Genomic DNA, 72,089 nt, shown 5'->3' on the forward strand with positions numbered 1-72,089 from the left:
AATGCACAATGGACATGAATGGGTGCAGGTGATAAGACAGGATTCTTACGTACGTGTCACCTGTCATAGTCGTGTCTAGACGTAACTAACGCACACGCCCCAAACCATTATAGAGCCTCCACCAGTTTCAACACTCCCCACTGAGATGCAGGGTCATGGATTCATGAGGTTGTCTCCATACACTTACGCGTCCATCCGCTCGATACAATTTCATACGAGACTCGTCTGACCGTGCAACATGTTCCCAGTCATCAAAAGAACAATGTCGATGTTGACGGGCCTAGTGCAACTTCACGAATTCCACATGCCATACTCAGCGACCTCTAATGGACAGCTTTAAATGTTTCCATATACACGAATATCACGTAGTTCATTCTGTGTCTTCCTTTACAGTTTTTACCCTCTGCAACTCCCTCTCGTACTATGGGAGCAATTCCATGGTATCTTTACGGATATTCTATCATCCAGTCCCATACTATTTGCCATAAATTTCATTTCTCGCCGATTCCGCGGGGAGACTCCTCATTCCTTACCCCATCAGTCCACACAGTTTTCAACTTTATTCTTTAGCACCACGTCTCAAAAGCTTCAGTTCTGGTTTCCCCACAGTCCATGTTTCACTATCATACAATACTGTGCTCTTAACGAACACTGTCAGGAATTTCTCCCTCAAATTAAGGCTTATGTTTGATAGCAGAAGACTTCTCTTAGCCAGGAACGTCCTTTTTTCCAGTGCTCGCGATTCAGGTTTTCCGTGATTTCCCTAGATCATTTCAGGCAAATGCCGGGATGGTTCCTTTCAAAGGGCACGGCCGATTTTCTTCCCCATCCTTCCCTAATCCGAGCTTGTGCTCCGTCTCTAATGACCTCGTTGACGACGGGACGTTAAACACTAATCTCCTCCTCCTCCTCCAGTGCTCGTCCACTTCTTATGTCCTCCATGCTTCGTCCATCTTGGGCTATATCGCTGCCTAAGTTGCAGAATTTAACTTTGTCTACTAAGTGATCCCCAATTCGGATGTTAGCTCCCTCGCTAATCCCTTTTGTGGTAGCTCACATTACTTTCGTCATTCCTCATTTTACTCCCAGTCCATATACTATACTCATTGGTCTGTTCGTTACACTGAAAACATCCAGTAACTCATCTTCACTTTTATTAAGGGTAGCAATTTCGTCAGTAAATATTATCATTGATATTCTTTCACCTCGAATTTTAATCCCACTCTTGAACCCTTTGCGGCGGCGCGGTTCCAGTCTTCCTTTACCTGCACCTACCTGTGAACTCGTTGCAGCAGATCACCGGTAATAAAGCCGAGCAGAAACCTACCTTATTGCAACTCGCACCAGGCTGCATACAACGTAACTATTCCAAGAATCGGGAAAAGGTCTTAATCTTGAATGAAAGGTGGAAGTATTGGCAAAACTCCCGAATATTTTGAACTTTGATAGTTTACACGTTCATTGCCAAGCCCGTGTTAATCTTAACACAGTTATGTACAAACCCTTTCATTCACGTTAGCAAGCTTATCATAACATATTTGCAGAAATCTGAAAAGCTACAAAGCACGGATTGTTCTTAAATGAAAATGCTCGCCATACTAGTAAGTTTATCGGTGTCTAACGCACTCAAGTTTTTAGTCACCAGTCTGCTCAATATGTCACGTGCAGTCACTGTCCTTTCTCAAGCATAAAATTACTTAAAAATCCGTAGTTTCTAAAAAATACACTGGAATAAATATGCCTTCACCTTAAAATACTTTTGGAACATGTAGCACAACTAAAACCGGGAAATTATAACTTTCTTCGGAGCTCATACTACACCGACTATTTTAGACAGCTTTAAGAATTCTATGTCTCCAAGAGAAAAGACACACGAAGAATACTCCGTCCTGGTTGGTCAGTTTTCTTTAAGGCCAATAGAAAAACATTATTCTCCCGCGTTAGTTAGCGCTTTTCATGACTAACCAATGAACAAATAACACGGCTTAGAACTGTGCTTTTTCCTGAAATAAACATTTACCATTCTGATATTTTGCTTATGCTGTACGCTATTAACTATTTTCATTTGCACTCGAATTAGCTTTCTTTTTACCACAAACTTACTGAACATATCACGATGCAAAATTCCCCGTCGTCTGCATTCACACTGGCTTAAAATTTTCTCACGCTAGTTCGTACAGGGTTTACATTCACGCATCATTCATACTACTGAAACCGTATCCAAAATTGTACAAAAATAAATAAACAATAAAACCTTCAAGAAATAAACAGAACAATTCACTAAACATCCTGTTCACCTATTTTTTTAATGTCTCTATACATTACTGGACTCTGGTGAATGAAAATTAGAACTACATACTCGACTCATGTCACCTCAGACCATCTCTCACAGTGCACGCATAAGTCATTCTTCTGATACACAGGCTCTAGACAGGAGCGATATAAGGAGCAATGGCTTACATCCTCCTATGATAATGAAGTTGTTTTCTAAAAAACTTTAGAATTCTACAAATTATCGATTCTGGTTTCAAATTTTAAAGCTTTCAAAAAATTCTAATTTTTGTAAACTAAAATTACAAATTTCTTACCCCAGACTTGGCAGTCTACTACTAACCTAGCCTAATCTTTAATTTTCCTTATGAAAAATCATTTCGCATTTGACTAAACTGATGCACATTTTCAAAACAAATTTTCAAAATTTTAATAACTTTTTCAATTTTTTTAAATGCATGTTTCACTAAAGTCATTTGAAGTTTACTTGTTCACTTTTTTATTTAAAGGCACAGCTATTTCTGTCCTTCCATTTAATAATAATACTTTATTCTACCTTATCACCAGCACATCACTGTTGTCTTTTGGTCACACACATTTACCTGGCTTTTGATTATGGCACCTTTACATTGTAGCGTCTGTAGCATTCTTCCACTTTCCACATATCTGTCCTTTCAGGGTTTACATGTAACGTTGTCCGTGAAACCATACTTCCGTCTAAGACTACTTTCTTTACATACATCCTAATACACAATCACTTATTATTACAAGAAATTATTTACAAATTTAACATTTCGTTTAACTTGACTTCAAATGAAAGTAAATTAACAGAGTGTTGCTTCTTTATTTTACTTTAATCAGCAAGATCAAAACTAATAGAAAATTTTTATTCAATAATTAATTTCTTGTAGAAGACTTCATGGGTTTTTTAATAAAACTAGTTGCTATTGAAAGCAAAACTTATTCTTTACTTTAACTCAACTTCAGAACGTTTAATTGTGAAATAACAAATTTCACACAAATCAATTATTTACAAACATTTTATAATACATAGTTATCCTTTTTATGCAGTGTCTCTTAGCATCACTTCTTCTCCATATTTTTTACCACTATTCAGCAGAAATCAAAGAAATGGCTCTGAGCACTATGGGACTTAACATCTATGGTCATCAGTCCCCTAGAACTTAGAACTTCTTAAACCTAACTAACCTAAGAACAGCACACAACAGCCAGCCATCACGAAGCAGAGAAAATCCCTGACCCCGCCGGGAATCGAACCCGGGAACCCGGGCGTGGGAAGCGAGAACACTACCGCACGACCACGAGATGCGGGCGAGAAATCAAAGAATTTTTATTTACAATAGATAAATAATCTCCATTTTCATTCATATTCCTTTCACAATAAATGTTCTTCAGCTTTATCCAGGTCTAGTTTTCATCATATTTTTAAACTTCCTTTACCAATGTGGCCACGGTGTATCCCTTTCCATCGTTAGGTTTACAACACACCTTTGCCTGACCGTTACAATTTAATGCTCATCACAAACATCTTCTTTATTAACCACACATGTCACATCCATTACTGGCATTATTACAAGTTCATTTCTACTTGGCATCGATTTTAACCAGTTTTTACTCACAGCGCATAAATCACTGCCACTATCTGCTAAACACTGTACTTCTTCGTTACACACTTGCAGACTAATAACTGGCTGACTCAACACCTTCCTTTCATATCTAGTGTCAGAACCATCCTTGAATAAATCGTTCACAACGTCCCTTCTGTCGAAACCTTCCCTGTTTCCAGAAATTACAAAGATTTTTGCTGAATCACCCTCATCACTTCTCTCGCCCATACTAACTATTCCGTCCACTAATAACAGCTCAAGTTTTTTTCCGGCGTTTCACCATTCTCCCTTTCCTCCCTCTCTTCCTTTTCTCCACAATTAATTGACTAACCCCCATTTTGGTTAACATTTTCCTACCTCTCCCTTATAGCCTAACAAATTGCATCATTTATAGACGCTAGTATTTCTTCGAAATTGACATCACTAATATCCCGTAATTCTGCAGCTTCTATGCTTTCTCCTTTCCCTGAAGATGACTCGACGTCAGCTTGGTTGCTGAAGACTTTGTGGCAATCAGGTTCTGTCGCATTTTACGAAAATGCATCACCCATTTTGTCTGCAATACAGTGCTTATTTTGTTTACGTGTGTCCAGAAAATCCCCCTTCGTTAAATGCACAGATTTTTATGTAGCTCGTTTCGTCCGTTGTTACTACCTTCGTCTGCTCCTCACTTTTAATCCCTGTGTGTTTAGTGCTAACACGTACAAATGGTTTTACTAGAGGGTTCTGATGACTGCTTCCCGTCTTGTAAACGCTAGCTCTTTCGCAGACGGCATTTAGCTTAAGGTACTCTGGGATTCAGTAGCATTTCTTACGTTTACCCCCATTTGCTGTCGCCTTGGCTCAACATCATCCTCTCGCACCGGAGAATACGACCGATAATTGTGCACCTCCTCCCCATTATTTCGCCAATCATTTGCTGAATAGCGCCACCTCCCGGCACGTCTGCTCCTGCTGTTTCCTTAGTACGTGACAATTCTGTTAGCGTTTACATTCTGCCGCTGTTCTGCATTATTTGGTGGTCTGACATTACGATTTACATGCTCCTCCTCATGCAACAGCTTCTCAACACTCTCCAAATAATTAATGAATTTATGAACGTCATCCCTCGGAGTTGAAATAATTTTGTTTCGCCAGTTCATGGACAGTTTACCTTTCAGCCCCATAACAATTAGTTCTGGCTCGACTTTATTGTTTTAATATGACAAATTTTTCATCCACTTTAACGCAAACATTCTTACGGTTTCCTTTCTGGGATTAAACTTTTTCCCAACCAAGAAGCTATTTATCAGCTCCATTTGTTTTTGCTTACCCCAATATTCCTTAACAAACGCCTCTTTAAATTTATCTAGAGTATCGTACTGTTCAATAGCGTTAACCCCCCAAGCTCTAGCCTCTCCTAAGTATTTAGACGTAAAAAACCCTATTTTTGGTCTATCTGACCACAAACTTGGTAGAACACCTTCAAAGCCATTCTAAAATTCTTTTTGGATGTACATTTCCTGTTGGATCAAAACGTAAAATCTGCCCGTTAGTGACATATGATATTTCAGACGATTTTACTACTAAACTACACCCACTACTGTTAGTTCCATGTATGACGTTAGTTTCAACTTGGCATAATCTACTGCTGTGCTCGTTCAGCTTATTTTCAGCCTTTTCTACCTGGTTAGTTAGCTGAAGAACATTTTCTTCAGACACACCCACTCGGTCAGACACACTTTCTACTTCATTCAAACATTTGGCATATTCAGAACTGATTTTACTGTCTAACAATTTGTTATCATTTACACATGTAGCCTCTACCGCCTCTATTTTGACCTCTACTTTCTGCACACTTTCTTGTATCAAATGTACCCTTTGTTTGGTTCCAATAGCAACTTTTTTCAAGCCATCTGTTCATACACTTTTTACAATATCAGTGGGTTGTTGGCAGTTATTCCCAAGTTTAGAAATTTGGCCATACACTTTACTTTCTAGTGACATCAAATAAATTTTCCAGATTTCTTTTAAAACGGCAGTCTGCTTTTCAAATTTTTCATTAAAATCAGTAGTTTGCTTTTCAATTTTCTGACCAACTGTGTCATCGAAATTGGTATGGCAATCTTTTATAGAACTCATTAATGCTGCAATCATTTCTTGCATACTTCCAGGTTCTATTTTCTGCATTACTGTTTCCTTTCTACTTTGCTCCACGGGTACTATATCAAATTTGGTATCCACATTTGACAAATTTGTTTCAGTAACAATAGCCACACTGTCATCAAGGAAACAGTTGTTACCGATTTCATACTTAATGTCACTTTCAGGAGTTACATTAACCCCACTAGTCACATTAACTGATATAATTGAAGCACATTCTACTCCACTGCTCGTAAGTAACACAGAAACATCGTCAAAAGCCTCCTTTTGTACTTTAACGTCTACTCCTTCTCTCTGTTCGGGCGTGATAGTTTGTGAAGCACTTACTCAGAATGAAAGTCCTTCCTCTTTTTTCGTATTTACAAAATCTGTATCACTTTCCATGTTAATCAGTCTTGCAGCACATACGCAAAAAATGTAACGAACTTACCATTCGTAGAATGCTGCGGCCTCGGCGTGCAGAAACTGTGAGTCCGACCTCCTTCGTCTGCCGTACTAATTTCAGGGTCCCCGCTCGTCGCGTAAAGGCCGGTTCCGACTAGAGCACGGCAGCACGGCGTGCGGCAACGGCAGCGGCAAGCGTTTTCCGCTTTGACGCGGCGGCTCGCGGAATTGGCGTTCCTATCTGGAAGCGACAGATGCTAGCGGTAGCCAATGACGGACAGCCACTGAGGTAAGGGGCGTGAGCCACTGAAGCGCCGGGTGCGTTTGATTAACAATATCGTGCACTTCCAAGAAGAAAAGACAAAGCTGAGTGCAGAAATACCAATTTTTCATTTTCTGTACAATGTACTCTTTCACATATTTAATTTTCATTTTTTCTCATGGTTGATCACTATCTCATAACAAATTGAAACAGTGTACGCTAAAAGAGATTATTCAGATAGTTAAGCGAGACAAAACTCTAAAATGTGATACGGTAGCACGTACAGGAAGAGAAAACAGTAAGAACACAAAGGTTTGGGGGAAGGGATGAAAGGGGTAGCCACCTGATACAATTTCGCACAGAGCATAATGTAATCATCGCCAACACCTTGCTTAAGAATCATGAGAGAACGATGTATATTTGGAACAGATTTTAAATTGTAAGACAATTCTCGGTAGACGCAAACCGACAATAATTTATTGGTTACATGCTGCAGTTTACAACTAAAGAGACAGTAACCGGTAGCAAATTAAGGAGATGGAACTTGAATAAATCAAGACCCACAGTTTTTCGATAATCTTAAATGTACCGTAAGGCAACGAGTGACTGAAACAGAGGATGGAATCCACTACAATACGAGTGGATATCTTTGAGAGAAGAAGTGTTGAATACAGCAGAGGATGTGAATGAGAAAAAGGTACAGTGGAAATCGTTGGATAAAACGTGATATATTAAATTTAATTCACAATAATGAAAAATATAAAAATGCAGGAAATAAAGTAGGCCATGGGAAATAGAAACGTCTAAAAATGACGTTGACAGAGCGTCCAAAATCGCGCCGGAAAACATAGGATAATGAAAATGCGGAAGAAGAAAGAATACTTTCCTCAAAGGAGAAGCAACTGTCAAGAACTCATTTGGCAAGCCAGAAGTATGCAAATGAGAGAAGGCTATAAAGTGGAAGGAATGTGTAGAGAAGAGAGGAGGATGGGTTATACAAACTAACATGAGCACAATGTTATATCCCTCTGAAATGTATGTATGGACACTCAAGGCTAGCCGGCCGGAGTGGCCGTGCGGTTCTAGGCGCTACAGTCTGGAACCGAGCGACCGCTACGGTTGCAGGTTCGAATCTTGCCTCGGGCATGGATGTGTGTGATGTCCTTAGGTTAGTTAGGTTTATTTAGTTCTATGTTCTAGGCGACTGATGACCACAGAAGTTAAGTCGCATAGTGCTCAGAGCCATTTTGAACTCAAGGCAATACTGGTCGTACCACTTAGCTAAGTATAAAAACTGAGGAACGGCAAAACTGTGTAGATAGCATTTGCATGTTTAGAGAAAGGTTTTGACAATCTTAATTGAAAAACATTCTTTGAAGCTCTGGAGGTATCATCGATAAGAAAATGGTTCAAATGGCTCTGAGCACTATGGGACTCAACTTCGGAGGTCATTAGTCCACTAGAACTTAGAACTAGTTAAACCTAACTAAGCTAAGGACATCACACACATCCATGCCCGAGGCAGGTTTCGAATCTGTGACCATAGCGGTGCTGCGGTTCCTGACTGTAGCGCCTAGAACTGCTCGGCCACCACGGCCGGCTCAGCAAATGAGAAAGTTTAGTTACTGTTATGGCCACTCTGCCATTTGTAGCATTTTCCATAATACATGTATTCCTTCATGAAACAACAACCAATGACTGATTACGTATTATCCATGACTTTCGAATGCACTGGCAGTTCTCAAACTGTGTAGAAGTCATCAGTGACACACTTTTACATATGCTGCCATAAGTTTTTTTTTAAATACTGTATTTTGGCAACCAAATATGGAATCGGCAATTGGATTATAACTGTGAAAGCAATTATTATAACTGGTTCTTCATAACTAATTGCAAGACGGTGATCAGTGAGACTTTATGGATATTGAAAACGATTCACATAATATTATATTTAGTGCACGTTTCGATTTCTTGAACCGTTTACGAAATTTGCGGCTGATACAACCATATGGTTTACGACGAGCACAACGCAGTATTGGTCGTATCGCGCGCGACCAGCGCGTGGCCACCGTACAGCCCGTCCGCCGACATATCATTCCATATCTCGAGAACTGTGATAGCTATCATTCCGCTCTCAGCTATAAAAACAATTTCGAAATGTTGACTAAATTTCATACGCAATAATGCATTACCTAAAACGAGCTATACGCAAAGTTCACACAATGCGTTTTTACCTCTGCACACTCATTCAAATTTCGTGTAATGGTTTACGTAAATGTGATACAGCAAGTAACCACGACGAATAACGAAAATAAATTCGGTCCTTTGTCGAGAGAAGATATCAGGCTGTAACATGCTGCAAACTCAAATTTTTCTACTGAATAGTTTCCCTGAAATCGGTTGGTAAATATATCATAGCTGCCACCGCGTCTACGCCAGCGGTCCGGCGAAATTTCGTGTGGCCCAGGATTCGATACCCGACGTCACGCTCAGCGTGTTCTGTGATTGGTGGCGCGGACCTGCATCGCGGCACGTGGCAGCAGCAGCGGTTCGCCATGCCCAAACTGCGACGCTGAGGCCGCTATGCCGCGCCACTGATGGCGATTCTATGGCAACCACGCCGCTGCCACGCGGTTTTGACGCAGCCCTTGTGGGAACCGGACTGAAGTTGCCAGCACTCCCCCCTCGTACTGCTGCCCGTTGAAAGCGCTATGACGCCGATGGCTGTTTCAATGCGCCCTCGTTGTTATTGTCACTGTTTAAGATCTTCTTCTTTCTTGTAAGTCTCTTCGGCGCCTCGAAACGGATTCCCTTCAAAATTCCATTTGTAATGATTTACTTAACTTGTCATTATCGTTCACTACACGGACTTTCACAAAATTTCTCTCAACCAAGGATTCAATGTACTAAGGTTTTAACTGTTTTCCTGGCACAGCTGCACTATTTCCAATGGTGCGGTTCTGCTCTTCCTTTACCTGCACCTACCTGTGAACTAGTTGCAGCAGATCCACAGTAGGAAAACCGAGCAGAAACCTACCGTACTGCAACTCGCATCAGGCTACATGCAAAGTAACTATTCCAAGTACCGGGGAAAGGTCTCAATCTTTAATGAGAGGTGGAAATACTGGCAAAACTTCTGTATATCTTGAGCTTTGATAGTTACACGTTCATTGCCAAGCCCGTGCTAATCTTAACACAGTTATGCACAAACCCTTTCTGTCACGTTAGCAAGTTTATGGTAACATATTTCCCAAAATCTGAACAGCTACTAAGCACGGATTGTTCTTAAACGAAAATGCTCTCCATACTGTTAGGTTTCTCGGTGTCTAACGCACTCAAGTTTTTAATCACCAGTCTGCTCAATATACCACGTGGAATTACTGCCTTTTCTCACACACAAAATCACTTACAAATCCATAATTTCTGTAAAACACACCGGAATAAATATACCTCTACTTTAAAACACTTTTGGAACATGTAGCACAACTACAACCGACTAATTATAACTTCCTTCGGAGCTCATAATGCGACCGACTCTTTTAGACTACTGTAAGCATTCTATATCTGCAAGAGAAAAGACGCACGAAGAATACTCCGTTCTGATTGGTAAGTTTACTTTAAGGCCAATAGGAAAACCTTATTCTCCCACTTTAGTCAGCACTTTTCATGACTAACCAATGAACAAATAACACGCTTTAGAACTGTAGTTTTTCCAGAAACCAACATGTAACATGATATTTTATTTATGCTGTACGTTATTAACTATTTTTATTTGCACTGGAATTAGCTTTCCTTTTACCATAAACTTACTTAAAATATTACGATACAAAATTCCCCGTCGTCTGCATTCACACTGTGAAATAATTTTCTTACGCTGGGTCGTACAGCATTTATCAGTAGAACAATGATCTACATATTTACTTTAACTACATTCACTCATCATTCACACTACTAAAAGCATATACAAAACTGTACAAAAATAAATAAACAATAAAGCCTTCATGAAATAAACACAACAATTCACAAACACATTCTCTTGACCTGTTTCTTGAATGTCTTTCGTGCATTACTGGACTCCGGTGGATGAAAATTAGAACTACGTTCTCGACTCATGCCACATCACACCATCTCTCTCTGTGCACGCATGAGTCATTCTCCCGATACACAGGCTCTAGATACGAGTGATATAAGGTGCAACGCCTCACCTTATTTTATTTCCGTCATTTCTTCTTCGACATGTAAACTGAACAGTAGGGGCGGAAGACTATGTCTCTGTCTGACATCTTTTTTAATCCGAACTCTTTGTTCTTGATCTTCCAGTGAAACTGTTCCCTCTTAGTTCATTTACATAAAGTGTATTACCTGTCTATCCCTACAACTAACCCTTATTTTTCTCAGAATTTCGAACTTCTTCGACATTTTAATTGTAGAGCACTTTTTCCAGGTCGACAAATCCTATGAACGTCTTTAGTTTTTTCTTCAGTGATGTTTCCATTATCAACTTACTGCCATCGTATAGAGTATAAATTTTCTTTTCCACTCATCTGTATATTATTCTTGTCAGCAGCTTGGAAGCATGCGTTGTTAAGCTGACTGTGCAACAATTCTCGCACCTGTCGGCTTTTCCTGTATTCAGAATTGTGTGGACGACGCTTTTCGGAAAGTTTTTTGGTATATCGCCAGTCTCGTACATTCTACAAACCAACGTGAATAGTCGTATTGAGGCCACTTTCTCGAATGATTTTCACAATAGCATTGGAATCTATATTTATAGCTTCGGCCTTATTTCAACCTAAGTCATCTCAAGCTCTTTTAAATTTGGATTCTAACACTGGACCCTGTATCTCTTTCCTGTTGATTCCTGTTTCTCCTTTCTGTCTCATCATGAGACGAGCCCTCGCCCTCATAGTGGCCTTCATTGTACTCTATCCACCTATTCATTCTCTCCTCTACGTTTAACAGTGCCATTTATACTGCACTCTTAGTGGTACCGCCTTTTCATTTTTAATGTCACCAAATGATGTTTTGACTTTTCAATACGCCTAGCCAGTACTTCCGATAACCATTTTTTTCGATTTATTCACATTTTTCTTATAGCCGCTTCGTCTTGGCTTCCCCGCATTTACAATTTATTTCAGTCCTAAGTCATTTGTATTTCTATATTCCTCAGTTTCCCGGAACGTTTTTGTGCTTCATTCTTTTGTCTATCAATTGAAATATTTTTTTCTATTACTCATTGTTTCTTTGCAGTTATCTTCCTTGTACCTGTGTTTTTCTTTCCAACTTCTGTGACTGACCTTTTTAGAGCTGTTCATTCCTCTTCAACTAAACTACCACCTGAGCTATCCATTATCACAGGATCTATAGCCCCAGACAACTGTACGTTTGGCTCTTCACTCCTTATTACTTCCGTGTCCCGCTTCTTTGCGTATTGATTGATTCAGAATTGTCTCTTAAGCTTCAAACTGCTCTTCATCATCACTGAATTGTGATCTGAACTTATATTTTCTCCTGGGCACACCTCACTATCGAGTGTCTGATTTCGGAATCTCTGCTTGAACGTGATGTAACCGAACTCGAATGTTCCCGTATCTCCCAGCGTTTTTCGAGAATATCTCCCCCTCTTTTGATTCTTGAAAAGAGTATTCGCTATTACTAGCTGAAATTTACTGCAGAACGTATTTAGTCTTTCTCCTTTCCCATTCTTACTACCAAGCTCATAGTCTTCCTTAACCCTTTCTAGTACTCCTGCCCCTACAACAGCATTCCTATCCCCCATAACTACTAGATATTTGTCTCCCTTTACGTACTGAATTACTTGTTCAATATCCTCTTATACTTTCCGTATCTCTTCATGCTCTGCGTGCGACGTCGGCATGTATGCCTGAAATATTATTGTCAGTGTTGGTTTGCTATCGAATCTAATGAGAACAAGCCTATAATAGAACTGCCACAGTAACTCACCCTCACAGAGAGAGGTGGCGCAGTGGTTAGCTCAATGGACTCTCATTCGGGAGTATGACGGTTCAAACACGCGTCCAGCCATCCTGATTCACGTTTTCCGTGTTTTCCCTAAATCGCTTCAGACAAATGTCGCCATGGTTTCTCTCACACGGAACGGCCGACTTCCTTCCCCATCCATCACTTATACGATGGGACCGATAACCTCGCTGTCTAGTTCTGTCCCTTCAAATCAACCAACCAACCAATCAACTCACCCTGTTCCCTACATGTCAGTTCATAACGAATCCTATGCTGTTATATTCTATCTTCTGCTGCTGTTGATATTACCCTACACTCGCCTGACCAGAAATCATTGTTTCAGCTGTTGAGTTGGAGTGAGAATTCGGGCTGTAGGGCAGTTAGAATAGCATGAAATTAGCGACATTGGAAGCTGTAGTCTCATGACTAATTTTAAAAAGCTGAATGAAGCTGTATGTGTGTGTGTTATGTACGTTCATCATCCAATAATAGTCTTTTAAATTTTTTTCGTGTGCCGTGAGCAGGTAGGTTTTACCGATGCCATGCTGATAATAAATCCACCGGCACCATCTCTATCTCCTCCAACACCGCTGCTACCGTACCTGGTTGACTTTCTGCCTCATGGTATGGAATCAGTTTTATGAATGCAAAAAACATGACCACCCACAGTGGAATATGGCGATGGGAGTGATAGCACTGATTCAGTTTTGATGCAATCAGTTGAGGACCAGCCGGAGATGCAATGGGTCCTCCCATCATCTACAATTTTCAGCTGCACTCGCCTCACCATAGACCATGATAGTGATGACGATGGCACTACTGAAATATCATCATCAGATGATAAAACAGTTTTACTATTATAATTGAATAGATGGTTAGCAAATAATGTCTCAGAATGTTTACTGTATTTCGCCAACCCTATATCATATTTTCGGGTTTTGTGTCATGACACGTGAATGATCTGATGAACTGGTGATAACATATTGCGGTGCACCTGTGTGGTAAGTAACTTTTCTTTGCACACTATAAGGCTTCTGATGCTGAACCAGTGCTGTTCAGTATCGGATGATGTACCTGCGCACTCTACTATGGTGACATGTAAAATGTCAGTATTTAGATGCTAATTCAACAATTACGAGGGTTGGAACTTAAATAGAGGCAACCTATAGAGGTACTCAAGGTACCCTACACCACACACAGTCAGGTGGCTTGCGGAGTATGGATATAGATGTAGATGTAAATGTATTTATTCACAACCAATACAAAAGAGTGTAACAGCAACACAAAATGTAGCGGGAAGAGGTAGAAGGCACCATGTTAAGACTCGTCCGAGCTTTCCAAGTGATTTATTGTTTGCAACTACAGTGCCGCGCTCCCCTCGGTCTGTGTCACCAGGTCCCACAATGCTGCGGACGCAACCTCAGCAACCCGTCAAGCGCTCTGCTAATGTGTCGGCCTTGTACGGCCGCGTTGATATGATGACACCAGGGCTGCACTGGCAGCCGACTCAGCAGCTTTCGTCCTGCGCTGCCTCAGCGCTGCTCGATGATAACTCCAAGGTGGCCTGCACCGTGCGACCTCACTAGTGTGGACTGGGTTCCGGCGACAACAAGCACCGGTGATCTGGCAACTGAATCTGCGGCCCTCGTTCTGGATATTTCCATTGTGTGCTGGGAGCCAATACAACTGCCCGCAGCAGCGACCAATGGAGTGGCCCGCTGCTGGCTGGCTACGGACCCGACGTCAGCCTCAGGGGGTCGAATCAGTGACCTGCTGTGAACTGGAATGCTGGTGTTCTATTTGCTTCCGTGTGTAGCCGGTGGTGTGACATGCTCCACCATCTAGGAGAGCTGCCACACTTGAATGTTTCTTTAGTGAACCAGTACCTATTTATATGCAGCTGTGCCCCTCATTTTTGCTGTACACACTGCTCCGCATCACGAACTCATAACACTTAGGTTGGGCAGTGGGCTAATTCTGCCTGTGACTTCCGCCTTGCTACTGCGTGTACTTTTTCCGATGGTTCTACGGCCCTGTGGCCTCAGTTTTACTTCGGAACTACTGGTGAGTGTAACTCACTGTAAAGAGGCCTGCGCCTGGCTGTAACTTGCGTGCTGAGAAATATTGCACCAAAACTGACTTTTCCTATCCCAAACAGTAGTGCCGCTATAAGAGTTATATGTTAGCACCTATTACTGTCCATCAAAGTAGTCACCAACGTTGTGTAGAACCTGTTGCCAGCAATGTGGGAGGCGTTGTATACTGTTAGCAGACCCAGTTCTATTGGTGGTGCTAATGGAGCTGTCTACTGCCTGTCGAATCTCTGGAACAGTTCTGAAGCGAATGCCGTGAAGCCAAAACCGAAACGCCAGTCCAACTAATGGCGTCATTATGGGTCGCCGTGAAAGTCGAAAGTGCGTCAGAGCCCCAGTGCTGTGAAAGTTATGATGATTCTCGTGTATGACTGTGATGGTGTTATCCTAATGCATTACGTTCCTCCATGGCAGACCATATATGCACAGTATCACTGTTCATGTTAGGAGCATCACCTTCAACCAGCTTTGCAAAAGAAGCGGCGATACTTTCTGCACAGCCCACCCATCATGTTGCATGACAATGCGTGGGTGCATACAGCGCAAGCTGTGGCTGCTCTGTTTGGTCGATGGGACTGGGAAGTACTGTACCATCGACCATACTTCCCGGACGTAAGTCCTTGTGACTTTGATTTGATTCCGAAGATGAAGGAATCGCTTCATGGCATTCACTTCAGAACTGTTCCAGAGATTCGACAGGCAGTAGACTGCTCCATTCGCACCATCAACAGAACAGGATCTGCTAACGGTACACTACACCTTCCACATCGCTGGCAACGGGTTCTACACAATGCTGGGGGCTACTTTGAAGGACAGTAACATATGCAAACATGTAACTCTTTTGTATCGGTTTTGAATAAATAGTTGTCACTGTTTAAGTTCCTATCCCCGTATATCGAGCCACCGCTGCATATTTAGTCCTTCGCTCAGATTTACGTTTTAAGACGGCCGCTTTCGGTGGCCCCTCCCTCATAGCCCTCTCCCGGCTCCTGCTGAGCCCCTGCTAGCCTCATGTGAAGCTTCTATCAAGTTCATGGCACGCCCTCGCCTAACCCATGCTAGCCTTTATCTGCAGCCCCATATCTTCGAGTTTCCCAGTTCTGGCAGCTTATGCCCACACTAGGGATTGCATCAGCACCTCACCATGAAATTTCTCCAACGAGACTTTCCCTTAGTAGTGACACTTGTAACCAACGCTATGAATGACTCTAGGTCATGTAGTCAGGATCAGGACGATCTTTTAGTTGTGTTATTAATCCGCATTCTGTTTGAACTGTGCTTAGTTGTGTGGTGCAGAAATACAGTGTACTTGATAATCACATGGTTCTAAGCCCTGTTGACCAACAGAATTACTGGGAACAGTAAGAGTTTATGTTTCTTTTTCCTTGAGGCCTATGAAATAACAAGATGCACTAAGTCCAATGCACCACTTGCTGACACAAAGTAACGATCCAATATTTAAGCAAATGCAGGTAACAGTTTCGGATTCTCGGCAGCACATACAGGCTAAGACAAAAAATACAACGCACAACGAAGGAATTATGCGAATGGAACAGTAATCTACAGATGTGATATACATATACAGAGAAACAAATGATAGCAATTTCATAAAAAAAATTCAAAGATTTATTCGAGGGAGCTTCACAAATTTAACAAATCAATAATGCGTAGGTATGCCTCTGGCCCGTATGCAAGCAATTATTCGGCTCGGCATTGACTGGTAGACTTTTTGGATGTCCTCTTGACGAATATCGTGCCAAATTCTGTCCAATTGGCGCATTAGATCGTAACAGTCCCTAGCTGGTTGTAGGATTCTGCACATGATGCTACAAACGTTCTCATTTTGGGAGAAATATTGCGGCCATGCTGCCAAGAACGAAGAAAAGCAGTAGAAACTCTCACTGTGTGCGGGCGGACATTATCTTGATGAAATGTAATCCCTGGATGGCTGACATGAATGGCAACAAAACGGGGCTACAATGTCGTCGACGCATGACTGTGCTGTAAGGGTTCCATGCATGACAAACAAAGAGGTCCAGCTATGAAATGAAATATCCCCCAGGCCATCACTCCTGGTTCTCGGACCATATGGCGGGCGAAAATCAAACGGTTATCCCACCACAGTCAGGATCGGCCCTAGACTCGTCTTCGCTCATCATAGGGTCTCAGTTGGAAGCAGGACTCATCATTGAAGAAAATTCTACTACAGTCAGTGAGAGTCCAAGCTGAAGGCGTAAGATACCCCTGACAGACGTGGGATACCACACGTGGGCTTCCGCCATACAACCTCACAACCATGATAGGGTCTGGGGTGCCATTTCATTTCATAGCTGGACCCCTTTGGTTGTCAAGCATGGCACCCTTACAGAAAACCGGTCTGCAGACGATATCATATACCGTGTTTTGTTGCCTTCATGATAAATCATCCTGAGCCTACATTTCCGCAAGAAGATTTCCACCACCGAACGGCGAGAGTTTCTACAGTTTGTCGTCTTTCTTTCCCAACCCTACGTTTGCTACCAAGGTTGCTGGGTCTCTTCCCATTTGAGAAGGTTACGAGCATTAAGCGAAGGCTCCTCTAATGCGTCAACAGGGTGGCTGGCTCACCCAAGTTTCTTGTAAGTGGTCAGCCAATCACGATCTAACGCGCCAAATGGACAGAATCTGGCATGGTGTCCCTTAGGAGGTCATTCAGTAACTATATCAATCAATGCCAAGTTGAATAACTGTTTGCATAAGGGATAGAGGTTGATCAACGCTTGGTACTGAAACCAGTTGACGAAGCTCTTTCTCTTTAATAAATCATTCAGTTTTTTTGGAACTGTAATCATCTGTTTTTCTGTACACATACGTCACATCTACCGATTTCCGCCGCCTCCAATAATTCCTTCGTGGTGCGCTTTTTTTTTTCTTTTTTTTGTCTTACAGTGTATGAGCTGCCGAGAATCCGGAAGAACTATATGGATCTAGTTAAAAAATATATGGTTATATTGTGTCTACTTGTAGTGGACTGTACTTGGTGCATCTTGCTGTTCCATAGGTCTTAAGAAAAAAGAACCTTAAACTGTTACTGTTCCCACTAACATATGCTGTAGGGATTTTGATCCGGTTTTCACTAATATATGCACTGAAAATGAGAAATGTTTATGTGTATAATTCATAGATATTTCGTACAATCTACCTTAATTATGATCAATTAAAATTATGTGGTGAAAGTGAATAATTGCATCCTAACGAATAGCCGCCATAGCTCGAGAGACCAGTGTGTTAGGATCTTATGGGCCCCCAACGGCGAGGTCATCAGCGCCCTTACACTTATTAAAACAAACGAGTGTGGAGATGAACTAAAACTGTTGTACACTCGAGCACTCGAAATGACCACAGTCACTCTATCTCACATGCACTCTCTCATGCACTGAAACCAGTTAGGAGGGATGATAGCTAATCAAGAAATTAAAACACAGATAAAACAAAACACAGAGGAGCTAGAAGAAAAGCACAAGGAAATGTGACTGGCTGACCACTTACAAGAAACTTGGGTGAGCCAGCCACCCTGTTGATGCATGAAAAACATTTCCCTAAGATCTTGTTAAAAATATTGGACAATTCACACAACTTTAAAACTCGATTCACATTGGTTTGATCACTACATAAAATAGACCGCAGATCCGTCGGAAAATCCATCGCAGTCCGCTGGTCGGCAAATAAAATGTGGCGCACCGTGATCTGCACGCCACAACGACACACATTGGGTGGTCCTCTTGCTGGAGGAAGAATTCATGCGTCATAGGGCTGTGGCGTATGTGAAGACGAGTAAGAAGGACCTCGTCCTGTCGACGTGGCTGGAAGGAAGTACTCCACGGCCGAGTTGTGGGCTTTATGACACAGATCTTGTTGTAGGTCACTTCCAACCACTCGTCTTCCCATCGAAATAGGACTTTATACCTCAACAGCGAGGTGAGAGCAAGCAGGAGGATAGCGCACCGAAATACCTGAGGATCACACAGCCTCATTGGCTGCTCGATCCACCCTTTCGTTCCCCGCAACTCGCATATGCCCTCATACCCTGCAGAAAGACACCTCATTCCCCGGTCGTTGCAGCTGGAGGCGGACATCCTGGATATTCTGGGTTACTTTATCTGCTGGGTAAAAAAATTGTGAGAGTGAAGGGCGCCCAGAGAATCCGAACAGACGAGAAATCTAACCCGAGGAGAACGTCACATCTGCTCCAGTGCCCACAAGATCGCATATAATTCTGCGTCTAAGGTAGTAAATTTTGGAGGCAGTCTAACGTTGAGGACGTGATTCGGGAAAACGACACAGCAACCAACGGAGTCCCCCTGTTTGGACCCATCTGTAAAAACAGCTACATGGTTATCATGCTCAGATAAAATGCCAGAAAAGATCACATTAAAAACGGAAGCAGTAGTGTTATCTCTCCTGTACCACACCAAATCTAAAATCACTCTGGGTCTCTCCATAACCAGGGCTGCAAACGGTAAAAACCCTGAATTTCGAATCATACAGGCTCCACAACGAGTGACTCCATTACACACTGCAATCGGATCCCAAATGGCATCGTGGCCCTTTGACGGTTGGAAAAAAGACACTCCAGAGGTGGACAGGAAATAGTATAGTGTGAGGGTGAAGTTGGAGCTGTGAGGAACTTAAACACTTGACTCACCATGAGGAGCTGGCGCCGAATGGTAAGTGGCGGTTCCCCCGCCTCAGCACAGGGGCTGGGTAAGGAACTGGTCAGATAAGCACTCATGGCCAGCCGAATCCCCTCGTGTTGGACAGCATCAATGATCCACAAATAAGAAGGCCTCGCTGAACTATACAACATGAGCTTGATGATGTTCAGTGCCCCCAGGGTTCTGGCTTTCAGGTCTCGCAGGTGTGGCAACCAGGACAATCTGGAGTAAAAAATGAGGCACAGAAACCCCACTGTGTCTAAAATTTAGGATGGTGTCCCCCATATTCAAGGCAGGCAAACTAAAAAGACTACAAGAACGATTAAAGTGAACACCCACACACTTATCAGAAGAAAATGGAAAACCCGTCTTTGCAACTCACTCCTCTGACCTCCATACTGTAAGTTGCAACTGACGGCTTGCCGTTGCAACACTGGAGGAAGAACTGAAAATCGTCCACAAATAAGGAGAACTGTAATGGGCTCCCTACCGTAGACATGGTACTGTTGGTGGCTATGGCAAAGATTGTAACGCTTAAAATACTACCCTGAGGGACACCATTCTCCTGCTCAAATCGATAAGACAGTCTGTCACCAACTCGGGTCCTAAAAAACTGCTGAGACAGGAAAGACTGTATAAAGATGGGGAGGTGGCCACAAGAGCCCCATTGCCACAAAAGCCTAATGATGCAATTGTGTGTGAATACAGTGTCTTCAAGAAGTATCGTAAGCCTTACTTATATCGAAGAAAATGCCGATACAGTGATGCTTACGGAGGAAAGCCTGCTGAATAGCCACCTCTAGGAGGATCAGGTTGTTGACAGTGGACCGAAATCTTCGGAATACACACTGAGAGTGTCTAAGGAGTTGCCTGGTCACTAACAACGAGACCAGACGACAGTTAACCATTTGCTCCATGGCCTTTCCTACACAGCTCGTTAAGGTGATGCTCTGATAAATACTTAGACACTTGCAGTTCTTTCCTGGTTTGAGGAGAGGGATCAAAACATCGTCCCTCCATTAGTTGGGGAAGTTGCCTGTCTGCCATATTAGATTAAAACATTCAAGGAAGATTTCCTTTGACGTCGCTGGCAAATGTCGGATGCGGTTGTCACTGGGTACAGTGTCATAAGTCTCAGTGAGCGCCGATTCGAGCTCCCACATGGAGCTCCCCCTGGAGTCCAACTTTTCCCTCTCGACAGTCGCACAGTAGCTACGAAACACCAGATTGTGGCTTGTATTGATAGTTGTTGTTGTTGTCGTCTTCAGTTCAAATGGTTCAAATGGCTCTGAGCACTATGGGACTCAACATCTTAGGTCATAAGTCCCCTAGAACTTAGAACTACTTAAACCTAACTAACCTAAGGACATCACACACACCCATGCCCGTGGCAGGATTCGAACCTGCGACCGTAGCAGTCCCGCGGTTCCGGACTGCAGCGCCAGAACCGCTAGACCACCGCGGCCGGCTTGTCTTCAGTCCTGAGACTGGTTTGATGGAGCTCTCCATGCTACTCTATCCTGTGCAAGCTTCTTCATCTCCCAGTACTTACTGCAACCTACATCCTTCTGAATCTGCTTAGTATATTCATCTCATGGTCTCCCTCTACAATTTTTACCCTCCACGCGGCCATCCAATGCTAAATTGGTGATCCCTTGATGCCTCAGAACATGTCCTACCAACCGGTCGCTTCTTCTAGTCAAGTTGTGCCAAAAACTCCTCTTCTCCCCAATTCTATTCAATACCTCCTCATTAGTTACGTGATCTACCCATCTAACCTTCAGCATTCTTCTATAGCACCACATTTCGAAAGCTTCTATTCTCTTTTTGTCCAAACTATTTATCGTCCATGTATTGACAGTAGTTTGTGCAAAATGCTTCGTCAGTGTCTCAGAAATGTCTCTGGGTGTTGACTGTAGGCACCCCTGTTTCAGCACTCCTGCTGTCGGTAAACGGCGGTGTTCACCAGGAATCCTTGGGATGGCTTTCTATACTTTTTTGGAACAAGTGGAACGGTTGATGGAGTCCAGAAACTCTTTCCATGCTCCTTTGTTGCGTTCTTTAAAGACACGGCGAGCCTTGGTTCTCGCGATTCGAAAGGCAGTGAGATTGTCTGCTGTTCGGTAGCATTTAAACTGTCGAAGAGCAGCACGCCTGTCCAGGATGGCTGAATGGCACTCGTCTGTCCACCAAGGTACAGGTCGCCTTTGAGGAGGGCTGAAAACTTTGGTATGGGTAGGTCAGCAGCATGATGGATCATATGTGTGATGTGATCAGGCCATTCCTAGACGCTGTCACGGTGTTCAAACACAGCCACAGAATCAGCGTGGGCTGGAGAGCAGAGACATAGATCGATGGTACAGGAAGGAGTCGCAGTGTCAGTGTTTAGGGTGCACAGCTCTTGAGGTGTCCGGAGGCTCTCCAAAACTCGACCCCGAGGGCAAGTAGTGGTTGAGCCCCACAGGACATGATAGGCATTGAAGTCTCCCAGGAGGAGGAATGGTCAAGAGAGTTGTTTCATAAGAACTGTGAGAGCCTCAGAGTCTACTGCATTCAGTCGAGGTAAATAAAGAGAGCAAACTATAATCCTCCGATGTGTATGAATTTCAACTGCAACCACTTGCAGGTCGATATCCAGGGTCAGAGAAGAGGATTCGTGCCAATTATTGACTAACACGGCGATCCCTCGTTTGGCCTTTTCTCCAATCAAGTCATCCGTACGATATAGCGTATAGCCCCGCCGTACAGGAGCATCAGATGCTTTTAAATGTGTTTCCTGTGAACACAAGCACAGGAGTGTTGCTGTGCTAGGAGTTTCAGTTCCTCCACATGTGTCCTGAAGCCATCCATCTTCCATTGTATAAAGGGAGCAATGTATCAGGGTGATAATACCTTCATCCTGACTTTCTGACAGGAGGGGAACCCACAATGGGTGGAGGCTCAGTTTTTGGGCGAGATGATTGCCCCAGTCCGACATCAAACTCCATCGCCTTTGAAGAAGTTTCGAGAGAGACGTCAGATAGAGTGACATTGGTATCATTGGACTGTGTAGCTCCTGTCACCCTCAGCGTGCTAGTCTTGGCCTTTCATTTCGATTTTTTTGGATTGAGGCGTCTTTGGATCCACGAACTCAGAAGTAGTAGGGGGTGTAGCAGCGCTGGGCGATCCACGAGACTTGACCTGTGGAGGATCAGAAAGGTCCACGATGTCAGCAACCACGGCCTTTTCTGAAGTTTGGGGAGGGGGGGGGGGGGCTGTGGCTGGCTTCAAAGGAACCACAGCAGCACATGTGCTAGTGCTGATAGTACCAACCTCCGTTTGTGTAGCGGCATCAGTTTTCAGGACTGGCTGTTTCAGAGAAGGAGGCAGCGAATGTGTGTGGCTGCATGGACTTGTATAACTTCTTGACTTCATCATACAGGCGGCGCTGTGTCATTTTGATTTCCTGTATCTTCCGCTCATCAACGAAAATTCTGCAGTCCCTGCTTCACACATGGTGATCCCCAGAGCAGTTGACACACTTTGGAGGAGAGGAGCAACCAACTCCGTCATTGCGGCTTTACCACACTTATCGCCAGTGGCTTCTCCTTTATAGTGTGCCCAAAGCGCTGGCATTTAAAACACCACATTTGATTTGGTTAATACGGTCGTAAACTGAGGCATAGGAAACCTGCCTTCACATGTTCTGGTACTTTGGTGCTGTTAAACTTAAGGATAGACGATTATGATTTTACGAGATCACCATCCACTCGTTTCATAACGCGTTGCACGTAGACAGTTTCTTCCTGGGGCCATTCGGATTTCATATTTCAGTTGATCTCGGGGAATATCACCTACATCACTGCAAGTCATAACACCTTTGCTGTAGTTCAAGGTGTTGTGGAATTTAGTTTCTACCGTATACTCCCCGAGGCATTGAGATCTCTGAAGGGTGCTGACTTGCTGGGAATTAGATCTTTCAACCAACAGGGTCCCATTTTGCAAGTGCGTAACAGATTTTAAGGTATCAGCAATGCCTTCTAAGCCTTTTTTAAAGATCCCCTCTTTTCTTCTAACTATAAGATACACATTCTGCTAAACAGCATGCATTTTGTTAATACTGACTGAATCAGTAGGACTGGCTACACTAGTCCTCTCGTTAGAGTAGGTGCTGGTACCTTCAAGCGGCCCACCCTCTCCGCTGAGAGGGGTAAAGAAACTTTCGGAAGATCCGTTTTGGTCCCACGAACAGCTAGAGAAATAAGTGTCCACTCAGACAGAGTTCCGGATGCCTGAGTAAGCCTTATACAACTGAGGTGCGGAAGACTCCCCAGAGGTTGCTCACTCATGACTGTTCCATCCAAACAGCCATGCATCCCATCAGCGGGCAGCACACCTTGAGACTGTGGGTATTTTTGATAGAGGTTTATTCCGTCCTCGCGATCCGGGCGATCAAGCCAAGATCCCCGTTCCCTGAGACACACGACGTTTCACAACCACGCCGCATGGTGGTCGCTGAAGCGTGCCCAGAGCTTACGGTGACAGAGGACAGACGGCGATTACCAGTTCCCAGCTCAAGGACCCCGGGGTTGCCAAGCCCGTACTCAGCAAACAAATGCTGAGCCTCTGAGGGCCACTAGTCCGATGTAAGTGTCATTCCACTCTCTAATAACAGGTGCGAAAAATTAACAATGTGCATATTTAAAAACATAAATGTCTAATTATCTCCTTGTTCTGTGTGTAATATTGTTAAGTGATGCAGAATTCAAAAAGAACTCTCACAATGGGGAGTGACCGACCGCATTCTACGAAACGGGAGTTGATTGTCTCGTCTCCCACTGAGATAAATGTGTTAACGTGTTCGGTGATTAGTTTTGAATGGAAGCATTCCGTGGCCCCGTTGTGACAGGTCTTTGATTTTCATTTGTCTGCCCTTATACTACAAAACACTGTACATGGCGGAGAGTACTTGGTACAAATTTTAGCGGTTTTCTGCCCTATACACATATTGGGCACAGAAAAGTGATTGTATATACGTGTTATAAAGTTTCTCATCATGTTCCTGTGGACTCTTTTTCAGATATACGATGGTGACAGTAGAATCATAGTGCAGTCGATCTTGGAAGCGCAGTCCCTAAAATTACGCAGAAGACTTTAGGGAGAGCTACTTTGTCATTCTTCCATGGAATCCAATTTACTGTGGAGATGAGAAACCAGCCAATGGATTGTATATGCAGGTATCTGAACATGTCTCAGACTGTTCCCCCACCATCACATTGTGGTGCCAGCCACGTTTCAAAAATAATTCCTGACTACATTACCGACGTGATATGTGCAGTGGCTGCTGGCCTTCATAGCGAGCACAGCACTACAGCTGTGGTGGTGAAGACCTGGCTTTGCATGAAATGGTATCTATATGGGTTGCGTTGTTGTGGCGCATATGGGTGTAGTCATGTAGCAGACCACAGGAGGTAGTATTCCGAATTTTCCTTCTTGATATCATAAAGTCATTACAATTCCTGTCGTACCCCGGCAGTGGTGCTAGCAGTACAGCTGTGGGAAATTGTTTAAACTTTAGCTATTAGTGCAATTTTGCTATGTCTTGTGTGCCACCTGCACTGTGTGTACATACATGTCTGTAGAATTGCCACTACTCGAATTTCCTTTATTTTCCGCTACTTTTACCTGCCCACAGTAATGTCATCCTTGTCAGACATCTCTTAGGCAGCCTGACAATGTTAAGGCAATATTTATAGTAAGTGCAATGTGAAGTATTTTAAAACACTGATAATGGGAGAACAACCATCTTACACATTTTTAAAAATTATGATTGAGCATTACCTCTGTGTCTGTGTCTTTTGAGGCAGATGCGTGCTGTGTCATTTGGAATTTATACATTCAGTGTTATGTTAATCTGTCTGGGAAGGCATGACGTCAGTTTTGGATCATAACTTATACTAATTAATATAATGCAGCCAACAGGAAAATGCCTCACCATTTATACGTCACCACTTTGCCTTGAGGAGTGGGGGAGGATGGTGGAGGAGGGGGAAGTTGGACCTTTTTGAGTCATAAATTATAACCATTAAAATAACATGGTCATAAATTAGAAGTAAGCAAACATAACGTAAGAGCACAAGTTAAAAATTCGTTTGCATAATGATCATTAAATTATTCTCGGCCAAGTGGCCAATTTGTTTACGTAACAAAGCAATGGATCCATTGCGCCAGAACTGGTACAGGCCCAAATACCCTTTGAATTGCGGTCCATTCTACACTTAGTGGCTGATCATACGGTATAGTCGACCCTTAGCTTATGGTGCGGGTTGCCCGTCCAGCCAGTGCCTGGATTAGTTCCTGCTTATCGATACTACTTTCTGGCGAAAATGGATGGTGGTTGCCGTAGTCAGAAATGAAGAAGCTTCTACATGATAAACTGGCGTTGGGAGCTGCATCAAACCAGTCTTCGGATTGAAGACCAAACCAAGATAATGTTCCTTTGAGGGACGTTACATAGTTTTCGAAATAAAGAATTACTGTGTTATAGGGTGCACCAATCTTTATAATGAAATTTTTCGTGCAATAGAAAATTATAAACTTCAATATGTAAGTGAAACTCATGGGAAATTAACATGCTCAGGAAGATTAATAGTAATAAAAAGTGAAGATATTGTAAATATGGTTATTCTCCTTCGGAAAACTAACACGAACTTAAAATTAAGGTGCAGAAATTGAAAAAAGTCTTAAAACGGAGGAATTTTATAAAATACACTTCATGTTAAATTCTTAGTACACGTCCCCTCCCTTCATGTTCACACAATAATTTACATTCGAGACCGTGAGGTTTTGAATGCCAGCGAAAGCATGTCATCTTGACTTCAGTAAAATTCTTATATTTCCTTGTGTTGTGCACTTGGCAAGAATTGTACAACAGTTGCATGTTTTCGTAATTTGCAACATCAACACAAGCAGTTGCAGCGTTTTGCAATACGAAGAATTAGACAGTGTTCTTCCCTACTTTCCACAAATTTCATACCATTTTGCATTCAGCACATTGTAAATTCATTTTAATTCCTGGGCCAATGAAGGGTACTGCCATTTTATAACGTCTTCAACAATTAAATCTATTTGAATTCATGTGCCATTTAAGAGGAACACCTTTTTGTCTTTATGTTGTGGCTTCACCGGGCAATGTTAAATGCCACCTGTGCATCATGTAACGTATAATCTACGTATTGACTCACAAAAATCCAGTTACACCAGTATAATAAGAAGATGTGAAAAATACTACATTTTCATTTTTATTTTTGAGAAAATAAATGAAAGTTGAGGAGCTGATAATGTGAGAGCGGCTCTAATATATTGCTATCTTGAGAGGGTTTAATTCGTTTAAAATAGGGGGATGACCAATTGGATATTTGTAAAAGTAGATTCCAGTTGTGAACAGGGATCCATCATTCACTACTATTTACTCTGTTGATATGCAGCTGTTTTGTTAAAACCCCCACATCTTCTTTGATTAATGCTTGGTTGCTCGGTCACAACAAGTGCTATAGTTACGCCGATTTCTAAGTTATTGAAGAAACATCGATACCCTGTCGTTTAACTGAAAACAACCCAAGCTAAACCTGTACATGGAAAACGCCAAAACTTGGTATAACCTTACGGTGAGGACTTGATTTGCTTCATATTCAGATTCATACAGAGCAAGCCCCTGATATGGCACGGCGTGTTTACTGTAGGATGGGGAGCAAGAGTAAAACGTTTAGCAAAGAATAAATCATATATGAATCCAACAATTTACTGACACTGAATGAATATTAAAAAGAGGATCAGAATAGTATCACTTTTATGGTTTCAAACTATTAAAGTCCCTTACGTATTCATGACGGAAAACAAATGCAGTTTGCATTGTATGCGGCATTGGGATATCTTTGTACACTTAAGGGACTATGATCTACTAACGCAAGGGTTCCTATTCTGGCAGGTCTATGCATTATCAGTTAGGCAGCGGAAAGAAAGAAAGAAAGAAAGAAAGAAAGGAGAACTAGAACTTGCAGTTTCAGCGAGTTCCAAAGAACAAACATTGAAACGGGACAAACCGACGAGGCACGTGTTTCTCAACCTAAAATCTCTGTTAACAAGAACACTATGGACTACTGCAAACGAAGTTTTTCCACACGAGTGGGCCGGCCGATGTGGCCGAGCGGTTCTAGGTGCTTCAGTCTGGAACCGCGTGACCGCTACGGTTGCAGGTCCGAATCCTGTCTCGGGCATGGATGTGTGTGATGTCCTTAGGTTAGGTAGGTTTGAGTAGTTCTAAGTTCTAGGACTGATGACCTCAGATGTCAAGTCCCATAGTGCTCAGAGCCATTTGAACCACACGAGTGGATATTGGTTCCTGCCACACAGTGAAGCCATGCTTCCAAGTTTCATATGAAAAGGCAATGTTAACCACCGAAAAGTAATTTAAATTTTATCAAGCACTCCCGATAGCTGGAAACTTTGGTATCATCACAATTTAAGGCGAGCTGTATGGCCCGACCTAAAATTAGATCTTTGCTCAACAGCAGAAAGTATGTACTCACTAGGTCGCAGAAGCCGAGTTTCTTCATAGCCGTACGTGTGCAATTTTCTAGCAGACCCAACTTTCAGCACTTGTATTTTTTGGAAGAACGGAAGTGACCAAAAAGCGAGATATGTTGGTCCAACTACGGCCTGTAAGAAAGAGCTGAAGGAAGTCACGAAGCTCTTATTCCTGAACAAAGGAGAAGTTTCGAGAACATTCTCGAAGCTTTTAGTAGGAAACCTGAAGAGTCAATGAAATGTGTATCTTTCAAAATAGGCCGTGAGCCTCGTTTCTACCGTTGGAGTTTCACCTCAAGTGGGCCGAATTCGGCACTTAGGTACTTTGACAAATTAGAAAGTTATAGAATTATGAAACAGATACGAGATTCACGTATGTCTTTCAACTTCTTGATCAGAAAACTACAGTGTCCTCATTGCTCCTTTGTCGATAAACTGTACCTCGAAAGCCTGAGGCGGGACGTCAGCAGCCATAAATTATGGCTAGGTCGGTACTCACATTCGTTCCACTGGTAGCAGACGCTGGCGTGCAGCAAAGTAATGTCTCCGAATGTTTTATGTGAAAAATCTTAAAGCTTTTTACTTAAAACAGAATTTATTAACTTTCTAGATCTTTATTCTTCATGTCTACATATTTATTTCGCAACACAGACACCCTAGCGACGAACACATTTCTCCCAACAAGAACCAGTTTGTTGATGCCTTCACTTTACAGTTTTTGCCTTTTTTGACTGTGCTACAGCCTCACTTTGCTTGCACCATGACCTTACGATGAGTTGCATATAGTAGCATATCTCGATCTGGTGGCATTAGTCGACGTAGATGGGTAAGCCAGCAATGTTCTTGTCGGCGTCTGAATAGCTATTACGTATCTTTTAGTAAAACATGTTATGGAGAATTGTGCAATACGTAAAATTTGCGCGCATGCTGAGGCATGTGATATTGACAGTAAGTACATCGTCTGATAGTAATTTGAAAGAGACCTCCAGTGTACAATATACCATTTCGTTATTTGTGGACTGATAACGAAGTTCTTACTAACCAAAGTTTTCGTGATTTCAAATCTTCGAGATCATACCTGCGTGTATGTAGAAAGAGACATTGTAAAATAAGTCCTACACGTCTAGACGGGCAAATGGATGATAATGATACTAACTTTAAACAAGTTTGTCTCATTAATCACGTTGCAGGAATCCAGGTAATGTAGTAGTTAAGATGATGGCTGGCAAGAAGAGGGAAAAACGTATTCGAGTCCCGGTGTTGCAAAATTTGTCATGTGTCAGCGACAGCTAATTTTTCAATACCTAATTCGGCTGATATCAAACAATTCCCAATTGGCGAATACATTTCTTAATAGTGATAAGTGATACAGTACTTGATTCAAATGGCTCTGAGCACTATGGGACTTAACTTATGAGGTCATCAGTCCCCTAGAACTTGGAACTACTTAAACCTAACTAACCTAAGGACATCACACACATCCATGCCCGAGGCTGGATTCGAACCTGTGACCGTAGCGGTAGCGCAGTTCCAGACTGTAGCGCCTAGAACCGCTCGGCCACCCCGGCCGGCGATACAGTAGTATAAATATATGCAATACTGAACAAACAACCACACACCAGGGGTAGTAATTACCTTCTTCCATGCAGAATATCAGAATAGGGTTTAATGCAACTGTTTGGCATTACATCACGACCTCTTATCGGGGTTCAGTAAGCGCTGCATGAACTGCAGTAACTCGAGATGCTAGGCAAACATGACTGTAACAACACGTGGACTAGTGCTAAAGGGACGAACCGTCGATTTGATGTGGTCCATTCCTGTCAAATCGTTTTGAAATCTTGAGAACCGTATGGTCGGCTTTCGTGTATGATATCCTCATGATTGAGGCACTCACCCAAAAGGTCAGCTCAGTCTGGTCGCAAATTATGTCAATACTTGGCAGCGCTATGTGCCACAAATCAGACACCAACAAGCGGGATGAATATGCTGTTGCATTCCATGTGAACTGTTGTATCCCCACGAAGTTGCGACAAAGATATTCCACTAGCGGACAGTGAAACGGAAGTAGAATTGAGAGTCTTCTCGATAGGGAACGGAGCTGTTTGAGGAGTGGATGCGGAAATGTTTCTAAGTGCTGTATCTCCACTTTATTAGAAGAATAAAAAATAGTATATCTCTTTTGTACTTACCTTGCGGCAGAAAAATCTAGAAGTTATTTTTGGAACTTTGGAAATTTGTGTTAATTTCCTATGGGACCAAATAGCTGAGGTCAGAGGTCCCTCGGCTTATACACTACTTAATCTAACTTAAGCTAACTTACGCTAAGGACAACACACACCTATGCCAGTGGGAGGGCTCGAACCTCCGACGGGGGAAGCCGCGCGAACCGTGGCAAGGCGCTTAAGACCGTGCGGCTACCCCGAGCGGCGAAGTTATTTTGTTAGCACATAATTATGCTGCGCACCTCATCACTTCAAAAAGTAATGAGACAAATTAGAAAACAAATAATTATTTAAGAACATTCTACGTGCCGTTAAAGGGAACTAGTTCTCAGAGTCAATAAGAAACTTTTCGTTCCTAGTAACATTAATACCAAAGCACTAAATTTTATTTGTGGTAATAACGCAGTAACAACTTAACTAGACTATTGTCCACAAAATCAATTTCTCATTTCTTTTACGTTTCCTTATAACAGCCGGCCGCGGTGGTCTAGTGGTTCTGGCGCTGCAGTCCGGAACCGCGGGACTGCTACGGTCGCAGGTTCGAATCCTGCTTCGGGCATGGGTGTGTGTGATGTCCTTAGGTTAGTTAGGTTTAAGTAGTTCTAAGTTCTAGGGGACTTATGACCTAAGATGTTGAGTCCCATAGTGCTCAGAGCCAGCCTTATAACACAATGACAACATTAATCAATGAAAAAAAAATTTTTTTACACAACTCCATTCTTGGAATCAGACTCTCCAAAGTTTACTGTAAAACACTCTGTGTTGTCGAAGAAATGGCTGCATCGTCAACAGGTCTTTCTGTCTGGCAACTGAAAAAGATATCTGTCCTTTCACACGAAGTACGGAATGGTATTCATCTGCCATGCCCTTTACTCTTTTCAAGACATTGACACTTTACCTTCCACCTGCTTCAGAGTAAGGATTATTAATAGCCATTGCAGATGGATCGATGCGAGGCACATTGACCATACTGCATTTGGAGGTATTACACGCATTGGAAATAATGTTTCAGCAGCATCTTTAAAATCAAAGAGGTCAGTTTCATTCATTGTAATGACATGGAATGGGATGATAGCTTTGACTGACGGAACTCCTCAGAGAAACACTGGTGGCACAAAGCCCGTTCACCTTCTAGTAATAAATGTTTGAAACATTTTCTTCGCCATTTGACATTTGGAACAAGTCCAGGGACTTACAACAGGGTACATTAAACACAACGGCGCTGAAAACGCGTTTAAAAAAAAACGGTAGTTATACATTGCTTGCGACCATCTTGTTATCCGTGAAGGTATTTATCTGCCTGCAGCTTACCGAGTGAAGTCACGTGTCACCGTTTCCCGGCTTGTATCGTTTGCGAATATGATCTGCATCACTTCGAGGTTTATTCGGAGCACTGCGTAGCCGGGTCGACTATCATGCTCATAAAGATCAATTTGTGTTTGTATCTAGTGAGATATAAAAGCAATATGAGATCACACAATACAAAATATCGTATCACCATAACGAGACTTTTCTACAGTATTGGTATACTGAACAGTGTTGATTGGAGGTGCAGAAGACCAGACGACGAAGATCAATCTCTACGAAAGACTGTTACAGACCTGTGAACAAGATACCATCTCGCAGCTATTGCATCTACTCTTGACGTGTAGGATGCCCATTTTCGAATGCCACACGTGTCTAATAGCACGCCATTCCTGCCACATAGAGGCCGACTCTGGGAGTAGAGGTGGTGTACACTATCCAGTCATATTAATGTGATCGTCTATCAAAGGCCCGAATAACAACCTTTTCCAGCGCGGACCGCTGCAAAAATACCAGGAAGGGAGTCAATGGCGCTCTGGAAATTGCCGACAGAGATGTGAAGCCATGCCGACTACAGTGTTCTGGTCAGTTTTTAGTTGAGGATGCATGGCGAGAACAATCAAATCGAGGTGGTCCCATAGATTCTCGACTGGGGAGTTTGATGGCCAGGGGAGTACGCTGAACTCATCCTAATGCAATTCTTCCCACGCACGTACACTGCGAGCTGTGTGACACGTTGCACTTACCTGCAGGTGGGTGCCATCCTGCCACAGAGAAATAAATTCTGTGTAGTGGTGGACATGTCCCCAAGGACAGATGAGTAATAACGTTGATCCACTTACAATCTGGAATGACGAGTTCGCCAAGGAATTTTCATGAAAATATTCCCTCGACCTGGACCCTTCCAACGATTGTTGCAGGGTAATTAGTTTTAGACATTTTACTCCCTAGACGACAGCGGCTATTCGTCCGATAGTGCATAAAGTGTGACTCATCTGAAAAGGACTACCGTGCCACTCAGTGGACGTCAAGTTGCGATTTTCCATTCAAATTCCAGCCTCTTGTCGCTAATGGACAATAGGCAGCATGCGTACATAAACCAGTAACCTGCTGTGTCCGCCATACGCAGCAACGTTCGATGAACGGTCGTTGAGGTAACACTGATGGTAGTCCTGTCGTTTATCTGGGCGGTCAACTGCTGAACAGTTGCGCGTCTGTTTCCCCGTACGTATCTCCGCAACTGTCGTTCATCCGTGTCATCTATGCCGCGTGGTGCACTACAGTTCCTTTGGCTCCGGCCTTGGTTAGCACCATTTTGTCATGCACGGTATATTTTAGCTACTGCAGCACGCGAACAGTTTACAAACTTGGCCATTTCAGAAATGCTTCCACCCTTGCACTGAAAGCCATTTATGATGCCCTTTTGGACGTCAGATAAGTCGCTCTTTATTCGCATTCCGACAACGACTGTACTGTTTTTCGAGTGGCCCCGACCCGGTTCATATATCCTCCACTGCTACTGCTGCCGCCTGCCGTATGTGGGTGGTTATTGCAAGTTGACGTCGAACACAGTGGTGGTCACATTAATGTGACTAAACTGTTTATCTGAGTGGCATTCATTAATCAACAAAAAGATTGTGACTACGGAGGTAATAGTTTGTTGGTCATCATTTGAAACGCAACATCGTGTGGTGTCACCGCCAGACACCACACTTGCTAGGTGGTAGCCTTTAAATCGGCCGCGGTCCGTTAGTATACGTCGGACCCGCGTGTCGCCACTGTCAGTGATTGCAGACCGAGCGCCGCCACACGGCAGGTCTAGAGAGCCGTCCTAGCACTCGCCCCAGTTGTACAGCAGACTTTGCCAGAGATGGATCAATGACAAATACGCTCTCATTTGCCGAGACGATAGTTATCATAGCCTTCAGCTACGTCATTTGCTACGACCTAGCAAGGCGCCATTACCAGTTTATATTGAGATTGTAATTAATGTATCATCAAGAGCGATGTTCTCCAATTATGGATTAAAGTTAAGTATTCAAGCAACTCCGTACTTTATTTAGTAGACTCAACTCCTTTAACTGTTCCAGACCTCACGCCAGTCTGCGTGAGCTTAAACGCGTGCATTTCGGGCTCCTCTAGTAACACGGTGTTGGCTCTTCTGCCAAAACATCACATGGACTCGAATATTCCTTCGTAGGATTCCGGGATATGCGGAACCACATGTTTACTCATAGGTCACGCAAGTCCCGTAAATTACAGGCCACTGGTTTATGGACTTCCAGGTGACCGGCATTAGCATCGCTGGGGCGTCCGCTCCGATCAGGCTAATTTTCTGGCCAAGATATCATCGTGAGCTCATTATAGTGCTCCTGAAACCTGTGCAGCAGGAATCTGGCCTTGTGACTCGTACGGGCATCGTGCTTGAAGATAACATCACCGTCGTGAAGACATTAAGCGTGATGTCGGCAGTAAAGTTTACAAATTCCAGAGCTTTCAAGGTGTCTTCGATTACCTGAGCATTTGCCAGGTGTCTCTGGTGTATGTCCCTCATTCAATGATACTAACCCTGTTGGCCTACATCCATGGTGCGATGAATGCTTCAAACAGCTGTCTGGCTGTATAATGGCATAATAGACACATAGACCTAAAGTAGAAAGATATGTGTTTCATCCAGCGAGGCCACTCGTTCCCACAGTCCCATGACCAGTCTTGATGTTCCCAACGCAACTGCAATCGAAACTGACGAAGTAGTTGACCCTATATAGGATCAGGTAGGGGCGTTATGCTCGGAGTCCCAGGACTGTACTCCGTCGTCATATTTACCACAGACCGCCGCCTGTCCTGATTTACAGAGCGGAAAAGCTTCCAACCTTCACTCCCAATGATGAGGTGTGGACGTCCAACGCTTTCTCACCTGATCGTTTCCGAGATGCTCGTTCCAGGCACCGCGCGATAATAATCCGCCATTTTTCAAAGTCGCGTATGTAAGAACGTGTTTCCATCCCTTAACGTCGCTAGATGATTTCCCACTCGTTTCAGCTACGCTAATATAAGTGACGAAAAAAAAAATCGCAGTGCCAAGAAATAGATGTGTGACATAAACTAAAGTTGGTAGGCGTGTTTATACATCTGAAAGATTATTTCTGTCCACATTTCGCGCCTGTCGCATAAGAGTGGCGCTAGAAGCACCACTGTGAGAAAGAAAAGCAGGTTTGCTTCAACTACAGGCTGTAATGGTCGTGAGTGTTAGGCCGCTTTCACACGGAGCCTCTGAAAAGCGCTTCTCGGTGGTGCTTCAGCTCGCAAAGCATTGTAATGGGCGCCTTCACGCCGTCGCGCTTCTGTGGCGCTCACGTGTCAGCGGCGGACTACCGCCACCCTTGGCGCAGAAGCACCACTGGGCCACCACTGGCTTCCAACAGCGGCCCTCACTCACCACACGGTGCGCTGCTGACCGGCCAGGCAGCGGGTAACGACACATCTAAACACATGGCTCGAGTGCTCACTGTTATCTGGTAGTACCGTCGTGTACTTCATACTGTTGGCTAGAAACTGAACTCAAAACAGGAAATTTCATCTGTGAAGCTAAAAAAATCCATCGATATGCAACGTGGCGAGTGGGGAATGTTCAGATTAACTGCAAATAATTAAAGAATTCAACGGACGCTGGAGGCAAACGTTCTTCTCAGAAGGATATGATTGGGGAGCGTCACATATATTTCGTCCCACTTGTGTTGGGTCTGTTGACATGTCATGTAACACACAAATACTATTGTCCTCAAATTTGTATCCGTCTCGATAACGAACAAAACTGTGCATCACACAGACATTTTTAATGATAGTTTCAGCAAATTTTGGAGATACATTCGAGGGCCGATAAAAAATTCTGCACTTTTAGCAAGAAAGCCAAAACTACATTTAATGTATCTTCTGGCACTCCACAGACTGTGTATGAAAACTCACTCGAAAGAAATTGTCTCCGTATTTACGCAGTGAGAAAGAAGACATACCTAAACCTTATCCACCAACGATTACAAGAGAAAAGTAATCACAATCTTTACACAGCTGTCACTTGAAACAAGTTTAGTTTCACTGTTAATTAACTTCTTATGAAGAAATAATTTATTAAACACGGATGAAACTGGCGACCTTCTACACTGGCGGAAAAGAAATCGTAACACCAAAAATCAATTAATGTAGCGTAATGAAATTGCAGGAATACATCTCTCTAGGTAACATATTTAAGGGATTAACATTGTACGACCACAGGTTAAAGTAAGCGCGAGGTATTACATTGCAGATGTGTACTGCTGATACATCATTAACCGCTGAAACCGCCAGAATGTTGAATGCAAGCATGCAAACGTGAACGCATTGTGCTGTACAAGTACCAGATGTCAGTCTTCGGGATGAAGTTCTACTTCTGTTCCTCTTTGGTCTGTCTGTACAGAGATTTGTAATACTGTCTGTGGATGACACAGGAGTTAACGTCTGCTGATGTCTCGAACGTGATCGATTGGAGATAGATGTGGTGATCGAGCAGGCAAAGGCAACATGTTGACATTTTGTAGAGCATACCGTGTTACAACAGCGGTATGTGTGCCAGCGTTATCCTGTTGGAAAACACCCCCTGGGATGGTGTTCATAAATGGCAACAGAACACGTCGAATCACCAGATTGAGGCACAAATTTGCAGACAAGCTGACCGGGATGGTCACGAGAGTGGTCTTGTTGTGGCACGAAATCGCACCATAACCTCAGGTGTAGGTCCACTGTGTTAAGCACGCAGACATGTTGGTTGCAAGCCATGGGCTCGTCCTCTTCTGACTATCAAATGGCCGTCACTGGCAGCGAGACAGAATCTGCTTCCAACAGAAAACACAACAAATCGCCACCCTGCCCTCAAAAGAGCTCTCTCTTGACACTACTCAAGTCGCAAATGGCAATGGTTTGGGGTCAACGGAATGCACGCTACAGGGCGTCTGGCTCGGAGCTGTCATTGACGAACCAATTTGTAACTGTTCTTTGTGTCGATGTTGTGTTAGCTGCTGTTCAGATTGCTGATGCAGATGGAGCACGACGCACCAGATCCATACAACGAGCAAGATCGTTTTCCTTCTGAATAGTCTCACGTGGGCGTCCGGAGCCCAGTCTTCTTACGACTGTACATTCTCATGATCATCGCTGCCAGCAGTCATGTACAATGGCCACATTTCTGCCAAGTCTTTCTGCAGTATAGCAGACCGATCATCCAGTTTCTAGTAGCCCTATGACATGACATCGTTGAAACTGAGTGACGTATTGATAAGGACGTCTTTGTTGCCTTTATGGCATTTTTGCCTAACATCAATTCACCACGTCCAAACTCAAAGATAACAAAGGCTCTCGACCGTTACAGCGTGTATTTAAATAAACTCCGATTTGTTTCCTCATAGTGGCACTACTAGCGCCACTCTTATGCGACTGGTGAGACATTTGAATATACATCATCTATCAGATGTAGAAACACGCCTACTAACCTTCTTTTATGTCGCACAACTCCTTGGTTTTGCGATTTTTTCCATCAGTGTATTTTAGCCACAGTTGGTGAGAATCATACGTTGTCAAAATTCGATTAAATATTTTTGTTGTTGTCATAAAGCGATCGACAGTCGTCTGCCTTGATGACAGTATACCTTTCCCATTCATAACCATCACACAGTTCAATAATTTCTCTGTCTGTTTGTAAACGTATAACTACTCTTCTTTCAAGAAATAGTTGTATCCAGGATTTACTTGTAAATTAGCTCTTTTCAATTTTCTTACTCGCTAAGAGAAGTAAAAGAGAGGAATTCATCTCATCAAACTCCTTGACAGAAGCGATACCCGGAGACCTGGCAGCGTCGGAAGCAGCGGCGGCAGATGAAAGCGACGACAAAGGAGCCGCTTCTCTCTCCACCAGCGCCACACTGCGCAGTGCAGTGCCAATGCTCCGTGCGCTTCTGAGAATGGTCCTTTGTCCATGACAAGAATATTCGCCGGATCGGCGTTTCTGCCGGCCGGTAGGAAACCGGACGCCCTTGTCCACGGAGACTGTATACTGCAGTCGAGTTGCGTGCAACGGAGCAGTAGAATGGATAACAACGAAGTTTGCACTCTCGTTGCACTGTATTTTTTTACAAAAAGAAACAGCGTTGTCGCAGGAAGTATTGGGTGCATCTTGTGCTGCAAGATCGATTTAAATTTGGTGCCTTCAGTACGCTACATGAAAAACTACGACAGGACGACACAAAGCACTTTAATTTTTACAGGATGTCAAAAACAACGTTAGACAAATTACTGTCAATTTTACAAACTCATTTGAAACATGAAGATAGCTATATGCGAAACTGCATATCTCCTACTGAAATGCTTGCAGTCACACTGAGGTAAGAACACAATTGAAATTTACTTATTACAAATTACAAATTTTCTGTAGCAAAAATTAACACCACAATTTAAAGGCGCTCTTGATAAATAAAGTAGAATGACAGTGATTAGGGTTTTCTTATTTCCATTAAGATGAAAGAAACAATGTTCCATTCAGAATTAGTTTAAAAAATCAAATGTCTCGGAAATGTTGGATACGGTGGATGTAGGACTTTCATACGTTTCCAAAGGCGTCTTCATTAGGTGGCCTTGTACAAGTTGACACTTGATAGAGTTCTGCAGAGGTGTACGCTGAATAGTTGCTATCTTGATTTGGCCTTGGTGTATGGTACGATGATGTACCACCAAAAGTTTGGTATTCCTATGAGGCATAGTTCCAAGGATCTTGGGCAGACTGCTGATGCATGTTTCTGTATTGTCATTTCGACATAATTCTTTTTATAAGTTTCATGATTTCGTACTGGAAGTCTACGATATCATCATCGTTAAATTTATCTACAGTTTGGGTAATCCCCATAAAAAAAGACTTCTACTGTGGCCCTGCTCAATAGAGGCGTCAATGATAGTCATCATTTTTCTGTCCAACTCATTTGTAGCCGTTTTGTTTTTCTGCGGCTTTTCTTTAACTTGGTGAGAATGTTTTTCAGACTGATTGTCAGCGGGGTTTACGTCGTCACTATTATCCGGCATATTTGATGAAGTTTCTAGTCTGTCTACTATTTTTTTAGAAAATGTAGCGGCTCATAAAATACGTATTTCCGCTTCCTACTTGCTCCAGAACTGCTCTTATTTCCTTCCTTTAATTTCCTGTGCATCCAGTTATCTCTTATGTTTGCCCATTTTCTTACTACCATCATTCCTGAAAAGGAAAGAAAGCCGGAGTAGAATCAAACCTATATGTTTTTCTTATTTCAGGTACTATGCAACTGGAACTACTTTCACCGATCGCCATTACAGTGTCAGACTGGGAGTAAAAACAATTACTAGAATTGTAGGTGAGGTTTGTACGAAGATGTGGTTGTTATTGCATAACACATATACGCCCATTATGGAGGAAAATGACTGGCTGAATATAGAGTGTCAGTTTGAAAATATTGCAAAATTTCCAAACTGCGTAGGGGCCATTGATGGTAAACATATCAGAGTTATAAAAAATGGTTCAATTGGCTCTGAGTACTATGGGACTTAACTGCTGTGGTCATCAGTCCCCTAGAACTTAGAACTACTGAAACCTAACTAACCTAAGGACAGCACATACATCCATGCCCGAGGCAGGATTCGAACCTGCGACCGTAGAGGTCTCGCGGTTCCAGACTGTAGCCACCCCGGCCGGCTTTTAACTATCGCTTAAGCAATGCAAGACAATTTGTAGAGTGTGCTTTTGGCATAATGGCCAATAAATGGAGGATTTTTCACCGACCTTTAAATGTCTTCACTGATTTTGCGAATGAGATAGTGAAGGCTTGTACTGTTCTACAAAATTTTATCCATAAAGAAGAGGGTCTTCATACTCTGTGTGCGGATACGATTATAGATGTGGACTCTGACCTGCGAGAACTGCCAGATACACAAGCAGTACGAGGTGGCGTGTCAGCGAACACTATCAGAAATCAGTTCACTAATTACTTTGTTTCTGAAAATGGGAAAATTCCGTGGCAAGATAAGTTCGCCTAATGTATTCATATTTTATGTGAAACAAACAATAGTATAGAGAGAAGGAATGTGGTGTGTAATGAAAATGAAACAAAATAAATTTGAGATGAAGTCAAACTACATACCTATATCATTTCTTTTATCTCCAAGCGTTTAAAAATCTTCTTTATGTTGTGTAGACACATCCTTCCACGCTTCCAAAGTCAGTCGTCTATCCTTATATTCTTCGGTTGTCTTATCCCACAGGACTGGTCGCTCCTCCACCAACGCAATCAAAAGTTCACAATCAGTATTCAGTTCAGCATTCATCTTGAAACTCAACAGGTAGCACGTATGACGGCTCCAAGCACGACTAAACTCTCCCGGCACACGGCGAGCTGCCGGCTCGTGGACATGCAGGCATGTTCCAACATGTCCAACTGAGAACCTGGTGCACCGTCCGGCTTACGGCTTTGCAGTGGGCAACCGGAGGTGCATCCGGCAGCCGGGCCGGTCGTTTTCCCATGTCGTCCCGTGGACAAGCCCTCATAAGAAACAATGTGCCAGGCGGCAGGCGGATATTCTCGTCGTGGACAAGGGCCCAATGGCGTCTCGGTGGCTCCGGTTGAAGGCGGCGTCAGTTCTCATTGGAGGGCAGGGTGGCGGTCTAATGAAAGCTTGTTCTGCATAGGTGCCACTGATTGCTGTGTATTGGTTAGAAGGAGGCCAGTTGAGGGTCTGCAACCAACCTACGTGCTAAACATACTGGTTCTACACCTGGTGCGATTTCGTAAGACAGCAGGAGCATTCTCGTGATTATCCCACGCACCCTGACAGCATATTTGTACGTCAGAAACATACGAAGCCTACACCCAATCCAGTTATACAAGTATATATAACTCCGCATATGATGAAGAGATTGAAGAAATGTACGACTAGATCAAATTATTCAGGTAGTTAAGGCAGACTAAAACTGTTAGTGATAGGGGAGTACAATTGGATAATAGGCAAAGGGAGAGAAGGATAAACAGTAAGTAAATATGAACTGGGAGAAAGGAATGGAGAGGAAGCCGACGGGTAGTTGTACACAGAGCATAATTTAATCGTCGCTAGGACTCATCATCATAGAAGAAGATTGCGTCCGTTGAAGAGACCTGCAGACACCAGAAGGTTTCAGATTGATTACGTATATAATGATATGACAGAGATTTAGGAACCAGATTTTAAATTTTAAGACATTTTCAGGAATAGATGTGGACTCGCATCACACTTTATTGGTTATGAACTTTAAATTAAAACTGAAAACAAAAATGGAAAAGAGTAGGACTTTAAGAGGATGGGACCTGGATAAATTTAAAGAACCGGAGGTTGCTGAGAGTTTCAGAGAGAGTATCAGGGAACGGCTGACTGGAACAGGGAAAAGGTGTACAGTAGAAGATGAATAGGGCTGTAAGAGACGAAATAGTGAAGGAAACAGAGGATCATATAGGTAAAAAGACAAGACCTATTACAAATCCCTGTAGAATACAAGGGGGATTGAATTTAACTGATGAAAGGAGAAAATATAAAAATACAGCAAGTGAAGAACAGAAAAAAGAGAATACGAACATTTAAAAAATGAGATCGACAGGAAGTGTAAAACGGCTAAGCATGAATGACTAGAGGACAAATGTAAGGATTTAGAAGCATACTTGATTAGGAAAAAGGTACATACCGCCTAAAGGAAAGTTAAAGACACATTTGGAGGAAAGAGAAGGAGCTGTATAAATATTAAGAGCTCAGGTGGCATACCAGTCCTAAGCAAAGAAAGGAAAGCTGAAAGGCGGAAGGAGTATATAGAGGATCTGAACAAGGGAGACGTTCTTGAAGGCAGTATTATAGGCAGGGAACGGGGTATAGATGAAAATGAGATGGGAAATATGATATATGTAGAGAATTTGACAGAGCTCAGAAAGATCTAAGCCGAAACAAGGCCCCAGGAGTAGACGATGTTCCGTTAGAACTACGGATAGCCTTGGGAGAGCCAGCCATGACAAAAGTCTTCCATCTGGTGTCCAAGATGCGTGAGACAGGCGAAATACACTCACACGTCAAGAAGAATATAACAATTGTAATTCAAAGAAAGCAGATGATGACAGGTGTGAAAATTACCGAACCATCAGTTTAGTAAGTCATAGTTGGAAAATATTAACAAGAATTCTTTACAGTAGAACGAAAAAACTGGTGGAAGTCGATCACGGTGAAGATAAGTTTGGATTTCATAGAAATGTAAGAAAACGCGATGGAACACTGGCCCTACGACTTATCTTAGAAGACAGGTTATGGAAAGGGAAAGCTATGTTTTTGTCATTTGAGGACTTGGAGAAGGCTTTTGACTGGAATACTCTCTTTGATACTCAGGTGTACAGCAGGTGTAAATTACAGGGAGCTCACATGTTCAAATGTGTGTGAAATCTTGTGGGACTTAACTGCTAAGGTATCAGTCCCTAAGCTTTCACACTACTTAGCCTAAATTATCCTAAGGACAAACACCCCGCCGGCCGCGGTGGTCTAGCGGTTCTAGGAGCTCAGTCTGGAACCGCGCGACTGCTCCGGTCGCAGGTTCGAATCCTGCCTCGGGCATGGATGTGTGTGATGTCCTTAGGTTAGTTAGGTTTAAGTAGTTCTAAGTTCTAGGGGACTGATGACCACAGATGTTAAGTCCCATAGTGCTCAGAGCCATTTGAACCATTTGACAAACACCCACACCCATGCCCGAGGGAGGACTCGAACCTCCGTCCGGACCAGCCGCACAGTCCATGACTGCAGCGCCTTAGATCGCTCGGCTAATCCCTCGCGACTACAGGTAGCGAAAGGCTATTTACAACTTCTATAGAAACCAGACAGATTTGTAAGAGTCAAGGGGTATGAAAGGGAAACAGTGGTTGAGTAGGAGGTGAGACTAGTTCGCAGCTAATCTCCGATGTTATTCAATCTGTACATTGAACAGGCAGTGAAGAGCACCATAGAAGAATTGGGAATGGGAAATAAAGTTCATAGGGGAAAGAGATAAAGAATTTGAAGTTAACCAATGACACTGTAATCCTGCCAGGAACAGCAAAGTAATTGGAAGAACAGTTGAACGGAATCGATATTGTCTTGAAAGGAGGGTACAAGATGAACATCAACAAAAGCAAAACCAAAATAAAGGAAAGAAGTAGAATTAAATCAGGTGATACTGGGGGAATTAGATTAGGAGAGACATTTAGGGTAGTAGATGAGTTTTGCTATTTGGCCAGCAAAATTACTGATGATGCGCGAAATAAAGAGGATATAAAATGTACGCTAGCAATGACAGAAAAAGCATTTCTGAAAATGAGAAACTTGTTAACAACGAATACAGATTTAAGTGTAAGGAAGTCTTTTCTGAAAGAATTTGTCTAGAGTGTAGCCATGTACGGCAGTGACACATGGATATAAACAGTTTAGACAAGAAGAGAATAGAAGCTTTTGAAATGTAGTGCTACAGAATAATGTTGATGATTACGTGGGTAGGTCACATAACTAATGAGGAAGTACTGAACAGAACTGTGGAAACAAGAAACTGGTGGCACAACCTGATAAAAGAAGATAAAGGTCAATAGGACACATTCTGAGACATCAAGTGATCACCAGTATAGTATTTCATGTAGGTGTAGGGGGGGGGCAAAAATCGTAGAGGGAGACCAAGAGATGAATACAGTAAGCAGATTCAGAAGTGGGTAGGTTACAGTAATTCGTACGTGAAGAGGCTCGCACAGGATAGAGTAGCATGGAGAGCTGCATCAAGCACGTCTTCGGACTGAAAACCACCACAACTACAACATTAACCTGCGATCTTATAATGTAACTCAAATACGTTACCTAGACAGATGTATTCCAGAAATATCATTATTCTACATTAATTATTCTTTGATGTTGCAATTTTTTTTCTGTCAGTGTATATAAGTGATCAGGAACGGACTGGGTACGAATCCCAAGTTGAGGGCTGCACTTGAAATGAAGCCCCTTCTGTTACTTCAGTGTAATACCCGCTCCCTCCGATCCCGCAGATTTCCGCTTGTATGACGAGTCTGAGAATACTCCACTCTTACTCTCTTTTTGAAGCGTGCGGGGTTGTAGGTCTAACTTGATCTTTCTGTGTTGTATAGCACAAACATGGCGACAATGATTGACTGTAACGAAGCTTTGGTTTCTGTGACGATAGAAGGTATAGAACGAAAATTACTTGATGAAGCGTACATAATTTCAAATGTGCTCCAGAAGAGAAAGAATTACGTCAGGAAAAAGTTCGACGCTGTGTTTCTTACGCTAAGACGGAAAACATGCGAAGTTTGTACTGTAGAAACTTAATCGTCGCATTCATGTTTATTGGCTTCCTCCACACCTTGTGATCAAAAGTATCCGGACACCTGGCTGAAAATGACGTACAAGTTCGTGGCGCCCTCTATAGGTAATGCTGAAATTCAGTGTAGTGTTGGCCCACCCTTAGCCTTGATGACAGCATCTGTTCAGTCCGTTCAGTCAGGTGTTGGAAGATTTCTTTGGGGATGGCAGCCCATTCTGCACGGAGTGCTGCACTGAGGAGAGGTATCGATGTCGGCCGGTGAGGCCTGGCACGAAATTGGCATTCCAAAACATCCCAAAGCTGTTCTAGAGGACTCTGTGCAGGCAAGTCCATTACGGGAATGTTATTCTCGTGTAACCACTCGGCAACATGCTGTGCCCTATGAACATGTGCTCGATCGTATTGAAAGATCCAGTCGCTATCCCCGAATTGCTCTTCAACAGTGGGAAGCAAGAAGGTGCTTAAAACGTCAATGTGGGGTTGTGCTGTGATAGTGCCACGCAAAACAATAGGGGGTGCAGGCCCCCACTATGAAAAACAGACCACACCATAATATCACCGCCTCTGAATTTTACTGTTGGCTCTATACACGCTGGCAGATAACGTTCACCAGGCATTCACCATACCCACACCACGTCATCGGATCGCCACACTGTGTACCGTGATTCGTCACTGCACACAACGTTTTTCCACTATTCAGTCATCCAATGTTTACTCTCCTTACACCAAGCGAGGCGTCGTTTGGCATTTACTAGCGTGATGTATGGCTTATGAGCAGCCGCTCGAACCATGAATTCCAAGTTTTCTCACCTCCCGCCTAACTGTCATAGTACGTACAGTGGAATTCCTGTGTGATGGCGTGGATAGATGTCTGTGTAGTACACATTACGACCCCCTTCAACTGTCGGCAGTCTTTGTCAGTCAACAGACGAGGTCGGCCTGTACGCTTTTGTGCTGTGCGTGTCCCTTTACGTTTCCACTTCAGTATCACATCTGAAACAGTGCACCTAGGGATACTTAGGAGTGTGGAAATCTCGCGTGCAGGCGTATCACACAAGTAACACCCAATCACATGACTACGTTCGAAGTCCGTGAGTTCCGCGGAGCGCCCCATTCTGCTCTCTCCCTATGTCTAATGGCTACTGAGCTCGCAGAGATGGAGCACCTGGCAGTAGGTGGCATCACAATGCACCTAACATGAAAAACGTATGTTTTGGGGGTGTTCGGATACTTTTGATCACATAGTGTACGTGTTCCAACAGGAGAAGACCGGAAACAGGCCAATGTCACTCTGAAATCCCTGTAACCAATAAGCGCACTGTCTGTGATTCAGTGGCACTCATATGCTGCTTAGAAATTGGACTATGCAGTGTGATTCACTGCACCGGCTTCAGAGATGTAGCACAAGAACCAATGTCTGTAGGAGTTAAAGTGGGTTGTGAGGTTGATGTGGAGGCTCTTCTACCTCACCAGACCACGGTTAGCAATAGATTAACTGCAAGTGCAAGCACTATTAAACAAGTGTCGGTTTCACAGGTTATTGAGGCCATTACCGAGAAAAGAGTCTCTTCCCACACCGATGTGTGGAGTGAGGATACACGTAAAATAATGTACACTACAGCGACTGTGTCCACTATTAACGAAGCATGGCACATAAAGAACAGTGTACTGTTTATGCCCCATTGCCTGATGAGGAAGAAACAGTAGTTACAGTTTTGGCGGAGCTTCTTCGCCGTTTCAACTCCCTTATAATTTATGAAGACTCAATGAAGTCAGCATCTTTCGTAACCTTATAATATGGTGCAACTCTGACATTTTAGAAATATGTCATAAGATTCTATGGGACCAAACTGCGGAGCTCATCGGTCCCTAGGCTTACACACTATTTTGTGTAAGGACAACACACACACCCATGTCCGATTGGTACGAGATACTTTGTTCGAGATTAAGGAATCGCTCCCAAAGAAAGAGTTACGTAAACTTCAGAATATACATGGGTATACCTTAAATAAGTTTGTCATGGTCCTCAAACTATTCAAAGAAGCCACAGACGATCTAAAACGTGACAACTATACAGCTCTCCATTTAATATTCCTTTGGCGATGACAACTTCTGGATGAGCCCTAGTGCCCTAATGAATTAGATGGTGATACTATGGCTGTACTTAAATTAAGATGCGGAAATTACATGGATAAAAGTGATGGTACGATTAAACTGCACTTGTACCACAAGATAGCTACGTTTTTGTATCGCTCATATCGGGATCTTTTGATACTGAACACTGCAGATACAGATAATGTTTTCAAAGCGCTTGGTGCTCTGTGTGGAAACATTTTATGTGAGTGAACAACTGTATACACCTACTATTCTTTCCTCGTTTAACATGATTACGAATAAATGTTGGTACAAATTGCAATATCCTTTCTTTCTAGTTACTGGTGGATCACACGAAAGTACACCAGGCCCGTCAAATAGCGGCAGCCGTTGACATTCCAGAGACATGCGAGAATTCTGGATCATACAGACAAACACCACACCGTATCGTACTGCCTCTATATCGACGCTACCTAAAGTGATGCAGAGACGGAAACTGATTCTCTTTCATGGTCGAAATAACATGAAACGGCACTGCTGTATCTGGCACGTGTAGCTAAGAGTATTCTATATATTTCAACCACAAATGGATCTAGTGAAAGAAACTTCAGTGGTGCAGGTTTGGACGTTACCGAACGTCGCTGTCGTGTGAATCCTAATATTGTGGATGATATGTTACTGGTTCACAGTTACAATAATCTGTTAAATACTTCGGACGTAGGTTTACTGTTGTCGATGCTATTCAGATATTAAAGTAATATTATGACGTTATGTTATTTGAATAACACAATATTTTTCCAAAAGTTTCCTAGAAACGCATACTCTCTTTTTGCAATTTTTCAACGACTGCTCGAAATTTATTTTAATACTTAACCGCTATTCACAGATACCACCTCATCAGATATCTATATATAGTGTGTGTGTGCGCACCTGCGCATAAATGCGTATACATATGTAAGTAAAAAAGAATAATATTCACTGATAACAGATCCTTACCAGTAAATAATAGCCGGCCGAGGTGGCCGAGCGCTTCTAGGCGCTACAGTCTGTAACAGCGCGACCTGCCTCGGGCATGGGTGTGTGTGATGTCCTTAGGTTAGTTAGGTTTAAGTAGTTCTAAGTTCTATGGGACTGATGACCAGACAAGTTAAGTCCCATAGTTCTCAGAGCCATTTGAACCATTTTTTAAGCAAATAATAATTACCTATGACTGGAGACTTGTCTGACGTAGCGGTAATACATTATATACGCAAATCGTCCTCGAGAATCAGTCTATCTGTTAGTGAAATGGTTAAAATCTCTGCAGTGGCTGCAGAGATTATTCTTAGTGGTGTGCAATGGTCGTAATGTTTCTGATTCATATGTATGGTTTTCATTCCAACTGCTGTGACTCCATGGATCACGAAAACGTGTCACGTTTACAAAGTCTATGGCCTGCTACAGGAAACGAATACTGGGATAGAAGGGTGGACTGAAAGTTTGTATATCGTTTTTCAAGCCTGAACACTCCGATTCGCGAATATAGCTATTACTGTCACGTCGCTTTTCGGGACCTAGACCTTGATTCAGAAGACAGTTTAACTTTATGTCGCTGTTTAAGGCAACCCCCCTCCCCCCCCCCACCCCCCCCCCCCACCCCCCATGAACCATGGATCTTGCCGTTGGTGGGGAGGCTTGCGTGCCTCAGCGATTCAGATAGCCGTACAGTAGGTGCAACCACAACGGAGGGGATCTGTTGAGAGGCCAGACATACGTGTGGTTCCTGAAGAGGGGCAGCAGCCTTTTCAGTACTTGCAGGGGCAACAGTCTAGATGATTGACTGATCAGGCCTTGTAACACTAACCAAAACGGCCTTGCTGTGCTGGTAATGCGAACGACTGAAAGCAAGGGGAAACTACAGCCGTAATTTTTCCCGAGGGCATGCAGCTTTGACGTATGCTTAAATGATGATGGCGTCCTCTTGGGTAAAATATTCCGGAGGTAAAATAGTCCCCCATTCGGATCTCCGGGCGGGGACTACTCAGGAGGACGTTGTTATCAGGAGAGAGAAAACTGGCGTTCTACGGATCGGAGCGTGGAATGTCAGATCCCTTAATCGGGCAGATGGGTTAGAAAATTTAAAAAAGGAAATGGATAAGTTAAGGTTAGATATAGTGGGAATTAGTGAAGTTCGGTGGCAGGAGGAACAAGACTTCTGGTCAGGTGAATACACGGTTATAAATACAAAATCAAATAGGGGTAATGCAGGAGTAGGTTTCATAATGAATGGGAAAATAGGAATGCGGGTAAGCTACAACAAACAGCATAGTGAACGCATTATTGTGGTCATGAAAGATACGAAGCCCACTCATACCACAGTAGTACAAGTTTATATGCCAACTAGCTCCGCAGATGACGAAGAGATTGTGATGAAATATATAATAAGATAAAAACAATTATTCAGATAGTGAAGGGAGGCGAAAATTTAAAAGTCATGGTGACTGTAATTCGATAGTAGGGAAAGGGAGGGAAGGAAACGTAGTAGGTGAATATGGATTAGGGGGAAGAAATGAAAGAGGAAGCCGCCTGGTAGAATTTTGTGCTGAGCATAACTTAATCATAGCCAACACTTGGTTCAAGAATCATGAAAGAAGGTTGTATACATGGAAGAAGCCTGGAGATACTAGAAGGTATCAGAGAGATTATATAGTGGTAAGACAGAGATTCAGGAACCAGGTTTTAAAATGTAAGACATTTCCAGGGGCAGATGTGGACTCTGGCCACAATCTATTGGTTATGAACTGTAGATCAAAACCGAAGAAACTGCAAAAAGGTGGGAATTTGAGGAGATGGGGCCTGGATAAACTGAAAGAACCAGAGGTTGTAGAGAGCCTCAGGGAGAGCATTAGGGAACGATTGACAAGAATGGGGGAAAGAAATACGGTAGAAGAAGAATGGGTATCTTTCAGAGATGAAATAGTGAGGGTAGCAACGGATCAAGTAGGTAAAAAGACAAGAGCTAATAGAAATCCTTGGGTAACAGAAGAGATATTGAATTTAATTGATGAAAGGAGAAAATATAAAAATGAAGTAAATGAAGCTGGCAAAAAGGAATAGAAACGTCTCAAAAATGAAATCGACATGAAGTGCAAAATGGCTAAGCAGGGATGGCTAGAGGACAAATGTAAGGATATAGAGGCACATATCACTAGGGGTGAGATAGATACTGCCTACAGGAAAATTAAAGAGACCTTTGGAGAAAAGAGAACCACTTGTATGAATATTAAGAGCTCAAATGGAAGCCCAGTTCTAAGCAAAGAAGGGAAAGCAGAAAGGTGGAAGGAATTATATAGAGGGTCTATACATGGGCGATGTTGTTGAGGACAATATTATAGAAATGGAAGAGAATGTAGATGAAGATGAAATAGGAGATATGATACTGCGGAAAGAGTTTGACAGAGCACTGAAAGACCTAAGTCGAAACAATGCCCAGGGAGTAGAGAACATTCTATTAGAACTACTGACAGCATTGGGAGAGCCACACCTGGTGAGCAAGATGTATGAGACATGCGAAATACCTTCAGACTTAAAGAAGAATATAATAATTGCAATCCCAAAGAAAACAGGTGTTGACAGAGGTGAAAATTACCGAACCATGAGTTTAATAAGCCATGATTGCTAAATACTAACACGAATTCTCTACAGACGCATGGAAAAACTGGTATAAGCCGACCTCGGGGAAGATCAGTTTGGATTCCGTAGAAATGTCCGAACACGTGAGGCAATACTGACCCTACGACTTATCTTAGAAAATTGATTAAGGAAAGCAAACCTACGTTTCTAGCAATTGTAGACTTAGAGAACTTTTGACAATGTGACTGGAATACTCTCGTTCAAATTCTGAAGGTGGCAGGGGTAAAATACAGGGAGCGAAAGGCTATTTACAATTTGTACAGAAGCCAGATGGCAGTTATAAGAGTCGAGGGGCACGAAAGGGAAGCAGTGGTTGGGAAGGGAGTGAGACAGAGTTCTAGCCTATCCCCGGTGTTATTCAATCTTTATATTGAGCAAGCAGTGAAGGAAACAAATTTGGAGTTGGAATTAAAATCCATGGAGAAGAAATAAAAACTTTGAGGTTCGTCGATGACATTGTATTTCTGTCAGAGACAGCAAAGGACCTGAAAGGGCAGCTGAACGGAATGGACAGTGTCTTGAAAGGAGGATAAAAGATGAACATCAACAAAAGCGAAACGATAATAATGGAATGTAGTCGAATTAAATCGGGTGATGCTGCGGCAATTAGATTAGGAAATGAGACGCTAAAAGTAGTAAAGGAGTTTTGCTATTTGGGGAGCAAAATAACTGATGATGGTCGAAATAGAGAGGATATAAAACGTAGACTGACAATGGCAAGGAAAGCGTTTCTGAAGAAGAGAAATTTGTTAACATTAAGTATAGATTTAAGTGTCAGGAAGTCGTTTCTGCAAGTATTCGTAAGGAGTGTAGCCAGGTATGGAATTGAAACATGGATGATAAGTGCCGGCCAAAGTGGCCGAACGGTTCTACGCTATTCAGTCTGGAACCGCGCGACCGCTACGGTCACAGGTTCGAATCCTGCCTCGGGCATGGATGTGTGTGATGTCCTTAGGTTACTTAGGTTTAAGTAGCTCTAAGTTCTAGGGGACTGATGACCTAAGATGTTAATTCCCATAGTGCTCAGAGCCATGGATGATCAATAGTTTAGACAAGAAGAGAATAGAAGCTTTCGAAATGTGGTGCTACTGAAGAAAGTTGAAGTTTAGATGGGTACATCACGTAACTAATGAGATGGTATTGAATAGAACTGGAGAGAAAAGAAATTTGTGTCACAATTTGACTGGAAGAAGGGGTCGGTTGGTAGGTCATATTCTGAGGCATCAACGGATCACCAATTTAGTATTGAATGGCAGCGTGGAGGTTAAAAATCGTAGAGGGAGACCAAGGGATGAATACACTAAACAGATTCTGAAGGATGTAGTAAGTACTGGGAGATGAAGAACCTTTCACAGGATAGAGTAACATGGACAGCTGCATCAAACCAGTCTCTGGACTGAAGACCACAACAACAACATGTCGAAACCGACCTTGTTCATCAGTACTGATTCACAGGTGACGTACTGAATGTAGCAAGCGAAAGGAGAAAAAATAAAAATACAGCAAATCAAGTAGGAAACAGGAAATGAACAAGTACAAAATATGAGATTGGGCGTAAGTACAGAAAATATAAATTATGAGTGGTCAGAGGGCAAATGCCAAGCGTCAGAACAGCACATTACCAAGAAAAATTTGTAGCTTCCTATAGGAAACGTAAAGAGACTTTTGGAAAAATAGAGAAGCAGTTGTATGAATATCAAGAGCTCAGATGTCAAGCTAGTACTCGTACTAAGCAAAGATGCGAAGGCTGAAAGGTTCAAGCATTGTATATAATGGTTTTGGTTCAAATGGCTCTGAGCACTATGGGACTTAACATCTGTGGTCATCAGTCCCCTAGAACTTAGAACTACTTAAACCTAACTAACCTATGGACATCACACACATCCGTGCCCGAGGCAGGATTCGAACCTGCGACCGTAGCAGTCGCGCGGTTCCGGACTGAGCGCCTAGAACCGCGAGACCACCGCGGCCGGCTATAATGGTTTTGCAAAGGAAATGAACTTCAAGAAAATACTATAGAAATGGAAGAGGAAGTAACTGAACATCCGATGGGAGATGTGATACTATGAGTAGAATATGATAAATTTCAGAAACTCGAAACGTGCATTCTGAAGCAGAGGGCATTCTATCAGAATTACTGAGATCCTTGAGAGAGGCAGCCAAGAAAAAATTATGGCACCCGATGTGCAAGATATATGAGACAGGTGGTTCATCTTCAGATGTCAAGAAGGATGTAATAATTGCAGTTGTGCAAAAGGTAAATGCTGAAGTGTGTGAACATTACCGAACTATGCCCACTCAGTCATGATTACAAAAAACTGATAGGAATAACTTCCAGAAGAATGTAAACAATTCCAAGACGCCGCACCCAGGGAAAATAAGTTACTGTGCCGGACAAACGTGGGAACAAACGAGATCATACTAACGCAATGACATACCTTACAATGAAACATTACCAATGTGACCTCATATTTAAGGAGAGAAAAGTACACTTGCAAGATATCAGTCCCAGCAGTGGATTCCTAGACAAAATTAGGGCCATAACTGAGACAGCACGCAATTATGACCTTCTGAAAGTTCAGCTGAGAAAACTTGGATTTCATGGTCGAGCGGCTGCTCATAAGCCGCACTTCACGCCGGTAATTGCCAAATAACACCTCGCTTAGTGTAAGGAGCGTAAACACTGGACGATTGAACAGTGTAAAAACGTTGTGTGGAGTGACCAATCACGGTAAACAATGTGGCAATCCGATGGCAGGGTGTGGGTATGGCGTCCGTAGTGCCAACAGTAAAATTCGGAGGCGGTGGTGTTATGGTGTGGTCGTGTTTTTCATGGAAGGGGGTTGCACCCCTTGTTGTTTTGCGTGACAGTATCACAGCACAGGCCTACGTTGATGTTTTAAGCACCTTCTTACTTCCCATTGTTGAAGAGCAATTCGGGGATGGCGATTGCATCTTTCAACACGATCCAGCACCTGTTCATAATGCACGGCCTGTGGCGGAGTGGTTACACGACAATGACATCTCCGTAATGGACTGGCCTGCACAGAGTCCTGACCTGAATCCTGTAGAACACCTTTGGGATTTTTTGGAACGCCGACTTCGTGCCAGGCCTCACCGACATGGATACCTCTTCTCAGTGCAGCACTCCGTGAAGAATAGGCTGTCATTCCCCAAGAAAACTTCCACCACCTGATTGATCGTATGCCTGCGAGAGTATAAGCTGTCAACATGGCTAAGTGTGGGGCAACACCATATTGAATTCCAGCTTTACCAGGAACTTCTAAGTCATATTCAGCCAGGGGTCCGGATACTTTTGATCACATAGTGTATTTCTTTGAATTCAAGACACGTCTTTTCTATTCTTATATTATCAATTTGGAAGGAGTGTAGATATTCTCTCAGGAAGGCGTCAAGGGAATTTTTATCTGCTTTTTCAAACAGATTTACTTTTCGCTTGTTTTTGAGGCTTTTGGGATTACAATATTCATAATTTTCGTTTATTTTTGGATGATTTGGGGGTTACAGTATTCAATCTCACTATGACTGTGTTCACTAATCCCTGTCTCCGTTTTGATACTTGTTATTAACTCAGTATTATTTCTTGCCAAGAGTCAAGTGTGTTTTCACAACCGTTTACTGTTCACGTGGGATCACTGCTCGAAATAATTTTCAGAGAATGCGTTTAGCACAATTTCGGATAATGTTTTATGCGCACCTTCGGTATTAAACATCTGCTTTCGCCAACATGTCGAGGGTAAATTAAAGTCACCATGAACTATAATCGCATGAGTCGGGTACGTGTTTGAAATCAAACTCAAGTTTTCTTTAAACCTTTCAGCAACTGCATCATCTGAATTGGGAGGTCTGTAAATGGATCAAATTATTATTTTATTCCGGTTGCCAACAATGACCTTTGCCCATTCTTACTCACAGGAACTATCTACCTCAATTTCCCGACGAGATAAACTACTTCTAACAGCAGCGAACTCTCCACTGCCAACCGTGTTTAGCCTATCCTTCCGAAACCCCATTAGGTGCTTCGCAAAAGTTTTGGCTGAGCTTATCTCCGGCTTTTGCCAGCTGTCAGTGCCTACAACAATTTGAGCATCAGTGCTTTCTACTAGCGCTTGGAGCTCTGGTACTTATCCAACACGGCTACCACAGTTTACAACTGTTATACCGATGGTTCCTGTATCTACGTTCTTCCTGTGTTCGGCCTGCACCCTTAGTGACTGAATTTTTTGTGTTTTCCCGAGACCCTCTAACCTAAAAAACCGTCCCGTCCACGCTACACAGCCCCTGATACACGTGGAGCCACCTCCTGCGTATAGTGGACACCTGACCCATTCAGCGGAATCTGAAACCCAATCACCCTTTTGCGCAAGTCTAGGAATCTGTAGCCCGCACGGACACAGAAGCGGGTGAGCCTCTGATTCAGGCTCTCCACTCGGCTCTCTACCAGACGTCCGCAATCGGTCCTGTTGACCAATTGGCAAATGGTTAGCTCTGCTTTCATCTTGGAAGCAAGATTGGCAGCCATTGTCACGTCTGTTAGTCGCTCGAAACCAGAGAGAATCTCTTCTGATCCGAAGTGTCACTCATCATTGGTAATGGCGTGTGCAACCAGATGCAACTAGCTGCAGCCTGTGCACTTCATGGCATCCGGGAGGACCCGTTCCACATCTGGAATGACTCCATCCGGTATGCACACGGAGTGCACATTGGTTTTCTTTCCCTTCTTGGCAGCCATGTCCCTGAGAGGCCCCATAACGCTCCAAACGTTGGTGCTCCCAACTATCAACAATTCACCCTCTGTTATCGTTCGGAGCTTGCAGGCTGAGAGGTTTACTCTAAAACAGGACAGGTGACGTCATCTGCCTCAGCGACAGTGTCAGCCACAGACAGCACATGGAACCTGTTTGTCAGACAAACCGGGGAGGCCTTAAGTGCGGCCGCCTGGGAAGTCTTTCGCCGCCTACTACACCCATGGGCGACCTCCCACTCTACCACAGGTGAGTGGTCAACCTGAGTGCAAGCAGAAACTGGGCTGGCCACCGGTGAGGACCGATCCCAGGACACGGATGTGCTGGACATCCGTTGGATCCCCACGGCCGGCCCACAACAGTGGTGTCCATCAACTGCAGCTTCAAGCTGGGTAACTGAAGCCATAACTGCCTGAAGCTGAGAGCGAAGTGTCACCAAGTCGGTTCGCATCCGCACACTACAATCACAGTCCCTGTCCATACTAAAGTAAGTGGAAAACTAAACAATGTAGATAAACGTACTATCGGCACGTGGTGCGCAACTCTACTGTAGATCCTGACGAAAACGGAAGAACTGTGTCTAATAAATTAGATTAATACGCAGAGATTCAAAAACCTAACTACCGAAGCACTCACGTGAAAACTAAATAATTCGCCCCTGATTATGAAGTTGTAAAATGCCACAAAATCGGTTTACTTTCCGACGCAAACGAGAACGCGTGAACTGTGGCTGTTAGATATTAAAGAAACACGCAGAAACTCAAGAAACTCAAGAAACTAAAGTATTAAAGTATTAAAGTATTAAAGCACACAGATGATATTATAAAATTCGCTCCTGCTTAGGGACTCGTTAAAAGTCACAAAATCGGTTACTTCTCAGTTGCTGCTTGGCCGGCTGCTGATACGTGAAATTAGCGCTCATAGGAAGGCATGTAGGTAGTCTTTTTCATTTGTTCTGTTTGGGAGTGGAATAGGGAATGGAATGTCAAGTAGTGGTGGAGGATACCCTCTAGCACACACTACGTACGCTAGCTTGCGAAATAAACATAAAGATGTAAATGTAAATTTAGTCTAGCTGTCACTTCGTCAGTCCATCCATTTATAGGCACACAAAACTCACGAAAGAATTTTGTTTCTTACTTAACGAGAAAACAAAAGAGTAAACTTCTGCTACTTATTGTCTCTCTGGTTCAAATGGCTCTGAGCACTATGGGACTTAACTTCTTAGGTCATCAGTTCCCTAGAACTTAGAACTACATAAACCTAACTAACCTAAGGACTTCACACACATCCATGCCCGAGGTAGGATTCGAACCTGTGACCGTAGTGGTTGCGCGGTTCCAGACTGTAGCGCCCAGAACCGCTTGGCCACCCGGGCCGGCAATGTCTCTCTGTAGACACCATCGTATTAGCCCCTAATTTTCTCATTGCAGTTACTTCGCGAGAGGTATGTTAGAGGTTGTACTGTGTTTGCCCACAATACCCAGAAGATACGGTGTAGAGCTTACCTCTCAACTCCCTTCTGTCGGAGTATCGCTTACCTGCCGTATCCTTACGAATCTTGCAGCCTTAGATATACTACGTTTGAACCCACCTGATTTCGACGATCAAGAGAATTCCCACATCAGGTTACAGACCTGGGCTAGTACTCTCGAAATCGCAACAGTTTCTGAGAGTACTATTCCATTACTTCACAAGTTTGAGACATAGATAGCTATCACAACAATAAAAATAGCACACTACAATACAGGAAAAATTCACAGCCATGCAGAGTATACGCGGACTGCAAAAAGAAATTCAGTAACATAACAGCTACAATCTATCGATATCAAATGGTAGTCTATGAAAATCTCGCTGTACATGTCCTTATCAACTTCATTGTATTGCTATAGTTATCACGAGAGAAAAACGAGTGTAATTATGTCTGAAATATCATTGATGGTACAGACTCTCTCTCTCTCTCTCTCCCCTCACAATTTTTGTAAGATCCAATAGAGTAAAATTACGAACCACAAAAACCTTGTTAACGTCTCCTGGTACAGAAATCAATAAGATTTTACAGTGACTCTCTCTTCTGGTATATTGGGAAAGAAGACCGTTTGCAAGTTGACATCGCTCATCTGTCGTGATTCCATTATACATAGATGTATAGGTCCACTGCAGCAGGCGATCAGTGATCAAAGTCACTTAGACGGTCTTGTGTAAAGTTGTATCACCTGTACTGGGGGAAGACCACATCGACTATAAGTCACAAGGAGAGGGTTCTTGTGTTCTTGTTTCATAAGCAGTTTGATGCATTGCTTTCTTGTTATGACACATCGAAGCACTGTATGACTCCAGCTGTATACTCTACCATACATTCTGTTTTTGTACCACAACTACGAGGTCTGTGTCAGGTGCTAAACCTACATTAACACGTTCCTATCCATCAGCTCTCTCAGAAAGCTGGACGTCGCGTGATGTAAAGAATGATTTCTCCGCAACACACGGGATGGTTTAAATAAAAGACACTGGCAGTGTTTCTTATTGACAAAAATATGAAAAACCTCCCAACAAATGGAAACTGGAAGAGTGTGCGGCATTTTGGAGCTTTTCCAAACAGCTGTCCAAAGGAGATGACCTCTACATTTCGTCTGATCTTCCACAGTGACAGGGTAGGAGAGGTCTCAGGGTTCTGTTTTGAAGAGATTTAGAGTACTGATTGTTCTTATTGCAGAAATGTACGCGATCACTGTTTCTTTGCTGAGCATCCCCAGAAGGTCTTCATTCCACCAAGACACTCTCCATCTCAAACAAGGTGTGTTGGTCAACTATTATGTGGTAATCAACAGGGTACCAGTGGACAAACGGGATGGAAAAGACACCGTCGACGAGACGGTGTACTGTAACAAGCATCACAGTTAATAGTGCGATCAATTTGCGCAATTTTACCAGTTTTTCCGTAATTTAGACGCCAACCAATGACATGGCGGCATGCGTTTCAGAGTCTGCAGCATCACTTCTCCACTACTTGGCAAGTACCGCATACTAGATTGAGAATGTAAGACAAACACTAGATAAGTTTCCAGATGTGTATGACTCCTGCTGTTTGCAAAGTTCAGGGACGATTACGGTTCGAAAATTGTTATATGCTCATAACAGTCCTATATAATTATCATCAGCAGCTGAAAGTGCGTTCGAAGAAAGAGCTACATCATTCGAGGAAACAAACACCATAATCAGTAGCCAGAGGCGTGTAATAGTCTTCTCGCAGTTTACCACCGCCCCTGGTAACCCTCCTCTTGCACAAAGTCATGGCCTGATGTTAGGCTGTACTGCTCATGTCCAGAATAATACGGCCGTTTCGCCTTGACAGCACGTCTCTAGAATGCCTCGTCTTTCCACTATTAAGATGTGAATATGTACCATCAGTCCACTATCCTTCAGAAGATTCAGATTTGTTGATTTCGATCAATACTCGTTTCATGGTATTTTTTCTCTAACTTTATGTACTGTCAGTCACTTTCCATAACATTGCTTGGTTTTTGTGATTTTAGGTATTTCATCGTATATCCCTATATTTGACGTATTTCCATCACTTGTTCATGATCATGACAGCCTTGCTTCAAATTTTACCCATTTTACGTCCTTTTCATATTTTTTCGACAGGTTTCCATATGTATACGGCCATATTGCTGAGATACCCATGTGTTGTTTGACTTTCTACAAGTATATTTACGCGTCTTATACACCAACCTAAAAGGAAAATCCTAAAGCTTCCCCCCTTACCGATGATCGACATGCATAATTTGGGATAGGAAAACCATGAAAAGTATAGTAACAGTTGCTTTGTGTCTATAGGAGGCTCACCGAGTGGTGCGGATGATTGATGTATGAGAAACTCGAAGTCTGGAAACAATTCCGTGTACTGCTCCGACCCATTAGAGAGTCTGTCTGGAGATTCATGTAGTGCTGCACTTGATGGAAACTCAAAAGTCTGGAAACAATTCTACATGTTAATTTGACTTCCCCTCCATCGTGTAGGGATCTGCAATAGGGACTTCACATGTGTGCAGGGTTCATTTCTGGTGCTGCTCAGTTTTTTCCCCGTAAATATGTGCTCTTATTGCTTACAAGATGTGCTTCGTAATTTCTGTTTATACCTTTCAAATCTGATTCGTACCCAGAACCCTGTCGGGACATCTACAAAACATAGATTCCGGGTATTTATTTTTATTACTCCAGCAACAAGTTATTCGTTAGTTGATGGAGTGTTGCCTGCAGATAGCTTGTTGGACCATTAGAGGTCCCCCCTCTCTCTCTCGCCCTCAGCATTTGTTCACTGAGTACGGGCTTGGCGACCCCAGGGTTCCTGAGCTGGAGACTGGTTAGCGTCGCCAGTTCTCTGCAACCGTAAGCTCAGGGCATGCTTCAGCGACCACCACGCGACGCGGCGGTGGGACGTTGTGTGCCCCAGGGAACGTGGATTTTGGTTTGACCGCCCGGATCGCGAGGATGGAATAAACCTCTATAAACAAAAAAAAAAAAAAAAAAAAAAAAAACCTCAATCTCAAGGTGTGCTGCGCGCTGATGAGATGGATGGCTGTTGAAGTGGAACAGTCGTTAGCGGGCTAACTCTGGGAAACCTGTCGCACCTCAGTTGTGTAAGGCTTACTCAGGCATGTAGGGCCCTGTCTGAGTGGACCCTTATTGCCCTAGCTGCTCGTGGGACCGAAATGGATGCTCCGAAATTCTCTGTACCCCCTCCCAGCGGAAAGGGTGGGCTGTTGGGGGGTACTAATACCCGGTCCTACAAGAGGGCTCGTGTAGTCAGTCCTCCTGATTCAGTCAGAAGTAACAGAATGCATGCTGCCTCTCACAATGTGTTTCTTGTACTTAAAAGAAATGAGGGGAGTTTTGAAAAAGTTTCACCGTTTGACATACAGAAAAGCTTAGAAGGCGTTATAGGCACCTTAAAATCTGTTAAGCACTTGCGAAATGGGACCCTGTTGGTTGAAACATCTAGCTTCCAACGAGTCAAGAACCTTCAGGAAGCACAATGCCTTGGGGAGTTTGCTATATAAACTGAATTGCACAACACCTTGAATTACAGAAGAGGTGTTGTGACTTGCAGGGATCTGGCTGACATCCCCCAAGAAGAACTGACAGGTGCGACCGCTACGGTCGCAGGTTCGAATCCTGCCTCGGGCATGGATGTGTGTGATGTCCTTAGGTTAGTTAGGTTTACCTAGTTCTAAGTTCTAGGAGACTAATGACCTGAGAAGTTGAGTCCCATAGTGCTCAGAGCCATTTGAACTGAAAGGTGAATGATCCTGGAAAGGAACTGTCGGCGTGTAACACGTTACGAAATGAGTGGATGGCGCTATCGTGAAGTCACACACGTTTATCCTTACTGTTAACAGCACCAAACTACCAGAGCATATGAAGGTGGGTTTCCTATGTCTCAGTGTATGGCTGTAGTTCCTCAATCCAATGTGATGTTTTAAATGCCAGCCCTTTAGGCATACTACCCACTTGTGGGGAATGTGGTAAAGCCACCAATGAGGGAGTTGGATCCTCCTCTCCTGCAAAGTGTGCCAACTGCTGTGGGGATTACCCTGCGTGGAGCAGGAAAAGAGTTTTCCTTGAGGAGCAGAAGATCCAGGAGGTCAAAACCATAAAGCGCATCCCGTATGGTAAAACCAAGAAGTTAAATAAGTCGATGCAGCCACCCACGTTGGCTGCCTCCTTTTCTTCCGTTCTGAAACAGCCTGTCCTGAAAACTCATGCCGCTACACAAATGGAAGTTGCTAATGTCAGCACTAGCACCTGCGTTTGTCAATGCACATGTGCTGCTGCAGCTCCTTTGAAGCCTGCTGCTCCCCTCCCCCCCTCATACTTCAGAAAAGGCCATGGTGGCTGACACTGTTGACCTTCCTGCCCCTCCACAGGTCAAGTCTTGTGCACCATCCAGCGCTGCTACTGCCCCTACCGCTTCAGAGTTGTGACTCCAAAGCCGCCTCAGACCAAAATATCGAAATCAAAGGAAAGACCCACCCACTGAAGGAGACAGAAGATACACATACCGATGATGTCGATGTGATTCTCTCTGACGTCTCTCTCGACCCTTCTTCAGAGGCGATGGAGGTTGATGTCAGACTAGGGCAATCATCTCGCTCCAAAACTGAGCCTCCACTTATTGTGGGCTCCCCTCCCCGGCAGAAAGTCAGCATGAAGGTATTCCCACCTTGATCGATGGCTCCCATTATACAGTGGAACATGAATGGATTCCAGACACATGTGGAGGAACTGAGACTTTTAGCACAGTAACACCCCCTGTGCTTTTGTTTACAGGAAACACATTTAAAGCATCTGATGCTCCTGTACTATGGGGCTATACACTGTATCACAAGGATGACCTGACTGGGGAAAAGGCCAAAGAAGGGGTCTCTGTGTTTCTCAATAATGACCACCATTCCTCTGCTCGCCCCCTGGATACTAACCTGCAAGCGGTTGCAGTTGAAATTCATTCACGCCGGAGGCTTACAGTTTGCTCGCTTTATTTACCCCCTCTGTATGTAGTAAACTTCGAGGGTCTCACAGATCTTCTGGAACAACTCCCCTGACACTGGACTCGCATTCGGGAGGACGACGGTTCTATCCTGCGTCCGTCCATCCTGATTTAGGCTTCAGGCAAATGCCGGAAAGGTTCCTTTGAAAGGGCACGGTCAACTTCCTTCCCCATCCTTCCCTAATCCAATGAGACCGATGACCTCGCTGTCTGGTATCCTTCCCCGAAACAACCCCCCAACTCCCCCGACCATTTCTCCTCCTGGGTGACTTCAATGCCCATCATGTCCTGTGGGGCTCAACCTCTACTTGCGCTTGGGGTCGAGTTTTGGAGAGCTTCCTGACATCCCAATTGTTGTGCATCCTCAACACTGGTTCTCTGAGTTATTCCTCTGCTGCTGCTGGGTCATTCTCTGACATCGACCTGTCTCTCTGCTCCACAGTCCTCACTGACTCTGTTCACTGGGAGGTCACTGACGACCTTCATTCCAGCGATCACTTCCCCATCCACATTCACCTTCTGGGTGGTGTGTTGCTGGAACGGAAACTACCAAAATGGATGACTGGCAACGCTAACTGGCTTTTGTTCAGTCGGTTGGCTGTCTTTGAACGCTGTAACAGCATTCAGGGATGTGTGGATCAAATCACACATGTGATCCATCATGCTACCGGCCTGTCCATATCAATGTCTCTCGGCCCTCGTAAGTGGCGACCAGTACCTTGGTGGACAAAAGAGTGTCATTCAGCCATCCGGGACAGGCATGCAGCTCTTCGACGATTTAAATGTCGCCCAACAGCAGACAATCTCACAGCCTTTCGAATCGCGAGAGCCAAGGCTCGCCATGTCATTAAAGAGATCCCAAAACGGTCATGGCAAGAGTTCCCAGATTACATCAACCGTTCCACTCGTTCCACAAAAGTATGGCAAGCTATCCAGAGGATTACTAGTACACGCAGCCGTTTACCGATAGCAGCAGTGCTGAAACATGAGTGCCTCCAAACGACATCCAGCGTCATTGTTCAGACGCTGGTCGGGCATTTTGCACAAACTACTACCAATACAAGCCAGGATCCTATGTTTCGTCGCTACCGTGCAACTGTAGAGAGGGAAAAGTAGGACCTCAGGTCCAATCGTTCTGAGGCCTAAAACTCCCCTTTATCCGTGTGGGATCTCGAATCGGCACTTACTCTGACTGCTGACACTGCACCTTGTCACGACCACATCCAGTACTGCGTGCTTCGACATTTGCCAGCAGCGTCCCAGGAAATAATCCTGGAAGGTTTTAATCCAATATGGCAGACAGGCATCTTCCCAACTCGTGGAGGGAGGCTATTCTGATTGCTCTACTCAAACCAGGAAAGGACCACAAGTGTGCAAGTAGTTATCGGAGTGTCGCATTGACGAGCTGTGTAGGAAAGACCCTGGAACGGATGGTTAACCGTCGTCTGGTCTGGCTATTGGAGACCAGGAACCTTCTTAGCCGCTCTCAGTGTGGATTCCGAAAATTTCTGTCCATAGTCGACAACCTGACCCTCCTAGAGCTGGCTATTCAGCAGGCTTTCCTCCATAAGCATCACTGTATTGGCATTTTCTTCGATATAAGTAAGGCATACGATACTACTTGGAGACACTGTATACTCGCACAACTGCATGATTGGGGCTTTCGGGGCCACCTCCCCATTTTCATTCGGTCTTTCCTGTATCAGCGGTTTTCTCGAACCCGAGTTGGTGGCACACTGTCTGATCTATTTGAGCACGACAATGGTGTCCCACAGGGCAGTGTTTTAAGTGTTACCCTCTTTGCCACATCCATCAACAGTATAACATCTACGGTTTGCAGTCCAGTACAGTGCTCCTTATTTGTGGACGACGTTGGTGTTTTCTGTTCCTCCTCCGGTGTTGATTCGGTGAGCCGCCAGTTGCAACTTACTGTGCGGCAGTTAGACGAGTGGGCTGCAAAGATAGGTATTCATTCTTCTGCCAATAAGTGTGTGTGTGTTCATTTTCATCGTTCTCGTCGTCCTTTTAATTTGCCTGCCTTGTATATGGAGGACACTTTCCTACATTTCAGAGATACAGTGCTGTTTGTGGGCCCCATTTCTGACTCCAGATTCTCATGGGTGCCACACCTGTGAGACTTGAAAGCCCGAACCCTGAAGGCACTGATCATCCTCAAGTGCCTCAGCCACAGGTCTTGGGGAGCGGACAGGGCGCGTCTCCTCCAGTTTTGTAGGGCTTCAGGGCGTTCACAGCTGGACTATGGGTGCACACTATATAGTTCGTTGAGGCCCTCTTATTTGCCGATCCTTTACGCTGTCCACCATGTGGGGATTAGACTTGCCACAGGTGCTATCGGACCAGTCCCATACCCAGTCTCTGTGCCAGGGAGCCGCCACTTACCATCAGGCGGTAGCTCCTGCTGGTGCTCCAGTCTTGTAAGTCTTTTGCAGCTCCAATCTCACCCGCTCACCATGTTGTGGCTGAACCACCTCTGGACTGTCTTTTTCCCCACCGTCCAAGAACCACGATGCCGTTTGGGATCCACGTGCAACGTGTGCGGGAGTGCATCAGTGTGGAGCCTGTACAGCCCAAAATCCTGAGTTTTATCCGCCTGCCAACCTGGTCACTGGAGAGGCCCAGATTGATTTTAGATTTTGTGTGGTCCAAGAGAGATCACACTCCTACCACCGTTTTTAATGCAATGCAACATTTTCTGCCATTTTATCTGAGCACCACCACTATGTAGCTGTTTTTACAGGTGGGGGTTCTGTTGGTTGCTCTGTTGTTTTTCCGGATCGTGTCCTCAAGGTCCCACAGCCTCAGGCGTTTGCTGTCTTTGATGCAAAATTGCGAGCACTGGAACAGATGGGAAGTTCTTCCTGTCCTAAATTTCTTGTCTGTTCCGGCTCACTAAGTGCCCTTCACTCATTGCAACGTTTGTATCCCGCAGATAAAATAGTCCAGACCATCCAGGATTCCCTCCTCCAAGTAAAACGACTGGGGAAGGAGGTGCTTTCTGCTGGGTTCCAGGGCACGTCGGCATTGCTGGGAGCAAAAGGGCAGATCTCGCAGCCAAGGAGGCGTGTCTCGATCCACAAGTCTTTCAGTGTGTCATAGCCTTGCACGCTATCACATCGCTGTTGAGATCACGAGTCAGTGGGAGAATGGGTGGCAGTAAGTGACTGGCAATAAGCTCCGTTTAGCAAGCCCACAACGCGTACGTGGACTACTTCCCTCCAGCCCCGTAGACGGGACAAGGCTTCCGACATTCAGCTGTGGATAGGCCACAGTCCTGTTCCGGGGAGAGGACCCTCCAATGCGTGGTGCTTGTGGCGGCCAGGTCACTGTGCGCCACGTTTTATTGGATTGAGTTTTATTTTCTGACCAGCGGTCCGCGGCTGACTTGCCGGCGGATCTCCCATCTCTTTTAGGAAATACTCAGACGAATGTGGTTAAACTTTTAAAGTTCTGTAACTTGTCCAATGTTTTTACCAAGATTTTAGGGAGACGGCTATAATTTGTTCACAGGGTGACTGGTTCGCCCATATTTTATGAAAGTGGTCAGCCAGTGACAATTTCCTGTGGCATCCTTAACGCTCCTGTTCGTTTTCCTTATGTTTTATTTTCTCACATAGCATTTTTCTTCTTTTGCGCTTTCTTTGCATGTATGCTTCCATTTTACTAAGTTTGTCCATATTCGCCTCTTTTAATGTGTGTCAGGGCGCTAATGACATCGACGTTGAGCGCCTATAAGCCCCAACACACACATACACACACACACACACACACACACACACACACACACACACACACACACACACACACTTTTCTCTCTCCACCTTCAGAGTGCGTCTCCTTAGCAGCGTTATTTATAGATTAATACACTCCTGGAAATGGAAAAAAGAACACATTGACACCGGTGTGTCAGACCCACCATACTTGCTCCGGACACTGCGAGAGGGCTGTACAAGCAATGATCACACGCACGGCACAGCGGACACACCAGGAACCGCAGTGTTGGCCGTCGAATGGCGCTAGCTGCGCAGCATTTGTGCACCGCCGCCGTCAGTGTCAGCCAGTTTGCCGTGGCATATGGAGCTCCATCGCAGTCTTTAACACTGGTAGCATGCCGCGACAGCGTGGACGTGAACCGTATGTGCAGTTGACGGACTTTGAGCGAGGGCGTATAGTGGGCATGCGGGAGGCCGGGTGGACGTACCGCCGAATTGCTCAACACGTGGGGCGTGAGGTCTCCACAGTACATCGATGTTGTCGCCAGTGGTCGGCGGAAGGTGCACGTGCCCGTCGACCTGGGACCGGACCGCAGCGACGCACGGATGCACGCCAAGACCGTAGGATCCTACGCAGTGCCGTAGGGGACCGCACCGCCACTTCCCAGCAAATTAGGGACACTGTTGCTCCTGGGGTATCGGCGAGGACCATTCGCAACCGTCTCCATGAAGCTGGGCTACAATCCCGTACATCGTTAGGCCGTCTTCCGCTCACGCCCCAACATCGTGCAGCCCGCCTCCAGTGGTGTCGCGACAGGCGTGAATGGAGGGACGAATGGAGACGTGTCGTCTTCAGCGATGAGAGTCGCTTCTGCCTTGGTGCCAATGATGGTCGTATGCGTGTTTGGCGCCGTGCAGGTGAGCGCCACAATCAGGACTGCATACGACCGAGGCACACAGGGCCAACACCCGGCATCATGGTGTGGGGAGCGATCTCCTACACTGGCCGTACACCACTGGTGATCGTCGAGGGGACACTGAATAGTGCACGGTACATCCAAACCGTCATCGAACCCATCGTTCTACCATTCCTAGACCGGCAAGGGAACTTGCTGTTCCAACAGGACAATGCACGTCCGCATGTATCCCGTGCCACCCAACGTGCTCTAGAAGGTGTAAGTCAACTACCCTGGCCAGCAAGATCTCCGGATCTGTCCCCCATTGAGCATGTTTGTGACTGGATGAAGCGTCGTCTCACGCGGTCTGCACGTCCAGCACGAACGCTGGTCCAACTGAGGCGCCAGGTGGAAATGGCATGGCAAGCCGTTCCACAGGACTACATCCAGCATCTCTACGATCGTCTCATGGGAGAATAGCAGCCTGCATTGCTGCGAAAGGTGGATATACACTGTACTAGTGCCGACATTGTGCATGCTCTGTTGCCTGTGTCTATGTGCCTGTGGTTCTGTCAGTGTGATCATGTGATGTATCTGACCCCAGGAATGTGTCAATAAAGTTTCCCCTTCCTGGGACAATGAATTCACGGTGTTCTTATTTCAATTTCCAGGAGTGTAGTTAGCAAGTTACGCGTCTGAACCGCAGCCATCCACCGATGACAGATCTACACAAATACACAAAGAGACTCCTCACGCTCCACTCACCAATCGCTCAGGTGGGTGGTAACGTGCTTGCCTCCAGTGTAGCGGGCCAGGGTTCGATGCCCGGACGCGTTGGAGATTTTCTCCGCTCGGTGACTTGGTGTTGTATTGTCCTCATCATCATTTCATCCTCATCATCAGCACACAAGTCGCCCAATGTGGCGTCGGCTGAAGTAAGACTTGTTCCCAGCGGCCGAATTTCCCCGGGTGGAGCCTCCGGCCAACACTGCCATACACTCATTTCAACATTTTTAATCAATCGCGAAGTCTCGATTTCAATCACTTGTATGTTATTTTCGACAGTGCTACAGCTCCTTCAACCTCTGTCAGGTGCTTCCTCGTACGGGTACGCAGCATCTTCGCGTCCTTTACAGCGATTACTCACCATCTGAAGCTGTTCACGACCCTCCTTCCCCCAGTATTTTTCACTTTCTGACGCGCCGGTAATAACAGTCCCGTTCAATAATATTTTAGTGAAATATATCTCGGCAGGCTGTCGGCCTTTGAACGTCAAATGAGTCAGACTTCCCCAGGAGCTACTTGCTGTGGCTGTCGGCAGCGACTGCAGCAGCAGCGCTGCTTTCCTTCTCTCTGTGAAGAAAGCATCATCCACCGATTATCGCTTCGGAGAATATCGAATGGTTTACTGTTGTTGACTAATGCTTCAGAAAAGATGTCTATGATTAACGTTTCACTCTTGGTGCAACGGAGACAGACGACCCGTTTATATATGATGAGTACTGATTTGCACTAATGCGTAAGACATGGATAGGGTTAAAATTAATTTTATAGTTAGTGATCCAATGAGTCCTTTTAGAAGCGATTCTTCATACGAGTTTAGCGCCAGGAATTCTTAAGTTTTCGTGAAGCCGCAATGAGTGTCTGAGGTGTGATGAGTTTTGCTATCGTTTTCTGAGTTCTAAAGCTAAATGTATTCTATAAACTGTATGACTATCTGACTGAATGCTGTATAGCAACACGGGCACATTGCTCATTCCGAAGTGCACGTATGCATTCATGGAGAACTTAACACTGATTGAAAGTGATATTTAGCCGGCCGAAGTGGCCGCGCGGTTCTGGCGCTGCAGTCTGGAACCGCGAGACCGCTACGGTCGCAGGTTCGAATCCTGCCTCGGGCATGGATGTGTGTGATGTCCTTAGGTTAGTTAGGTTTAACTAGTTCTAAGTTCTAGGAGACTAATGGCCTCAGCAGTTGAGTCCCATAGTGCTCAGAGCCATTTGAACCATTTGAAAGTGATATTTAATTTATTTAATTTCAATTATACCAACAAAACTGCCTATTTTTGAAACTACTTAGAGTGGAAGGAAGTTGATAAAGCCAGTGTCAACATACGTTTACAGTGGTGTCCAACAGATATTAAACGCATGTTTTACAGAGAAACTACACACATAAAAAAAAAGATTTGCATCACCTCGGTTCCGAGAGTTCCGGAAGCTGTACAGAAAATTGGAACAGAGATCTACATAAACATCATTTCCGACCTTTTTATTGCTCGTGAAAACCACACATAGCATGTTGTAGCGCCATACAGCGAGACCCTCAGAGGAGGTGGTCCAGATTACTGTACTCACCGGTACCTCTAATACCCATTTGCACGTCCTCTTGCATTAATGCATACCTGTATTCGTCGTGGTATACTATCCACAAGTTCATAACGGCACTGTTGGTCCAGATTGTCCCACTCCTCAACGGCGATTTGTCGTAGATCCCTCAGAGTGGTTGGTGGGTCACGTCGTCCATAAACAGCCATTTTCAATCACATGTTCGATAGGGTTCATGTCGGGAGAACATGCTGGCCACTCTAGTCGAGTGATGTCGTTATCCTCAAGGAAGTCATTCACAAGATGTGCACGATGGGGCCGCGAATCGTCATTCATGAAGTCTAATGCCTCGCCAATATGAGGCCACGATGCCGATGTGGTTGCACTATCGGTCGGAGGATGGCATTCACGTATTGTACAGCCGTTACGGGACCTACCATCACCACCAGCAGCGTACGTCGGCCCCACATAATGCCAACCCAAAACAGCAGGGAACCTCCACCTTGCTCCACTCACTGGACACGGTGTTTAAGGCGCTCAGCCTGACAGGGGTGCCTCTAAACACGCCTCCGACGATTGTCTGGGTGAAGGCATATGCGACATTCATCGGTGTAGAGAACGTGATACCAATTCTGAGCGATCCGTTCGGCATGTTGTTGGGCCCATCGGTAACGCGATGCATGGTGTCGTGGTTGCAAAGATGGACCTCTCCATGGACGTCGGGAGTGAAGGTGCGCATCATGCAGCCTCTTGCGCACAGTTTGGGTCCTGTGACTGTACAAAAAGCATTATTAAACATGGGGGCGTTGGTCTCAGGGTTCCTCTGAGTCATAATCCGTAGGTAGCTGTGATACACTGCAGTAGTAGCCCTTGGGCGGCCTGAGAGAGCATGTCATTGACAGTTCCTGTCTCTCTATATGTCTTCCATGTCTGAAGAGCATCGCTTTGGTTCACTCCGAGACACTTGGACACTTCCCTTGTTGAGGGCGCTTCCTGGCACAAAGTAACAATGTGGACGCGATAGAACCGCGGTATCGGCTGTCTAGGCATGGTTGGACTGCAGACAACACGAGCCGTGTACCTCCTTCCTGGTGGAATGAGTGCAGCTGATCGGCTGTCGGACCCCATCCGTCTAATAGGCGCTGCTCATGCATAGTTGTTTACATCTTTGGCCGGGTTTAGTGACATGCCTGAACAGTCGAAGGGACTGTGTCTGTGATACAATATCCACAGTCAACGTCTATCTTCAGGAGATCTGGGAACCGAGGTGACGCAAAACTTCTTTTTATGTGTGTATATTCACTTCCTAACTATTCCCTTGACATATAGGTCTTACGTAACTAACAAAACTCAAATTCATGTCATTGGCGGTCGAGACGAAGTTCTTCAGAGACGTTTGCATAGTTAAGAAACACAGTATTCACAAAACGGGCATATATGAACATTAACACAGCTTATTGCGTCGAGGTTGTGGAAGGACTTAATGGGCAAACGTTTTCTTCAGATTTTGTTGAGGAATTTCTTCTAACTACCCGCAGCTCCTTTAAATAAAACGATAAATAAAAACCAAGAGTGGACTGATCTGTACCGCGATACGAATCGACAACTCTCGCTCCCCTTGCAACAGGAGACGTGTGTGAAAGCACTGAAATAACGAGAAGCTGCTGGCAGCTGGTCTCTTCATTGCAATATTAGCCGCTGAGCAGCGCTGAAGATAACAATAGTAATTACTTATGTGAAGTATGGTATTCCTGGAGTATGAAAATTAAGTTTTGTGTCTCAGTGTCTCATCTTACATGAGAATTATGCAGCATAAGTCATCGAAGTGTAAAGAAAATGCCAAGTAAATTTAGTGGAACAGTTGAGTACCACATTGAAACGTAACAGTCCATTGAAACCGACTTAACAATAAAAACACGTATTTTTCGACCACAAACAGTAATTTCTGACGTAGGGGTGTAGATAAACATGTACTTGTGGAATGGATACAAAGAACCCAGTTACTAAATTATAATTGTAATGAAGGGTGTAGGTCCTGTAATTAGTAGGAACATTCCCCGAACCATGAACCTCTTTTAGTTAGTAAAAGTTGTGTGTGTGCGTGTGTGTGTGTGTGTGTGTGTGTGTGTGTGTGTGTGTGTGTGTGTGTGTGTGTGTGAAATCTTATGGGACTTAACTGCTAAGGTCATCAGTCCCTAAGCTTACACACTACTTAAATTATCCTTGGACGAAGACACACACCCATGCCCGAGGGAGGATTCGAACCTCCGCCGGGACCACCCGAACAAAAGTAGTAAGAAAATTGTTAACACCACATGTCTGAGCATTTATACACGGTTAAATTATTATATACCTGAAAGTTCAATTTCGTATTTGCTCTGTAAGAGCTATTGTAGTTGTTGAAATGTGTCATTGGTTTTAAAATGGGAGCTTTAATTGTAATTTTGTTAATGAGCCCTTATTTAACAATACCGAGGATGAGGATTGTTTGGAAGCATATATATATATATATATATATATATATATATATATATATATATATATATATATAGGAGCAGCCATGTTAGCAGAGGTGGTCATTGTATGAGATGAGTTTGTAATTACAGTAATTAATGAGATAAAATAAAGTTATCTGAAACGAAAAAAGCTTATTTGGACTTAACAGTCAAGTAGAGTGGACAACATGTGCCACAGGACGATTTGCGGTGGCGGATCAAGACACTGAGGATGAGTAAACCCAGTTATAACTTATTACAATATAAATTAATAGCAGCTTTTTCATGATAGAAACTTTTCAACGTGTGCACTGTGACCGGTTTGCCAAACTTTTGTAACTATGTTTGCAAGTCCTAGCTGTGCTATGGACAGCCATGTAGCGAAGTGCTTTTCGTTGTCGTCTTATACGGAATCTCAGAGGGAAGCTACGAGCGCGTTCGGTTTTTATGCAGCTTTATCTGAAGACACTTTTTAACGCCACTTTTCAGGCTATCTGTATTTAAGGCATTCAGTCTAAAATTACTCATTTTTGAAGTTTTTCGGCTGGAAAGGGCTGTTAACGCCGGCTTTATATAATTTCAGTGCAGGGATAGCAAATCTATTAATATTAGTTCCTGCTCATGCAGCATACGGTATGTGAGTTACTGAGGCCTGTAATTTTCCATCAAACTAAAATTTCCCCAAGATACAAACGGGTAAAGCACTTTTTTGACAGTGTACAAAACATTCATTTCTGTGGAATAAAAATTTATGGAAGTCAACCTTTCCCTACACGCCAGGAAACAGTAAGATATAAAACACTTTGGACTTCAGAATCGACAGTATGCAAGTGCAGTCTTGACGAATAAAATTTCACGACTCTCACGAGAATACGGAAATCATGATGGGAATGGAAGAAAGTGGAGACACAGTTTACTAATTGTTGGACACCACGTAGTAATCAATGCATTTGAGATTTCTGAACAGAAGTGATTGAAAATTATGTTCATTTATACAGAAACTAAACTGTAAATGTGGGCAGCAACGTACAATTCTGCGTCTTCATATGAGCAAGAGAATGATTCCGACCGACAAGGCCTGCCGGGGTGGCCTAGCGGTTCTAGGCGCTATAGTCTGGAACCGCGCGACCGCTAGGTCGCAAGTTCGAATCCTGCCTCGGGCATGGATGTGTGTGATGTTCTTAGGTTAGTTAGGTTTAAGTAGTTCTACGTTCTAGGGGACTGATGACCTCAGAAGTTAAGTCCCATAGTGCTCAGAGCCATTTTGCAGAGGCCCTCTGCTCGTCGAGTTCTTTTAGCGTGGAAACACTATCACTGCGCAGCCCATTGAAGACACTCCGCAGAAACTGTAATGCACCACAAAGGGAAAACGCCCAGGAATGCTGTCGGACGGAATCATCCTGTTCTACAATAAAACCCATTTGAATGGAACCATTCCATGCTTCCGTCCAGAGGTGTACAAATTTCGCTTTTAACCTGCCTATGCTTGCCTGTTAGCCAGGCAGGCACGCCACCGTACGTTATCAGCAGAATTGGCAGGCTGCTTTACTCCCATCCAAGCCAAGCTATGCCAAACCAAGCAACTAAACGAGTCCTGCTG

This window comes from Schistocerca nitens, chromosome 3 (genome assembly GCF_023898315.1).
Source record: "Schistocerca nitens isolate TAMUIC-IGC-003100 chromosome 3, iqSchNite1.1, whole genome shotgun sequence".
NCBI lineage: Eukaryota > Metazoa > Arthropoda > Insecta > Orthoptera > Acrididae > Schistocerca > Schistocerca nitens.